At 35.5% G+C, this 52,589-nt stretch overlaps 2 protein-coding genes and 1 long non-coding RNA gene across 3 annotated transcripts; 2 read left to right on the plus strand and 1 right to left on the minus strand.

Annotated features, from left to right (window-relative positions):
* Positions 1-3,071: 3,071 nt before the first annotated feature.
* LOC113102211 (uncharacterized) lies at positions 3,072-5,608 on the minus strand. Its single transcript, XR_003290721.1, has 3 exons — positions 5,489-5,608; positions 4,044-4,141; positions 3,072-3,954 (listed from the first exon to the last, which is right to left on the minus strand). It is a non-coding gene; the product is annotated as an uncharacterized LOC113102211 (long non-coding RNA).
* A 5,167-nt stretch (positions 5,609-10,775) lies between these two features.
* Positions 10,776-14,908, plus strand: LOC113102212 (group 3 secretory phospholipase A2-like). Its single transcript, XM_026265776.1, has 7 exons — positions 10,776-11,381; positions 11,668-11,800; positions 11,927-12,061; positions 12,956-13,242; positions 13,339-13,468; positions 14,274-14,399; positions 14,569-14,908. Exons 1-7 carry the CDS (start codon positions 10,838-10,840, stop codon positions 14,777-14,779), a joined length of 1,566 nt encoding a protein of 521 aa, XP_026121561.1. The 5' UTR covers positions 10,776-10,837; the 3' UTR covers positions 14,780-14,908.
* Positions 14,909-16,606: 1,698 nt separating this feature from the next.
* LOC113102209 (tetratricopeptide repeat protein 28-like) lies at positions 16,607-27,645 on the plus strand. Its single transcript, XM_026265775.1, has 2 exons — positions 16,607-17,035; positions 27,098-27,645. The coding sequence occupies exons 1-2, from the start codon at positions 17,006-17,008 to the stop codon at positions 27,575-27,577; spliced, it is 510 nt and encodes a 169-aa protein (XP_026121560.1). The 5' UTR covers positions 16,607-17,005; the 3' UTR covers positions 27,578-27,645.
* Positions 27,646-52,589: the final 24,944 nt, after the last annotated feature.

A 52,589-nucleotide genomic window follows, 5' to 3' on the forward strand; every position in this document is an offset into this window, starting at 1 on the left:
GTGTAGTTCTGTACACTGTTCTGCATAACTGTTCAGGGATCGTGGTCCCTTTAAATGTTCGGAATGCGTGATGACGTAACACGCCGGTCAGCGCCATTGTTCGGTTATTCTGTTTTTATTTCACAACTGCGGATGATACAACCCTGATTTAGAGAATACAAATCAGGTTGGTAAGGCTCTTGAAATAATTAATGCATTTCAGAGGCTTCTGGTCTAACTTTAAATATTCCTAAATGCGAAATTCTTTGTTTATATGAGTCTCTTGAAACTTCTGTGAATAATATACCCATTAAAGATAATGTTAATATCTTGGTATTCATATCTCCAAAAAATATCTCTTAGACAAGATTAGAATTTTCTTCCTTAAATTAAAAAAGCTAAAACAATATTTAACAATTGGCTTCAAAGAGATTTATCTTTTCTTGTTTGAGTTTCGTTTAATAAAAGCTGAAGGTCTAGCTCGTTTTATATATCCATCTTTTTCATTATTTGTCCATGAAAATACCTGTAAACAGATTCATTGCTTATTATTTAAGTTTTTTTGGAAAAACAAACATCAGTATCTGAAGAAACAGGTTTTATGTGGTTTCAAATTGAATTGGGTAAAGAGTTGTGTCAATTTTCCAGAGTCTATTTGGTATTTTATCCCACACATTGGGGCGGTGTTAGGGGTGGGCTAAGGGGGCTGGAGCCCCGAATGTTTTCAGTAAAGCCCCGAATGTTTTTTATTAACACCATGCCATCAATGAGTTTCATGCCCCTATAAAGTAATTTATATTAGAATTTAAATAAATAAATAAATATCTCTCGACTCTCACGTCCACAGTGTCTGTAAATTTACCCAAGTAAGTTATGCGTTGTCATTCACACCCAACGAAAACCGCCCCGTGCTTATGACTGACATGTAAACTGGCCAACCATCGATGAGCGTCTGTACGATCCAGCCAATGAAATTAGATCTTTTTGAGGCAGGCGGTTTGTTGGCGTGTAGTATTTTACTAGATCAATTTATTTGAAAATTTAAATGTATATTTAAAAAAAAATAATCTTCTTCTTCTTCAAAAAAGGAAGTAAAACCCCCCAGCCAAAACACTTGAAAGCCAAGATACAACAGCTTCAGGTATCTGTAACTATTAATCTTAGTATTTTATTTCTTTTTCGGTTTTAAATTGTGTCTCATTTAACGTTACATTTTGAACATCTAACAGTTAACGGTTGCGCAGCACAGTCTTTAGGACACACACACACACACACTGCTCCAAACTCCCGAACTGATTCAAATGATTTGCGATCCCCAAACTGACTCAAATGATTCGCGAACCCGCTACGAACTCCCGAACTGCTTCAAATGATTCACGACCCTCAAACTGATTCAAATGATTTGCGATCCCCAAATTGACTCAAATGTACGGTGTACATTTTAGGACATCCTCAGATCTCAGTCATCAAATGAAAAGGCGTCATGCCTCAGACTAAAAGGCTTCAGTCATCGGACAAAACGGCATCGCGTCTCTGACTGAAAAGCTTCAGGTCTCAGGAAAAACGACGTCAGGTGTCAGGTCTCATACAATTAACGTTAGGCATCAGACGAAACAGACTCAGAAAAAAAGTCATCAGACGAAACGGACTCAGACAAAAAGTCATCAAACGAAAAGGACTCAGGTGGAGTATCGCGTTGCCCCGCCCCATGTGACGTCACACGCACGCCGTTCACAGGAAGTAGTAATGGTTGATTGATGGCAAAAGGAGGTAAGCAGCGTCTGATATTTTATATTTTAACAGTTTTATTCAAATGTTACACTAATTAAGTTATATAGGAAAGAGAACATGCTTTTCGAGAGTCTTGTGTGCAAGTTTAAAAAGTTAGTTAGCCATATTGCAACTAGCCAGCTTTTATTTTGGCCAAGTAGTAAAATTACCCTTACGAAAAAAACATGATTTTACTATATATAAAAAAAACCACACACACACAAAATTAAATCATGGTATCCACAGATTAACCATGGTTTTGCTACTCACCATAGTTTAACCATGGTGTTTGTGGTAAAACTGTGGGTATACAAATGGTACGTTAATCATTACACTAAAAAAACATGTTACTACACTTTTACTATAATAAAACCATGGTCACTTTACGTCTTGGTAAAGCAAATTCTTTCAAGTTATTAGATTGAAATCTTGGTCTAATTATAACATACCTGTATGAGTCTAACACCAGTTGTTGAATTAAATGATTTTGTAAATACAATGGTTCTGTCTTATAATTAAATATATATTTGTTTGTTTCAGTCAATCAAGTTATCGCTGACATTTTCTGGGTAAGCGTGGCTATGCTGAGCAGGACGATTACCTGGATTCACTACCCATTTAGATTTCCAGGCAACAAATAAGCTCCTCCATGCCAGAGAATTACTGTTCGTTCAATCAAAACCTGCATGTCATCCTGGACTGTACAGAAATCTGCTGTGAAAGCCCTACATCACTGAAACTCCACTCTGAAGTTATAAGTGCACTACCACATTCAAAGGTCTGGTTGGGGTAGCTCTGTGTGGTGCAGTGGAGATGTGGTTATGGCAGACAAGGGGTTCACTATTGAATATATGCTCTCCAGTATTGGTGCTAGACGGATCATTCCACCTTTCAAATGTGCCAAGCAGTTCAGCAAACAGGACTGTGAAAAAACACAGGACCACTGCACGCCTCAGACTTCTGGTGGAAAGAGTGATTCGAAGGGTCAAGGAAATACACATCTGGGATTCTGTTGTGCCACTCACCTTGTCAGGAAGAATTAATCAGATCTGGCATAATTGCTGTTTTATGGTTTATTATCAGGGACCAATGTTTCTTGAGCAGCGAATCTATATTATTACAATAGTAGTGTTACAGTGTTAACATTTGATAGTAGTTTTTTATTTATTACATTTTTTTACCTTTTCAGTTAGTTGCAATGCATACCTACCACCATTAAATGTGTTTTTCCTTTTTTTATTGTAATGTAAAATTGTATATTTTGTATAATGAAATTATTTAAATAAAATGTCCCTGAAAATAATTTCACAGACACAATGAAATAGTTGACAATGAAAAGTATTTTTATAATAACTCATGAAAAAAATCTTCTTTGTTATATCACACAATGTATCAAATGTAAATATACGCAAGTAGTAAAAGAATATGCATATCATATACATTACAGAAGATTTCATACAAAAAGTATTCACCTTGGTATGTACATTTATCTAATTAATAGCAAGTACAATATATTTATTGTTATAATTTGTGATGTATCTAATATGTTATCAAAGATCTACTACAAAATATGCTACATACTACTCAACTACATAAAGTATATATTTACTATGAATGTAAAAATAAATCTTAGGTTCATACTATAATATGAACAGAATCTGTCCATTCATACCACTGAAAGATACACATCCAGATAAACGTTATAACAGTACTTTCATTGATGTTATGAAGGCATCATCTCGCCAGATCATCTGTATTATGAAATCTGATTGTGTGTCAGTCACAAAGTCACACCAGTGTAGACCAGTCACTGCAGTCTGACCTTGTACCTGCCAGTAGTACTTATGGGTCTCTTTAAGTTTGGCTAGTCCTCTTTGAATTTTCATAAATGGAACCTGAGCAATGTTTTCAGCAGAGGTGCTTTTTACCTCCACTAGTCCAAACGAATGTTTCAGATGGATCATGCACTCGTCCGTCTGGCCAAATTTAAAATTACAGCCAAACTGAAAACCAAGCACAGGTAGTGGGGGGAAATTAAGATCAGGAACACCTGCAGCTATACGGGGACACTGGAATGAAAGTGGACTGCCAAGAGGTACAACTCTACTTTTGACATGCCCTCAAGTATTTGCGGCAGCAAAGGCTTGGGATTAATCTGACGTAGTTTTGCACCAGAAGCCAAGACATCAGCATCTGGAAGGGGACCTAAAGAAATGAACACAAATGATGAGTCATGAAGACATTAAGCTATAGCTGTGCGCACACACACACACACAAACAGAGTTGTGAATTACCTGTGTAAGCCTTTTAATTGGGTAGACTTGGTTCCATTCTTCCCAACTGATTCTGGTTTCAGGACACAAAGTTCACTCGCTGCCTCTGGATGAACTCCCTTAATATAAAATGAATACAGTAATAGTTAAAGATTGTTTACTGATCTTGGGTGGTTTTCATTTATTTGTTACTTAATCTGCACTCTTGTTCATTATTAGTATATGATGTTTAAATGTTTACATATACTTTCTTTGAGTTAATAGTTTTCTTACCAATGCAGAAAAAAGAAAAATACATGCCTGTGCTCTTGGATGATGCCATCTCTGTGGCTCACTTGATTTTATTCATCTTCTTAGTTGTGTTTCACTCCAAGATAAAAGCATTAGATGCTGTAAACATTTTTTTTCCATTTGTATAAGGATATTGTATAACATCAGTGAAGAAGTACATTATCGATTAAACTTAACGGTAACACTTCCTATGAAGCCCGTATTTAAAACAAATTATAAGAGAATTCTTATGGCATTATGATGAATGCATAATGTATTAGAAAAAAAACTTTGTAATATGTCATATCATCTCATGAGTAATCATAACAACAGTTTTAATGTGTTATAATGTTTACTTATTTGTGGTTATAGCATTTAAGATTATGATTTATAATACGCAATGAATATAATGCATCCACTTAACTTACAATAGAATGTTTCCCTTAGATATAATACAAGTCTCAAATCTTGGCATTGTTGTTTTGTTACTTTACTCAAAGCAGGCAAATACCACTATACATAATTACAACAATAATAATGAAAATAAAAATATTATTTTTCCTTAAACAACCAACATATCAAATATCTGATTAGATGAATGTGTAATATGGCACTTTTGATTTTAACAATATTTATTGTAATATCAATAAGATAGTAAGATACTGTATATATTTTAAATAAATAATGTCACGATATAAGACTTATAAACCATTATAAAGTTAAATAAGTATAAGTTTTATACGTATAATTGTTATAATTATTTATGAGATGAAACAACAGTTTTTCTATATTTAATGCATTGTGGTTTTATTATAGTAAAAGTGTAGTAACATTGTTTTTTTAGTGTAATGATTAACGTACCATTTGTATAACCACAGTTTTACTACAAACACCATGGTTAAACTATGGTGAGTAGCAAAACCATGGTTAATCTGTGGATACCATGATTTAACTATATCGACCATGTGTTTTATTTATTTATTTATTTATTTATTTGTGGTTTTTGATAGTAAAATCATGTTTTTTTTCGTAAGGGTAATTTTACTACTTGGCCAAAATAAAAGCTGGCTAGTTGCAATATGGCTAACTAACTTCTTAAACGTGCACACAATACTCTCGAAAAGCATGTTCTCTTCCCTATATAACTTAATTAGTGTAACATTTGAATAAAATATAAAATATCAGACGCTGCTTACCTCCTTTTGCCATCAATCAACCATTACTACTTCCTGTGAACGGCGTGCGTGTGACGTCACATGGGGCGGGGCAACGCGATTCTCCACCTGAGTCCTTTTCGTTTGATGACTTTTTGTCTGAGTCCGTTTCGTCTGATGACTTTTTTTCTGAGTCTGTTTCGTCTGATGCCTAACGTTAATTGTATGAGACCTGACACCTGACGTCGTTTTTCCTGAGACCTGAAGCTTTTCAGTCAGAGACGCGATGCCGTTTTGTCCGATGACTGAAGCCTTTTAGTCTGAGGCATGACGCCTTTTCATTTGATGACTGAGGTCTGAGGATGTCCTAAAATGTACACCGTACAAATGATTCGCGATGCCGCTCCAACTCCCAAACTGGAATCAGATGACTCATATGATTCGCGATCCCGCTACGAACTCCCGAACTGACTCAAATGATTCGCTATCCCGCTACTAACTCCCGAAATGACTCAAATGATTCGCGATCCCCAAATTTACTCAAATGATTCGCGATACCGCTACGAACTCCCGAACTGCTTCAAATGATTTTCGTTCCCCAAACTGACTCAAGTGATTCGCGATCCCGCTACGAACTCCCGAACTGACTCAAATGATTCGCTATCCCGCTACTAACTCCCGAAATGACTCAAATGATTCGCGACCCCCAAATTTACTCAAATGATTCGCGATACCGCTACGAACTCCCGAACTGATTCAAATGATTTGCGATCCCCAAATTGACTGAAATGATTCGCGATCCCGCTCCGAACTCCCGAACTGACTCAAATGATTCGCGATCCCGCTACGAACTCCCGAACCGACTCAAATGATTTGCGATCCCAATACACATGCTATAAAAGTGTGCACATCCAGAGAAATAAACAGCAGATGTTCATGTTAACAACTTTTTTAACTTGAGCAAACGCTGCTAATACATATACATTTGTTAATAAATTAAAAAAAAAAGAAAACATGAATGTTTTAATGCCACTGAATAAAAATAAACGATCCACTCGAAAGTGTCTGCTCATCATGACAGGACCTGGATCAGTGAGCTGCGTCTCTAGGGCCGATGACGTCACTTCCATGGAGGCATGTTGTACACGCCCCCGTCCATTGACTCCGCCCCCGCGTCAAAACAGTGCCACAGAAGTGACGTGCAGAAAAGTGAAGCGCAAAGGAAAAATGGTATTGCAAGCTCAAACTAGACTGACACGCAAAATAAAAGCAGCGTTGAAAATAAATCAATAGATATGACCAATGGAAAATATGTATTGCAAAATCATTGCTTTCGCGCTCTTTCATTTGTTTTGCATTTTTGTTTGCATAAAGCAAATGTATTTTCCTCAATACCTTAAATAAAATGTTTTACATTTGTTTTTATAGTTTTTGTATATTTTAAACAAGGTAAATCTTTCTGATTTATTAAAATAAAAAAGTCACATACATGGATTTTTCTGGGCTAAGCCCCAGATCTCCACTCACCCTAGAACCACCCCTGCCACACAATATCTTTAAAAAAGTGGGTGGGCTTAAGTTTTTGCTCAATTTCTCTCCTTCTAAGCTCCCTATAAAACTTTCTAAATTCCATGAACAGGCGCTGTTGGCATGGAAACTTTGCTTCATCCACAATTTTTCCCCACATAAAGTAAAGCTATGGAATAATGAAACTATTCTTGCAAAGAACAAGTCAATTTTTTTAAATAATTGGCATGAAACTGGAATTGATTATCTTTGTGATTTGTTAGATCCACAAGGGAATTTTTATTCTTATAATGATTTCATGTCTAAACATAATTTCCCTATCATTCATAAGGAATTTCTTACACTGGTAAAAGCTATACCAAATGGTCTTGTTCATCTAATGAAATGTCATTTATCATTTGAAGAGATTGTAAAGAGTGAACAGAAATTTCTGATTGAAGACAATAGTATTTACGACCCAAAATGTAGTAATAAAATTATAAGAAATGTGTTTCAGTCAAGAAAACGAATTACCCCGAGGGGGAAATTTTTTGATAGAAAATATTAATTGGAAAAAAGCATGGCTCTTGCCTTACAAATTTTGTATCCCCAACAAGGTGAAAGAACTACACTTAAGAATTTTGCATAATATATATCCCACTAATGAAATCACATCTAAATTTGGTAAATGTTCATTTGAAATGTAATTTCTGTAAAAGCAATACTGAGTCAATTGATCATCTTTTCTTTAATTGTTCCCTTGTTAAACAATTTTGGATGGAATTGTCAAAACTCCTTGTTTCAAAACTAAAATTAGATATTGATTTTGTAATGAGAGATGTAATTTGTTATTTTTCTCACTGTAAACATAAAATAGAATATATTGGAAACGTATTTATTCTATTGGCAAAATACCTTATTCATAAATGCAAGTTTGCTCTAAGAGTTCCCAAATTAAATAATTTTCTATGTGACTTCAACTACTTAATTAAGACACTGAAAATAATTAAAAACAAAAAAAGTGTAAAACTTTTGAAACTGTATGATGTTTTGTTGAGTGAAATGTAATTTGATGTAATACCCCCCCCCCTTTTTTTTCATTGTTTTCAATATTTAATATATTTACTGTCTTCCTTCTTTTTTATTGTCATCCACTGTCATTTCATTGTTGTAATTGTTCAATTTTATTTGTATTTGTTGTTTGATTGTTCATCAGCAAAAAAAAAAAAGGTTATTCTGTTTTTGCTTAAAAATACACGAGACACGCATTCGTGTGCTCAAAGTGAGAAGTTGTCCCTTGCAAATTACTGCTATTTCCACAGCATTACAATATTGCATTACTTCCTAAAAAAGTAACTAATTATGTTACGAAGTTACTTTTTATTGAAAGTAATTCATTACGTTACTTTTGCATTACTTTTTAAATCTGGGCTGGGCTTGCTTGTTTGCTTATATTATAAAAAGTTTTATATTTGTCAAAAGTAAAAGCCCTTTCACACCAAAAGCCTCAGGTTAAAAGAAATTTAAATTCACATCTACATAGAACACAGAAGACGTTCAACACTTAAGCAATAAAAAAAGAAGAAATGTTAGTTTATCTTGTGTAATTTTTGCTTATTAGTATGGTTGAACTGGATCATCAAAGGTCAGAAGCAAATTGGTTAATAAAATGTATTGAAATAAAAGCAATTAGTTCACGGTGGTGACTCTAAAGTCGTAACTGTGGTGTATTCGTTTATATCCCACATCTAGATTTCTACTTCAGGCAACTGTGTCCATGCTTCAAAAATAATATAAATTATGTTAATTACTGAGGACTATCATATTTTGTTCCCCACAGAGCTTATTTTCTGCAATAATCCAAAAGCCAATGGAAAAAAAAAATCCTATTAGAAATAACCAGTTTGTACGTCATCACTGCAGCACCATATAAGGTCATTTTTATGACAAAGTTTTCTGTAAATGGGTGGGTTTACCTGAAAGTCTATTGCACTATCAAAACATAGTTCTGTTTGTTTAAATCTCTCGGTTGGTTGATACAGCTACACTGACTCAACCCATGGGGTAATTTTGTAATTTTCTTTTCAGTTCTTGCCGCAGGCGATAATGGTGCACACATCACTTTCAATAACATAATCGTACATAACCTCACTCAACATATGCTGACTCATTTCTCATATTCAGAATCAGTCTATTTTCCTCGTGTCTTTCTTGAGGCTGTTTTGAAGGGATATTCATTAGCCTGCGTTGAAGAAAGAAAGAAAAAAAGCACATTAAAAAAATTCCAGCTAACCGAGGTTTTGAGTCTAATGGCATAATTGCAATTATTCCAAATTGAGCTAACAGTCAGTATAAATATTCCTCTGAGAGCATTCTACCTTTTAGAAAAGTAATCGGTTAAAAGCAAACGTTTTTAGCTTCTCATTTGATAGCAATCTTGTAATTTTCTTTCATTTCCTCTAGCTTGTGTTTTTCCTCATTTGACCGATGTTAGAGTTACATTTACCGGTGGAAGTACCACCAGTAAAAGTGCTGTAATGGTTAACTGATTAGGACCGCATCCAGTGGTGACAGGGCAGAAACTTTGTGCGAATCAGGCGAGGTCTGCACCAATCAGCGCAGGCGGACACGTACAACAAACTCATGTGACCTTTGCATCCTCATGTAAACACTGCAGCATTATGCAGCAATGTAAATGGGTTCAATATTAATAATTCCTAGATAGAAATAAAAATTGGTGTATAAAACTGGCCAGATGGCTGATAACTTTGTTAGGAACTGAAAAGACAATTCATGATTTAAAGTGCAATATTAATCTGAAACTCACTGACATGAGCAATTCAGATCCAAGACACACAGACTGCCTTAAGAAGGGAAACTTCTGCACTTTCTCTACTTTTATCAAAGTGGAAAATCTGATATCAAATTTTTTTTGCCTGGTAAAAAAAAAAAAAAAAAAAAAATGAATATAAATATATATATAAATATATTAATATTAATAATATTAATATATTAATAATAATATTTATATATATATATATAAATTAGGAAACAAAACAAATGTATTTTTTTTTTTTTTTTTTTTACAAATTTGTGACAGATGCAGTTTCATAAAGAGAAAGGAATTGCCCATGAGGAATATGTTTGTTATTAATATGCAATAAAAAAATCCAACTAAGTAATTATTTTAGTGACTTATTTAGGAGAAATAAGTAAATAAATTCAAAATATGATTTGTGGCTACTAATAAATATTCATGACCGGTACAATTTTAACTTATGTGCAGACATCGTGCTTAATAAATAAGCACTTGATGATTTTTTTAAACATTTTTATATATTAATGCACAAAATAAAAATGCTGACCTAACTTAACCTGAACACACAAATGTAATAGTTTTGGATCGTATGTTTCTTTCTCCTCCCACGTGGAGTTTGAATCTTTTTGTCACGTTGTAAAGAATCATTTCATCGTGAGTAATAAGATATTAAATGTTTACTGCTGAGGGCATTGTTGACACTACTAAAAGATGATAGTGATCAGCCGGAGAGATAATTATAATTATACTAATGTGAGCCCAGGAAACAGAGAGGATTTACAATCTAATTCATCATCCTTTATGTAAATGTGTGTGCAGACATCTGTGCTTTCACGTCTGTATTTACCAAAGACACACCCCCTTGTGTCATCCCACCCGTCTGTTCTGATGTGGCCACGAGCCACAATGCAAGGAAAATCCCACATACGGATCGGAGTATAAAGGAGCTGAGGCACGGAGATGAGGGATTAAAACCCAGTTATCCTTCAGCACCTCTGGCTTTTCATTCATTCATTCTAAAAAAAACACACAAAATTGCAGTACGATTATTCAACTTGCTTAAAAAAATGCAAAGCTATCACCTTTTACAGGCTGTTTTATACCTTTCAACGCTGTTTCATTCTTGTTACAGTGCTGACAATTCTGAGAAAGGCAGCACCTTCTGTATTTGGACTAGATCCACTTCAGGTGGGCAAATACAGCATGCATTTCTCAGAAGGACTCAGACGTCTCTTCTCTTGTATGACAGCATCTGGAACAAAAACAACAGCCTTTTTAGCTGCATGACAAGTGATGAGCACTCTGTGATTGACAGTTACCTGTCCAGGTGCTGGGAAGACAGCTCTTTCTCAAAGACGCTTGATGAACGCTTTGACATCAGGGAGCTGATTGATCCTCACGGTCCCTGTGAGGCTGCAGGCTTTACAGAGGAATTTACAGCATCTGTACGGAGGGCCAGAGACCTGAGGAGTGTTGGATCTGATGGATTTGAGCACCAGGACAGTGGAGAAAGCTCCAGACAGATGCTGCACCGCTCAAAGCGAGCATGGATGATTCCAGGGACTCTGTGGTGTGGCTCAGGAAATAAGGCGATGGCCTTTGGTGACCTGGGTGAGTTGGATTATATTAATCAATTTAAATATATATAAATTATTAGTGCTTTTTAATTACTTATAATTTGACATATTCTGATCTTTATTTATTAGAACTGGTCTGCGATGACATTGAAAACGGAAGCTTTTTTAACAAATAGATTTTTGGACCCAAGTGCACATTAAAATAAAATTAAATGCATGCTAAAAATGTTTAGATAAAGCACATGTAACATGTACATTGCACATGTATAATAAATTATAAAATTAAATATTTTTTTTACCTGTTTTCTTGTCTTCTGCAGGTGTCTTTGAAGATACAGATAAATGCTGCAGAGAACACGACCACTGTAAAGACACCATTGCTTCCTTTTCATACGACCATGGTGTCTTTAACACCAACATCTTCACTTTATCACACTGCGACTGTGACAACAGGTATGTGAGCATCATTCGTTCAATCGTGTTGAGTTGTGTAACATGAGACATATCCAACATAAACCAGAGAGTCTCGGGTTACTGTATCTTATGACATTGTGATCAGGTCTTGTGATATCACTTCAGGTTCCGCCGCTGTCTCCTGGGTGTTAATAATACCATGTCCAACCTCGTGGGCTACGGATACTTCAATGTGCTAAAGATGCGCTGCTTTGAGTTCTCTCAGCAGATGCAGTGTGCCAAGAGAACGTGGTGGGGCATGTATGTATCCAGTTTCATTTGACTTAGCTCCTTTTTGTTGCAAAAAAGTCTCACTTTTCAGAAAATAAAAGCAATAATAACAGTAAAACAAGACAATAAAAACTTAACCAAAAGTTTGAACTTGTGTTGGTAAGACTTTTTAATATTTTTGGAAAGAAGTCTCTTCTGCTCACCAAGGCTGCATTTATTTGATTAAAAATACAGTAAATTCAGCAATATTCTGAAATATTTTTACGATTTAAAATAAATGTTGTCTATTTGAATATATTTTAAAATGTAATTTATTTCCGTGATCAAAGCTGAATTTTCAGCATCATAACTCCAGTCTTCAGTGTCATACGATCCTTCAGAAATCATTCTAATATGCTTATTTGCTTCACAAAAACATTTATGGAAATTATCAATGATGAAAACTGTTGAGCTGCTTCATATTTTATGAAGATATTCCAGGATCTACTGATGAATAAAAGCATTTATTTCAAATAAAAATCTCTTGTAACATTAGAAATGTGTTAACTTGTATTGCATCCTTGCTGAGTAAAAGTATTCTTTAATAGAAGTAAAAAAAAAATTGAAATGATAGTGTACATAGGTGTTGCGTGCACACTTCAAATTAAAAATACAATATTTTATTTTATTTTAAATCAGCACAGGTTTCTTAAAAAAAATCTGATTTAGTGAATAATGGTAGAATTTTTAATTTAAGGATAAAATGCAAACGGTTTAAAACTTTAAATTGTCAGACATAAAACAAGCAAAAACCTTGTTGAACTTTGGAAACTGTTCTCTTTGAAAACTTGGCACTTTGGTGAGATTTGTACATACTGTAATCTCTGAGCTGCACATAATGTTGTGTACACAGTTACAGAACCTTGTTGGTTTTCTCATTGGCAGGTGTGCAATTTATGAACTTGCTCAATACGCTGTGGTGAAAGATGCAGCAAACTACACCGACACACTCCCAGACCAAGACATGGAGATGCTGGAAACCAGTTTTCACCAAGCAATCACTCTGGGACAAAACCAGGTCACCAAAAACACAGACCAATCACTAAATATACAAGATCCCAGGAGCAAGAGTTTAGAACCGAGTCCAGTTTCGACATCACCAGAACCATCTGTTACAACACCGCGGTCCTGGACAGATGCACCAAATATAACAACAGACAGACCACAAAAAGGTGAGCTAAATATTACTCCTATCAGATCTGTTGTAAATCGAGTATATTGGAAATCTATTAAGTGCTTCACTTTTTAAATGATTTTGTTTTTCATAGGCAAGTTTGAGATGTGTGAGCTTTACAGAGACCTGGATTCATGCCATCTACAGATCCCTGCTTTACAGGAGAAATTTGGTCTACGAAACCCTGGCATGAGAACCCTTTACCACTGCAACTGTACTGCCAGGTGAATGCTCACTCAATATATCCACCGAAATTCATGCCTCTACTAGGGATGCGCAAGTGAATATTACGAAAATTTGCCATCCAAGACATAGATGTGTTTGTATCTTCATTAGAACACGTTTAGAGAAATGTAGCATTGCATCAGTGTCTTAGCAATAGATGTTCTGCAGTGAATGGGTGCCGTCAGAATGAGAGTCCAAACAGCTGATAAAAACATCACAATAATCCACAAGTAATCCGTCAATTAACATTTTGTGAATACAAAAGCTGCGTGTTTGTAAGAAACAAATCCATCAAGACATTTTTTCAAACAACTTCAAACAAGTATTTTATACATCACACTGCTTTCTCCAGTAAAAAAAAACAAAACAAACAAACAAACAAAAAAAACCCTGGTAAAGAACTGTTTATGAGCAAAACCTGTCCAAACCATCTCTAAACAAATGTTTGTAGATTTTGATGTGTGCCTAAACATTAATATGTTTATTACAAACATGCAGCATTTCATTCAATAAGATGCTATTTGATGGAGTGGTGTGGATTTCTTGTGAATTATTGTGATGTTTTTATCAGCTGTTTGGACTCTCATTCTCACGGCACCCATTCACTGCAGAGGATCCACTGGTGAACAAGTGTTGTAAAGCTGCATCACTCTAAATCTGTTCTGATGAAGAAACAACATTGTGGATGGTCTGATATATATATATATATCCTTTAAGCAAGTCAAGAACATGTATGATGCAGGTTTTGAGTTAATCTGTGCATGATTTTTCTCTGCTATCTACTGATACATGCTGCTTTCTCAGGCTCGTCCGAAAGATCTTGTCCAAAGAATTGGATGAAACGGACCCTGTGCATTCACTGTTGATGGATTTCGTTTCACAATCCTGCTTCACCCTGCCACAGTCTGAAAACTGTGTCAATGGAAAAAGGTTGGTATAGACATTATCATTAAACGTAGGTTCATTCAGGTTAACTGTCCCCAAATTTGTGCTGTGAATGACAATGTATCTACTAATCAAAGAATAATGTAATACAAATAATAATTAAAAGAAAGGACAGCCAATCAAAGTGCTTCTTTGTGCTTTCTCTTTTATTTAGTTGCTCAAGTCATCCATCAGAAACACAGCTCATCCAAAACTGGAGGAAAGACATGAAAGGAGGAGGACATCTAGTGGACATCAAGCGCAAACTCAAGAGGATGAACCCCAAGCGCTCCAAGAGAAAAGACTCTCCAGTCAGACTATATAAGAAATGCATCAGGATGCACACTAAACTGCAGAAACCTAGACTTCCTAAACGGAAACAATAATAAAGCCTGTTTCAACTAACAATAATACACTTTAACTCACAACCTGCCACACATGCACACACATGGAGAACTTTGTGCTTAAATAGCTTAGCCTAATATAATAGGTCAGAGTGTTAATTAGCCTAGGCTACTTCGTTATGGGGTAATATCAGTGCTTTAAGTGAGCCGGTACGCACCAGTACTCAGTACCGCCACTTCCAAATATAGCTCTTGAGCATACCGCCACCTCTCCGTGCGCCCAGAAAGTGATGTTAGCATACCGGTAAGTTCATTTGGACATCTGTTTTAATAGAGGTTTTAATCATTTGCCTGCGCTGCCGCTTTTCAGAGCTTCTTCCAGGTTCGGAGTATGGAGCGTGAATCATTTGAATCAGTTTGGGAGTTCGAAGCGGGTTCACGAATCATTTGAATCAGTTCGTGGAATCTGAGCGGGTTCGCGAATCATTTGAGTCAGGTCGGGAGTTCGTAGCGGGTTCTCGAATCATTTGAATCAGGTCGGGAGTTCGTAGCGGGTTCTCGAATCATTTGAGTCAGTTCGGGAGTTCGTAGCGGGTTCGCGAATCATATGAGTCAATTTGGGGATCGCGAATCATTTGAGTCAGTTTGGGAGTTCGGAGCGGGATCGCGAATCATTTGAGTCAGTTTGGGGATCGCAAATCATTTGAATCAGTTCGGGAGTTCGGAGCGGCTTCGCGGATCATTTAAATCAGTTCGAGGAATCGGAGCGGGTTCGCGAATCATTTGATTCAGGTCGGGAGTTCGTAGCGGGTTCGCGAATCATTTGAGTCAGTTTGGGAGTTCAGAGCGGGATCGCGGATCATTTGAATCAATTCGAGAGTTCGGAGCGGGTTCGCGAATCATTTGAGTCAGTTTGGGGATCGCAAATCATTTGAATCAATTCAAGAGTTCGTAGCGGGTTCACGAATCATTTGAGTCAGTTCGGGAGTTATTAAAAATCATTTTGCACATTTTATTTATGTTCAGTAGTTCTTTCTAGCTCAAGCAAAACCACAAACTAATAAAAGGATTTATAATTAAGGTCGCATGTTGACTGCTGTATATAAAACCCCTTTATATAGTTGTTGTTACCTCAGGGGATGAGGGGACTCATCAAAAACAAAACAAATAAAAACAGAATATATATATATATATATTGGCTATAATAGAGTACCGCCACCTCTTTTGGGCTTTAACTAGCAGGATGCATTTGCGCATGCGCTGAAAATGTCTGGATATGTTGTTACGATATTTTTTTTTTGATCTCGCCTACCTAATATTGCACTATATCTGAATTTATGTAACAAGCGAGCGTTGTAAATGTGTGTACAATTGTAAATAACATGTAAATTAATTAATAAAGATATCTTTATATGAATCGACTTTGGTCATGTTCAAGTCCAGTATGGCCTACACTCACATTTATTTATTTATTGTTTGTTTGTAAATGGTGAATTACACGGTAATTTGATAGGCCTACATTTATATATTAATCAGTCATTAGGCTACCACCAAAATAAATCAATAAATAGTACTTTCATATTATCATCATTTTATCATGGTGGGCCTATTTTTGTAAATCATTTATATTTTACATATTTATATATTTACTGTATATATTACATATTTTAAAATATTATTATAATCATATTATTTAAAATATCGTAATTTATAACAACAGCCAATAACTATAATAGCAAACAGCAATAAGCTGCGCTGTCGCAATTTAGCTACTAAACGGACTTTTTTTTATTTTTATTTTTTTATTTTTATTTAATAAACGGACAGTCATTTAATGGTCAGTAGCCTACATGTTTACATCGTCACAGTTTAAAAACATTTGGTCACTCAATAATTTGACAGAGTAAAAGTTCAGAAAGACGCCCCAGTGACGTCACATCTAGTGATTCAGGCCGATAGTACCTAGTCACAGTATGTAACTCAACTCCGTCTGATGTCATAAAGAGTAACTGAAGCCCTGAACTACTGAAAGCATCTGAACCGCCTCTTACCGGGAGGAGAGAAGAAAAACATGGCGAACTTTCCTCTGGAATAACTGTTTTCTGAAGAACTGCTGCGCGTTTCTTTAAGTAACGTTCCCGAGCGTGAATTCATTGATGTATCAACACGTTTAGTCTGGTAACGAGGCTGTTTCTCATGCACTCGGAGCGTGTGAAGGATCATGGGAGGAGAGTTTGAAACAGTTGGATACTACTAAAGCAGGACAGGATGGAGAAACAAGGGACAAGACGCGAAAAGGTAAATAAACGCACAAATGGTGTGAAACGTGAGGCTGGATTGTGTTGTGTTACAATGTGATGTAAAACTGGATTTATTACAGCGGTGTGTTTCCATTAGAGCTGGCTTTCCTGTTTTCGTGTATAAAGCCATATACACTAAAAACTGTCAAGTTTGACATGCTTTCGGTTTGAAATTCCTTCCAGTACTCTTTTTTTAATATTTATTATTATGCAAGTTTAGATTGTTGTTGAGTAACATGTCATTGCTGCTGTTAATAGATGTACAGTGAGTTTGCATGAAATGCTTTAATGGGATAAATTACCTAGTGTATTTTTAAGTTGAATTGAACACTTTCATTATTCTGAATCATGCTAAAAAAATCACAGACAGTAAGAAATCATGACAGGCATCATGAAAATCCATAATGAGATGAATGGTGTGATATCTGTGCTGGTGACCTAGAGTTTGTAGGTTCAAGCCCTGCACAAGTTGATGTGGAAACGCTTCACGTTGGGCTACTGTACAGATACATTTTCAATGTATTAGATAAAAGTGTCAGATAAATGGCAAAAAAGTGTATAAATCTGTAAAAATAAAGCTACTTTTTGAATCCCTGACACAGGCCTTTTTGAGTCGCAGACCTGAATTTATATGAACCTATTAAAGACACATGCTAGACAAACTATTTATGTTGTTGAAATCATCTGACAGAGTTGTGCAAACAATTTCATATTGTTCAGTATTGCTGATTTATTAACTCCCAGCATGCATTGCATTGTCATAGGATTATTGATCTGCTGTTTGCTGACTTTATTTGTGCTGCTGCTAATGTTATTTTGTCTTCATTTATTATGTTTTTATTTTGACACCGTCTCCATGAAGGTTTGTGTGTGACAGTTGTGTATATTATATTGCTTAAAATGTACTTCAAAAGCAACATTGCAGACTTTTCTTTGATTATCACTAATTAATGTCTTTAGTTGCTAATTTATAGTTTACAGAATTAGTTATAAATATAGTTGCACTATCAAGAATTTATAGTCAAATTATCAAGACTTTATTGACTTTTTGCATTTAGTGGAGAAAGAAATCCAAACTTGAGAACTTGATGCATCATGTTGCCTTGTTTAAAACATATAAATATATAGCTCACAAGCTTGAGATTTTAATTTTTGTATTACAGTAATCAGAATTTTTGGGTTGAAACTTTTCTCATTTGTGAAAAATGTCAGAATGCAAAAATATGTATGCTGTTGAAAACAGGCTTAATTTTCTTTAAACAAAATATAATTCTTATCTCATTGTTTTTTTTTTTGTGTTTGTGTTAAATTTGACTCGTTCTTATCATTGTTTAGTATTATTTATATACACTTTAGTGTTTATATACTTATTTCTTTTATCCAGATGGAGGAAGTCAGATGTTGTCAGTGACACTCAGTAGGGAGTAGGATGTAGCTCACATCATGTTGTCCCCGTGGTTGTTTCCAGCAGACCATGACATGTTTTCAGACTCACAGGATGTTCATGGGTGCACCTGTGTTTTCTCTGAACCCAGACGGAGAGAATGCTGAGAAAATGTCCAACTGAATCAGTTGGGGGTGTTTCGTGGGACAGCAGACTCTTCAGTCTAGCTGGTGTTTTTGGCAGAGTAAACATATCATCTTGAATGAAATATTTACTGGCAATAGTCCCCAACCATGAACAGCAACTGTACTCAAAGATAAACTTTCCCATGCCTCCAGTCATATTTGATCAGTTGTTTTCCAGAAAAAAATTCCATGCACACATGCATCCTGATCAAAAAATATCATGCAAAGAATATGCACCAACTAGCTACTATGGTCCAGCCAAAGTAGTTTTTTTAGCTGGTTTAATGTAGATGTTACATAACCCAAATGCAATATTAAAATTGTATATCATGCAAAAATGAACAAAAATATCCTTAAAATCAAACATGGGAATGTATTCATTTCAAAACAAAGATCATATTATTTCTTTCTAATTCAAAATGTTGTGTTTAATTCAATGTGTTACTTGCCAACTCTTTGCAGTTATTTGGGAAATTTATTAGCAATTTCTGAGTCAAAATTGTTTCCATTTTTTTTTCAGTTTACAAAATGGGAAGTGTTTTGTGCCAACATACTGTAGAGCTTGATTGGACTTATACAAGTTGATTTATTAAGTTTAAAACCTTATTTATGTGCTGTTTTCATATCTATATTGTTAGTTGCAGTTTATCAGTTGCAGAATAACTTGCAAATCATGAGGTCTGGCGGGTGTCGGTTAAACAAGAAATTATTGAGAATTAAGAATATTAAGAAATATTCAATAGAATTTGAATATTAAGAAATAGTTCACCCAAGAATGAAAATTAGCTGTCCTTATCCTCAGGCCATCCAACATGTAGATGAGTTTGTTTTTTGAGAAATTTAGCATTGCATCACTTGCTCAACAATGGATGCTCTGCAGTGAATGGGTGCCGTCAGAATGAGAGTCTAAACAGCTGATAAAAAGATCACAATAATCCACCACACCACTCCAGTACATCAGTTAACATCTTGTGAAGAAAAAGGCTGTGTTTGTAAGAAACAAATTCTGACGGCACCCATTCACTGCATTCATTGCTGAGACAATGATGCAATGCTACATTCCTCCCAATCTGATGAAGAAACAAACTCATCTACATCTCGGATGGTCTGAGGGTGAGGATGTTTTCAGCAAATGTTCCTTTTGGGGTGAACTTTTACTTTTAGCTAGTTAAGCTAATTTACAAAGTGCAGCATACGCTGGTGAGCAGCTGTATTTTCTAACCAGCATCATGGGGTCGGCCTTTAGATGTTTCTGAGAATGTTTTGGGCAGAAGGCTGCAGACAGCTGTTGCACAGACAGATAGTGTAAAGTCGAGCCGACATCTCGCAAGCCCTTCTGAGCGGGCATCAGCTTCTCCATCGGCCGTCTGATGCCTGCCAGAAGAGAGGCTTGTTTTCATTTTCCCAGGAATGTGACTCAGCCTCCTGACCTGCTCGAGACCGAGGGGTGGGATCACGAACGGCCAGACAGACACGGAAGCAGTGAGACACAGGGATCAGCTTTGTTTGGAGTGTCAAACTGTTGGACTAAAAATAATGGCAGAATGCAATATATATGTTATGATATAGATATATGTATGTTGCTGAAAGCATGCTTAATTTTTTTCAAAAATGTCACTTGCATTTTTAAGCAAAATGTCATTTCATCTCTTTCACTGTTCTTAAAGTGGACATTGGAGGCCCAGTTTCCACAAGTTGGTATGATTCTTTAAGGTCTTCATGAAATGTTTGCATCATACATTAGTTAAAACTCCTCAGTGGTCGTGTAAAACAACACCCTTTTGTCAGAAACAGCTCTGTTGACAGCGACACGTTTATATTTCATTTTATTCCAGATTCTTTTCAGTTACAGAAAAACCACTTTAATCGTTTTGGTTAACTTTGACAAGCCTGGCTCTTGACAGGTTTATTGAGAGTCACTTTATTGGTTTGGAGGGTCACTGTTGTGTCTGTGTATTGTCATGACGTGTGCCGGCTCTATGCAGGTTAAAAGGTCTTGTTTGCATGCTGAGGTTAGCGTCTGGTGGTGTTAGTTTGAGTTTAAGCATTGGCTCAGTTTGAAGTTAGCGGCGATCAGAGAGGAAGAACTCAGCATGAGGGAAAAACAGCCTTTATAGATCTTTACCCAAATCAGTTTTCACCTCATGCTTGGATAATCCAGTGCTGTTACTAATAACAAACACACACCGTGCCAGTACCATTAAAGCACTGTCCTCAGTGTCCTCAGTTTATGACGTGCATAAACAGATGTCAGATTTAGTTTATTGATCATTAGAGCAGATACATCATTGTTAATGTTGCTGCCTTATCGTTCTCTTGTGCTTTAGATTATTTTAAAGAGGAGAGAGCTTTCACTTAGCATTCACATTCATATTTGCAGCAGTTGCATAGCTAGTAGGTGAAATTGATTACGTTAAGGATTTTTGTTTTAATGAAATGAATACGTATGTTCAGCAATGATTCATTAAATGTGACAACAAATACATTTATAATGTAAAAAATGTTCTTTTCAAATAAATGCTGACTTGCTGTTCATAACCAATCCGGGGGAAAAAAAGACTTTATCATGGTTTCCACAAAAAATATAAAGCTAAAACTGTTTTCATCATTGATAATAATCAGAAATGTTTCTTTAGCAGCAAATGATTTCTGAAGGAACATGTGACACTGAAGACTGGAGTAATGATGCTGAAAATACAGCTTTGAGCACAGAAATAAATTACATTTTAAAATATATTCACATAAAAAACAGTTATTTTAAATTGTACAAATATTTCACAATATTACTGTTATTATTGTAGATTTTGGATCAAATAACCGCAGCCTTGGTGAGCATGAGATGCTTCTTACAAAAGGAAAATATAAATACAATAAAAATATAAATATATAAATAAAAAAATAAAAATGTAATATAAAATTAAAAGAAACAAACAAATAAATAAATAATATTCCAAACTTTGGTTAGTCTAAATTATCTTGGAATTTATTAAATAATAACCTACTTGCTTAATTTCAGTTTCTGAACACCAATGTGTAAATTTGGGAGGTCATGTGTTTCAGTTTTTGTTTTTGTGGATCCAAATGCTCTTCTTTTAAACTTTAATTACTAAAATAAAAAGTTTTCTCATACAGGATTGAAAGTGCATTGAGTAGTGAATTATTCTAAGATCATTATTTGACAGTACTGGTTTGAGCTCAGATTTGGTGCCGTCTTGCTGTTCTCTGGCCGTGTGGACTCAATGATAATCAATCAGATTGCTAATTGAATTAGTGCGTGTCCAGAGATCATTGAGAAGCCCGTGACTACAGTCAGCGTGTGGATGAATACGACAGTTTACAGCTGTTATTTTTGGACTGTGAGATGAGGCTGGCGTTGTACATGTGCTCGTGCTGGTCTAAATTGTGAGGTCTTCTCTGTGTTGTCTCAGCTGAAGATGAAGATGACCACCGGCTCCATCTCTTCACTGACTCGACCAAATCTGTCTGTTCAGAATTAGCTCCACCAAGGCTCTCATTATCTGCCCATATAGACAGCGGCCAACATAAATACGGCTAACACTGTTATCTGTGTCTGGCCTGCAGGGTGGATGTAGATCTCGCCAGACTTTCCTGAAGCTTCAGAACAACAGGACGCGTTCAAACCACACCACAGAACTGAATGTTAAAACGAGCATTAATTGACTTCATGTTGGTGGTTGTTCTGGTGTCAGAGCAACTTTCATTGCTTTTTGGCTGAGAGTTTTAAATTGAGAGTTTGGCTCATTAATCTGTGAATGATGGGGCCATCCCATGGAGAAATGATTATTTAATTTTAATTAGATGTCCAATGTGAAGAAGACAATTGAACTATAAATACAAATGTGTGCATATGTTTTATGTGGTTGACGTTAATTAAATTATATAATGTGACTTATGTTCTGGAAAATAATAGCACTTTATGTATTTGTGTGTGTGTGTGTATGTATGTGTATATATGTGTGTGTGTATGTATGTGTATATGTGTGTGTGTATGTGTGTGTATGTATGTGTGTGTGTGTGTGTGTGTGTGTGTGTGTATATATATATATATTAGGGGTGTAACGGTTCACAAAATTCACGGTTCGGTTCGATACGATACACTGATGTCACGGTTCGGTTCGGTTCGGTTCGATACGTTTTAGATACAGCAACATGTAAAAACATCTCAACTTTTCAGAATGCCGCAAGCGCACCGCGGGTCATGTGACAAGAACCAACCAATCAGCTTCATCCTTTCCCGTAACAACGTTGAGAGCTCAGCCAAGATGAAGGAACAGCTGATCATAGTTGTATATGGATTGCAATTTTGAAATAAATTCAGTAGCAGAGCTACTGCAAGCGATTTTTAGAGCTGCAAATCCATTTATCCTTCGCTGAAATTTCCGTGTCTCATGGAGAGAGCACGTCATTGTTGCTTAGCAAAGACAGACGCCTCAGGAGAAAGACGCGCTTAGCGTTTTCCATGCGTTTTTAGGCACGATATGTGAACGGCCCCTAAGGCGCTCGCTCACCTCAGTACGCGCTGAAGGCTCGTTGCAAAATGTCTAATGCATTTAACAGACCAGAAATATAAGATCCTAAAATAACCAACAGGTCTGGTGTTTGGGTTGGATTCCCTGTAAGCTATAGTTTCTAAATGCTGCAGGGATAGTTTGCTGCGTGCATGTTTCTCCTTTTTTTCGTCTTTTCCCAGATAGTACTGACGCATATATCCCAGATATTCCCGCTGTTTTTTTTTTGTTTGTTTTTTTGTAATCCCGCTGGTGTGTCATGTTGCAGATGCGACATACCGTTGTTTTTTTATCCACCACTCTCTTGCCATCACCATTATAGCTTAAAGGGAATCCAAAGTGCACCCAAACACCAGACCTGTTGGTTATTGGAGGATCTTCTCATTTCTAGTCTGTTAAACGCATTGGCTATTTTGCAACGAGCCTTCAGCGTGTACTGAGTGAGCGAGCGCCTGCTGAGTAGCCTAACATAAACATATAAGATGGTGTTTTTTTCTTCTTCGGGAGTGTCAGGGGCGTTGCCTGTTACGTTGTTTGGGTTATTGGGCTACCTTGTTGAACGCATATCATTATATTTCTTTCTCTCTCTTTTTTTTTTTTTTTTCAAATATAATTAATTACTCCAACGAACCGTTCGGTATACATAATGCGTACCGCGTACCGAACCGAAAGCGTCGTACCGAACGGTTCAATACGAATACGCGTATCGTTACACCCCTAATATATATATATATATATATATATATATATATATATATATATATATATATATATATATATATATATATATATATACACATATATATATATATATATATATATATATATATATATATATATATATATATATATATATATATATATATATATATATATATATATATATACACATATATATACAAAAATGTTTTAAGTTGGAAATAAAACAAAGGATTATTGGAGTATGTTTTGCTGGAAAATACTATTTCAGTCGTGTTTAATTCAGTGTTACTTGCCTTTAACATTATATAGCGTTATAGACACAATGCTGGGCTGAATATTGAGTATTATATCATTATTTTCCAGTGTTTAATTAAATGTATTGCTATCTTGGATTCATTTTGGATTCACAAAGCTTGTTGCAGTGCATTCTGGGATGGAAATTGTCTGGGAAGCACAGATTACTGTTTTAGATTTTGGCTAAAAGAAGGTATTTTAGGAGGAAGTATAATGTGTTTGCCTGCTTATTACATATGCGTCTTAATGATGCCTTTGAACTCTGTCGATGTGGGCGGCTCATTAAGTCTCATGAACTTCTCTTTCTGACCCCGAGTCTCTCAGAGGAACTGAATACACTGTTTTTCGTTTCTGTTTCTCAGAGTCATTGTTGTAAATCAGTGTAAAATTCAGCTTCACTCGCTTTTCTTTGCGTTTATTTTCCATCCAGCTGATGCGCAGTATTCTTCCTGCCCATTTTTGTTTCTCTCCTTCTCTCGTTCTGTTGCTCGAGCGCTCCTGCTCTTCCTTTTGGCCTCTCTGGAAGTAATTATCCCGCTGTGCTATCCCAGAATTCCTGCAGAAGGGAAGAGGGGTGTGGCCTGTGTGTGAGATTACAGGCTGGAGTGGCTTTCTTCGCCTGCTGTTTAACTTTCTCTCTCTCCGTCTCCTCCCTGTTTTTCCCTGTCGCTCTTGGGATTTCTCCAGATGTGAAACTCTTAGGTGGCTAGTTGTAAATTTCCTGTGTTCTCTGAAGTCAGCAGGAGCCACTGGTGTGTGTCTCCCCGAGGAATCGACCCCACAGCCAAAACAATGAGCACGGCCTGATGCCGGCGCTGTGGCTTTGGAATACATGCTATTATTTTGAAAGAAATAGCTTTAGCAATTTTGACCCATTTTCCTTAGTCTTCCTCAGCTATTTTAGCGAATGTTTTGTTGTGCTCACATAACCAAATTGAAAAGAAAAGAATCTCCCCTCTTTAAAATAATCACATTTTGTTGCTTTACAGCCGGAAATAAAGACAGGCACAGATTTAGTTTTCTCAAAGTGCAACTTCAAACATAAAAGTGAAGGATCATAAAACACCATGTCAGAAAAAATAGAGTTGGAAAAAGGATCAGATGCTTGTCTCAGTATTTTGTTGAGCCACCTTTTGCTTTATTTGCATCCTTCAGTCTGTTGTGATTCGTCTCTACAAACTTATCTAGACTTTGCAATGTCCGTCTTCATTTCAGGCTGAAAAGCAACAAAAAGGGGGGTGATTCTTTTCTATACCTACTGTATATTCATACATGTGTCTTCACCATAGCAGATATAATTGCCATTCTATCATCAATTTAAATCAATATAAAATGCATAAATATATTCTGATAAAGCCAACATTGGAATCATAGCTTAATTTAAACACTGTTTTACTAGGTTTCAAAAATATGAAATGCATATCCAGATAGAGTTCTATGTTTTAATGCTTGATTTCATTTAATACATGAAAACTGGTACAGATTTACAATGCATCTCATGTGCTCTTCACATCAAATATCATGCATAAGCAATGTCTATTCATCATGTGTGCATATGCAATGGATTTAAACTACAGCATCTTGTTTACTGTACTTTTTATCAAATAAATCCAGCCTTAGTGAGCCTTAAAAAACATTAAAATCTTAACAACCTCAAAATTTGAACGCAAGTGAAGCTGGATTACATCTGCTTGAATATTTATGTACTGTATGCATCTAAAACAGTCTTAGCTCCTCTCAGGGTTTCTTTTTTATGCACATAAACATCCCAGAACAATGCATTGTGAGAAGTACTACAAATGCATTAACATTTGAATTGAAAATGGTATTATCAGGCATCCTGTCTGTTATCAGAAGCATCATATATTTATTATTTTGTCGGCTGTTTGTACAACATTTCAGTGCATTAGTGTGTGCTCTTACAGAAGTTGATTTGTATTAGTATTCTGTGACATTTAGCTTCATGGCCTGTTCTTACAGCCTTTCAGAAGAGGTGAGTTGAGGCAACGTGAGTCCGGTTCTGTTGTCTTCTCACTTACAATAATCATTCAAGATGCACCAAAAACAATTGATCACCCTTCCTCTGACGCCTAGGCTGTGCTTTTAAGACTTTATGCTAATATGCTAACTGCAAACATGTCATTATGTAATGTTTGTTAGATTCTTCAGTCATTGCTATTTATAGATAAACTGGTTTGGATGGTCAATCGGCCAGTAATTGACCATATTGAGATTATTATATATTTTCTGTTATTCTTTTATGTGCAATTTGTGTGAAATAAGTGTTTGAATCGTTTTAACAATTAGTGTGAATATTTGCCGTTATTTACATATCTGTCACATACGTAAAAAAACTACAAGTCATGACGCTTCTGTTCGAAAGATTGAGGGGCTGTACGTTTGTTTGTTATTTAAAAAAAAAGAAGAAGTATACAGTGAGAACACATACAATTCCTCAAAAGTGATGAAGACATTCATATTGATACAAAAGATTTATATTTTAAATAAATGCTATTATTTTGATATTTCTATTCATCAAAAAAAAAAAAAAAAATTACTATGTTCTCCAAGTTTTCATTTATTTGATCAAAATAAATCTAAAATAATTTAAAACAGCTGTTTTCTATTTGAATATATTTTAAATGTAATTTATTCCTGTGATGCAAAGCTGAATTTTCATTTAAGAAAACTGCACAATAAACATTTCAGATTATTATCAATGTTGAAAACAGCTGTGCTGCTTCATATTTTTGTGAAAACGGTGATGCATTTTGTTTTCCAGGATTCTTTGACGAATAGAAAGTTCAAAAGAAATATTTGTAAGATAAATATTTTGTAACATTATAAATCTTTACTGTCACTTTTGATGAATTTAATGCACCCTTTGCTGCATGAAAAGCATGTTTAATTTAGGTAATAACCTGAATCCACTAATGCGTCTCTCTGGTGTGTGTCGTCCTGTGTAGTTTGGTCTGTTTGGAGCGCGAGCGCTGGGCAGGGCTGTGCACGCCGCCACCGACGGCCCGGGCCTCAGCAAGGCCGAGTTCATGGAGAAGGTGCGGCAAAGCAACGAGGCCTGCCAGCTGGGAGACTTCCAGACGGCCGTGAAGCTTTACGGAGAAGCCCTGCGCGCCGACCCGCAGAACTGCATCCTTTACAGCAACCGCTCGGCCGCCCGCCTCAAACTGGGCCAGTACCAGACCGCCCTGGACGATGCAGTCAAAGCCCGCCTCCTTAACCCCAAGTGGCCGAAGGTGAGTGTGTGGGCGGGGCTTCGCATCTTTTATTCCTGGTTACAGGTGAAGACGTCTCTTGTTCCCTGTTCGTCGTCTTCATGTGCTCTATACAGTATTTTCCTCCGCTCAGAGAAGCAGATCATCGCTGTCTTCCGTCTGTTTTTTTGTTCTTTTAGCATTCATTGCAGGTGCAACAAGCGGAGAGCTTGAGAACTTGCCAAATTGCCTCTTTGCTTAACATTTCTGAGCTGTGATGCTAACAGACGCTCAAAGCAGAACATCACATCTGAAAAATGATGGCAGTAGTGAAGCTCATCTGCTCTTGGCATCGAGAAAAGGGCACACTGTGATAGACTTACTAACAAACAACTGTTTCACAGGCTTTTTTTGCTTTATGCTCTCTGACATTTACTAAGTATAAAACTAGATTCATTATATAGAGAGAATTTGATTAGTTGGATTCAGTTAGTTCTGACATAGTTCCCCACAAAATCTGTTTAATTGGACGATATTTGGCAATATTGAGTGGATTAAAATTGGTTGAGAACCTCGCGGATTTAGTGTCTTCCTGTGTCATTGATGTATATGCACTTAATTATTATTATTTTGCATGCATATCATGTAAAATAAGTGTTTGATACATTATAGCAGTTAATGTATGTTTTGTTTGCAGTCATTTACACTAGTATCTGCCGTTCAAAACCTTCTTTGTTTGACTGACAAAGATTGCTCTGCATCATATTTTTTAACTCCTGCAGATCACCAATGTAATGTTAGATTCTTCAGTCATTGCTAGTTATAGATAAACTGGTTTGGATGATTTATTAGCCGATATTTGGCCTAGTTTCTGCTTGTGTCAACAAATTATAAACATTTCAGTTTTTCATTTGTGTGCATGTTGTGTAAAATACGTTTTTGATTCATTTCAGCATATAGTGTATATATTGTTTGCCATCATTTACATGCTATCTGTCATTGGTCTGTAAGATGTTAATACTTTTATTCAGCAAGGATGCATTAAATTGATCAAAAATGACAGCGAGGACATTTATAATTTTGCAAAAAAACTTCTATTACAAATAAACGCTGTTCTTTTAAACTTTACATTCAAGAATCATGTTAAAAATGCATCACAGTTTCCACAAAATTATAAAGCAGCAAAACTGTTTTCAACATTAATAATAATAATACATTTTCTTTAGCAACAAATCAGCATATTAAAATGATTTCTGGTTTTCTTTCATCATTGGAATAAATAACAGTTTATCAGTGTTCTTGAGCTTGTACTGCATCTGAAATTAGTGTATTATAAGTTCCTGTGGATAAAAATATCAGCCAGCATATTTATATTATATCAATTTAGGTTCAAATCGTGTTTTTGTTCTACTTTGAACTGGGCGACCCACTCATGTGTGGGGTCTTCACAGCTCTAGTCATGTCATGTTGGCTTTAATAAGAGCTGAGAATATTAAAATGGCCTTTTTTCTCATTCATAACGCAACTCAACGCTCTGAGAGAAGAGTGTTTTGCGCAGACGTGAGTGGTACTTCGGTTTGGTCTCGCTCTGACCACACAGTCCCCTCCCCACCCGGCCCAAAACACATGTGGCAAAAACCCAAACCCAGCGAGGAACGCTAACCTCTCTATGCATTGCTGCCAATCTTCTGATTTCTGACTTTTAATTTGGTGCACGGAGCCAGAGAGGCGGGACTTTCTCGCGTGGCACAGAAACATGGGTTGCATTTTACTCAACCAAAACGTGTGACATGGTTTTCTTTGAGCAGCGGGCTTCTATGAGACACGACAGGGGAGTGTTTGAACTAACCAGCGCCACAAGTGTAGCTTTCGGGATCTAGCCGAGGACGTTTTGTGGGAACGAGTATCACAGAGGCTGTGCTTCCTGTTGGAGCAGAATAGGAGGAAGTAGTGGGTGTGGGGACGAACTGCTGTTTTGTTGTGGAAATCCTGGACGGGTTCGACAGCAAACTTGTGCTTCGAGGACAATAACTGCAATAACAGCATCATTCCACTCACTTTACAGGCCTGAAACACTGCAGCTTTGAATCGTTACACATGCACATGCAGAGCTTTTCTGCCAAAACTCCTAAAAAACAAACAAATATGAAGTTATGACTTTCTCTTTTATATTTCAGGGATTTAATGGAGTGTAAACGTTGTCTTCGATGTTCCTTCCAGAAATGTAATTGTTCAATTCAATTCAGTTCAGTTAAAATGAATTTAAAAGTAAAAAAGATTGATATTATACAATTGTTTAAATATAACAATAAAAGTAGATTTTTCAAAGCGATATTTTGCTTGCCTTAAATACTTTATAGTTTTTGAGTTTAAGTGCTCTGATTGGTTGATTGATAAGATGTTGCTAGGCAGTTGCTATTGTTTTCTGATTGGTCATATTCTGTTTTATTTTTTTATTTTTTAATACTGTATGGTATGATGGTGTAAGTTCTTCTTTCAGATTAAAAAAAAAAAAGAGCTAAGATGCATTAAATTGACAAAAAGTAACAGTTAAGACATAACGTTACAAAGGATTAATATTTCAAGTAGATACTATTTTGCACCATTCATCAAAAGATCCAGAAAAATCATGGTTTCCTTGAAATTATTAAAAAGCAGCCAAAAAGCAGTTTTCTAATTGCTTCTTGAGCAGCAAATCAGTATATTAGACTGATTTCTGAAGATCATGTGACACTGAAGACTGGAGGAATGATGCCGAAAATTCAGCTGTGCATCATAGAAATAAAATACACTTTAAAATATATTCAAGTGGAAAACAGTTCTTTTGATTCATAATAATATTTCACAATATTACTGATTTTACTGTAGTTTTTTAATAAAAAAAAATGCAGGCTTGGTGAGCAGAAGAAACTTCTTAAAAAAAAAAATCTAATCAATAATTATTTTTTTTTAAATTTGTGTATGCATTTTAATAGTCAATTTGATCACATTCCATGGAAAAAACCAAAGTCAATGATGAAACACATCACTGATAAATGGTGTAGATTGAATTATAAGCCACTGTTTAATATTGAGTGTCATTTAGTCTTGAGCTCAGATTGCACTTGATCTGATGAATGAAAATATTTTTCAATCTGGACTCGTGTTTACATCTCTGAATTTCTCTTAAATGTAAGGGAAAAGAGAATTGAATTTAGAGAGTAAAATGGTCTTTTTGTTGTCAAACTTGCTCAGTGAGTCAGTACTTCACACCTGACAGCTGGGCAAGAGCGACAGAAGGCTGAACTGGTTAAAAGTCCTTGTGTTGATTGAAAGCTGTTGATGTTTTTCCTCCTCGTCACACACTCCGACGCTTCTCAAGTCTTTATGAGAGGCCACGGCGAGTGATGAATGTGAAGAGAAGGCAAATGAACGCAGACGAGCGTCGCTTCATCAGCATTCTCCTGCGAGAGCTCGAGGACGCTGAAAGACTTGAGACATCAGTGTTTTAGCTGTGTTTATGCATGGTTTGAAGTGTTTGTGTGAGCGGAGATGCAGATTCAATATGTTTTTCACTTCAAGAGGACTTGGTGTCAGAGCTGGGCGGTATGACTAAAAAACTAAATATTTTTTTTTCAGCCTTGTGATAATGTTTGATTTTGCAGCTAAGAATAGCATTTTATTCTTGTAAATATATAAATATATATATATATACACAAAATTACAATAATATATATGTATATAATTATCTTATATTATAAATAAATTAATGAATTATTTATGCAAAAATATTGTGTGCTATATTAACCTATTATATCGATGAATGGCAACTTAGTATAGAAAGAATATATAATTTAGTACTAAATACTTAAATGTATATTTTATTTATAAATTTGTATTTTATGTCTATAAAAAAAAGTTTTTTTTGGCCTTTTTAGTCATTTTTAATATACATATTTATATATCATAATCATTCATATTTAATACAAAAAAAATATATTTTTTATAACCAAAAAAAATTGTGTGTGTGTAATTGTCATTGGACCATCCAAGTTTTTTTTTTTTTTTCATTCAATGCATACAAGGAAGGAAAATGTGCATACTATGCATCAGTATAATTGTATATAGTAATAAATAGCAGTATATTCCAGCATGTATTTCTTTCTTAAACATTTTGAAGCATGCAAATTAACAAGTGATGAAGCGAATGAATCCTTGAACTCATTCATGACTCATTCAAACAGTTTGAAAGAACTGATCAGTGCTAATTAATAAATTGGAACATAATGGCCAAATAAAGATCAGTTTGCATCTGTAACAAATGGATGCAGTGCAGTGGAGTGAAGATGCATGGAGGTGACGTGATGTGCAGGGCAGGGTCGTGGCAATGTTCCCGCTGTTTCGTCACGGCGGGGTCGCCGGCTGAGCTCAGCTTTAATTAAGACAGCTCTGAGAATGCTATTTATTTCTGTCAGCGCTGACCTCCCCTCCTCCTCTTCCCAGCCTCGCATAGATGTCCGTGTTGGCACAACAGCCGTGTTTTGGCTCTTTAGAGGGCCCATGGGAAGAAGAAAACAGTGGGATCCACTGTGCATCAAAACACGTGCGTGAACGACACTAAAACACGCTGAAAGGGTTTTTAATCTCTTTGTCATTTAGATCGAGCGTTTCGGGTTGAAAGCATTTTTCTGGACTTTTTTTTTCTCACATTCCCTGCATGTTATCCCTTTTATTACAAAAAGTCCCAGGCACGGTTTCATTCTGCGCGGTTGCCAGGCTGTGTTTTTTGAGCTTGCACACATGCAGGTACGTGAAGACCGTGGAGAGTCTCACACCTGGATGTTTCTCCGGGGGGCCACTGTGACTTCAAAGGGCCGATAATTCATGCAGATTTACCCTGTCCTTCTTTATTTCTTAAATCTGATTGCGTCCGTTCTGTTCGCAGGCCTCGCGCTGATCAAAGACACACGCCGTGGACCCCGTTGTTTAAACACAGACTGAAGGATTATGCATGAACTGCTGCATGAATGCAAATTTGAAGCATGCAATAACTAGCAATTTTCAGATCAGTGCACAGCGGAGGAATGATGCTCCTCACCTGTTTTAAAGTGCATTCTATCTATCTATCTATCTATCTATCTATCTATCTATCTATCTATCTATCTATCTATCTATCTATCTATCTATCTATCTATCTATCTATCTATCTATCTATCTATCGCTCTTTCTATCACAGTCTGTTGCTCTGTCTATTTTTCACTCTGTCACTCTATCTATCACTCTGTCACTCTATCTATCTGTCTATCTATCTGTCTGTCTGTCTGTCTATCTGTCACTCTTTCTATCACTGTGTTGCTCTATCTGTTGCTCTATCTGTCGCTCTATCTATCACTCTGTGGCTCTATCTATCTATCCATCTATCCATCTATCTATCTGTCTATCTGTCTATCTATCTCTGTCTATCTATCTGTCGCTCTTTCTTTCTATCTATCTATCTGTTGCTCTATCTGTTGCTCTATCACTCTGCCGCTCTATCTATCACTCTGTGGCTCTATCTATCACTCTGTGGCTCTATCTATCTATCTATCTATCTATCTATCTATCTATCTATCTATCTATCTATCTATCTATCTATCTATCTATCTATCTATCTGTCCGTCCGTCTGTCTGTCTGTAGCTCTATCTATCACTCTGTCGCTATCTATCTATCTATCTATCTATCTATCTATCTATCTATCTATCTATCTATCTATCTATCTATCTATCTATCTATCTATCTATCTATCTGTTGCTCTATCACTCTGTCTCTCTATCTATCACTCTGTCGCTCTATCTATCTATCTGTTGCTCTATCACTCTGTGGCTCTATCTATCACTCTGTGGCTCTATCTATCACTCTGTGGCTCTATCTATCTATCTATCTATCTATCTATCTATCTATCTATCTATCTATCTATCTATCTATCTATCTATCTATCTATCTATCTATCTATCTATCTATCTATCTATGACTAACATGCTAATGCTCAATCACTCTATCTATCATTCTGTTGTTCTGTCTCTCAATAGTTCTGTCTATCATTCTCTCTATCTTTACTGTTCTCAGTGTTCAAAAACCTTATGAATCCTGGTAAAATCCCTGTAACATGCAACTTTTTATAAATGCATGCTCGTCTACTGATTTCTGCAGCAGCGCTTCAATCAACCGTCGTTATGTCATGAAACAGGAGAACCTGTCTGGTCTTTTATACGAAGGACATTCCATTCAGATCACAGTTTTGCTGTAGACAGAGAGGACCTGTCTTGTGTTTTGAAATCTTATGCAATCTGCACTTCCCTCCTGAAAGTCTTGATTCATTGTTGTGAGTCTGGGAAGATCTTTAGACGGTCTCTTCTCCTCTCTGGATGCCAAAGAAACAGCCCCAACAGGCTCGTTTTCCCATGTTGCACTGCGGCTCGAGCTTCTCTTGACATCTCTGGCACCCTGTTCTTATAAAGCAATATTCAGACCACACCGTAATCTTCTCCTCAGGGAAGCGTGCTGAAAAGGGGCTCAGCGTTAATGACATGCAAGCATGGCATATACTGCATCAAAAACACGCAGCCTCAAATCTCCAGAGATCTAGTTATGATATACACCAGTACATTTCAATTTGGGTCAAGCTGAATAGAGAAGTGAATAGAAACTGTCTAGTTTTGACTAGTTTAACTTAGGAAAGAAATGTAGAGTTAAGCTGTTTGGTAACACTTTAACTCCATTAGTTAATGTTAGTTAACTACTTTAGTTAACATGATCTAAGCAAGAACAATCCTTCTACAGCATTTATTAATCTTAGTTACTAATGCTTTATTCAAATCAATAGTTGTGCTTGGTAACATTAGTTAATGCATTGTGAATTAGCATGAACTAACATTGAATAACTGTATTTTTATTAACTAACATTAACAAAGATTAATAAATACAGTAATACATGTATTGTTCATTTTTTGTTCATGTTAATTAATGCATTAAATAACATTAACTAATGGACCATTATTCTAAAGTGTTACCAGCTGATTTTTAAATAATAATGCACTTTTATTAGTAATAATAAAATAACCTTAATAATAATAATAATAATAATAATATATATATATATATATATATATATATATATATATATATATATATATATATATATATATATATATATATATATACAGCCCTAGAAACAAGCAGACGAGCCTCTAATATTGCATTTTATAAAATAATAATAATAAAAAAATATTTAAATAAATTTAAATAAAAATAATAAAGATTAGCTATATTAATAAACATGTATTGCTACCACTTCTACTACTAGTAAAAATGTTGAAACACAATTATATCATTATTATTATTATAATATTTCAGTGCAAAATAAATATATAAAAAATATAATAATAATTTAACAGTACAGCTGTAAAAGTTTTAATTTGAATATTTATTATTATTATTGTAGTCATATAATCAAGATTTCTCAAAAACAAAAAAGATTTGTATGGCCATATTGTGTAGCTCTACAAACAAGCAGAAAACCTGGAATATTGCATTTTAAATCTCAATGGCAATGTTTATCATAAAAATCCCAATTCGAAAAAAATGCACTTGAAATCGTGCATCCTTATGGTTAACCACTTGATATTTAACATCTAAATAACTCTTATTGCACTAAACTATCAGTTGAGGCCAGCGGATTAGGCATAATGACAGGAAGTTTATCGTTTTGTTGAAGGCAGCGGTGACGCTTTAAAGAGAATGCATTTAAAGACAAAAAGACAAATAGGTTTCGAGTGACTGTCGGCATGCTTAAAGCGTTTCCATGACATTCTTAAAGAGAAAGCATCACCGTTAAAATATTTAAGCAAATCAAATAAAAATCTGCTAATCTAGACGGGCAGCATCCTGACCCTTCTGTATTATTGAATCACCCCTCCCTTAATGAAGCTGTTTTGAACTACACATTGTTTTCCTATTTCACGGTCATCAGGAACAGTCCCTTACAATATCAATTCAAGCCCTGTAAATATCATCATAAGCTTTGGATTCCTGTTGTGCTCTGCATTTAATTTTGCTCCCTTTACGCCCATTGCGTTTCTCTTTTTCAATTTACATATTCACAAACAGGCCCCGAAGTGCTTCGCTGGATGAATAAACTAAAACAGTTGGGTCTGTTGTGTGGCATGGCTTCGTATCGACTCCACACAGCTATGTTTGTGCGAGTTCTCGGGACCCTTTCATGTTAATGGGGCCCTCGAGGCTGAAAGTGTCCTAGACGGCACTGCTTTGCAGGCTTTGTGTCCTCTCGTTCAGTTTAACATGCATTGCCACATGGGAGAAGCCGAACCCTGGCAGTGCTGGCTCTTGACATCATGGATGAATAAGAGAGGAATTACTCCGTCTTTGAGATGAAGCCAAGTATTCAGAAGGTGTTTCATTGTTTTTAGAAGGATGTGAATGCGTCTGCTTTGCTCGTGAATGAATGCAACCATCGGCTAGCTGTATCATGTACAGAATGCATTCGTGCCGCTTTGACGGCTGTGTCTTGTTACGTGTATTATTAATGGGTAATCTGAGATTGTACCGAGATGTTCGTACTCTGTTCTCAAAGTGTTGACAGTTTTAAGATTCAAGCTAGTTTTCTACAAGTTTGATTCTTCCAAAACTTGTGAAAATGTTTTGTTTCTGCACTCAGCAGTTGCACTGTCTTAATCTTTTTGTAGACTTTATTTTTTTATCTATCTTTAAAATGTTTAATTTTATTTGTAAATGTTTTTCTGGTTTTTTTTGTTCATTTTATAATTTTATTTTATAATTTTATTTATTTTTTATTATTACTTTAACAAAAAAATCCCTCTCTCTCCATATAAATTTTAGGCCTTTCAGTGTTTTGTATAAATTTCTCTGCTGTTTTTTTTTCTTGTTTGTATTTTTAATAACTAAAATGATCTCTGTTTTATACCAGGGTTATCATCGTAAACTTAAATATTACAAACTTTTTGTCAGTTGAAATAAAACTGAAATTAAAGTTAAAAAATATTATTACTTAATTTAGTAGTTTTTTTTTTTTTTGAAGCACTAAAATTTATAGCTGGAAAAAAGTTAATGTACAAAGTAACACTGAGCTTCAACTGAACTTATAATAAAAAATAAACCTAAATATTAATTACAAAAAAAATCTAAATGACCAATTTCACTAAAATGAAAAATTAAACTATAATGTTAAAGGTTAATTCGAAATATTAATAAAAATTGAATTGTATATAAATAATACTAAAATAAAAATCTATCTATACACTTAAAATCATTTCCAATTTATTTCTTAGACATATGACTGTGATATTCTCACACACACACACACACACACACACACACACACACTCTCGAAAAGACCTGCACTTCCCAAAGTGAACACCGGGGGGAAGCATGGATGCATCCTTGAGCACAACACACTGTTCTTATTACAGCCGAGACTACAAAACAGTTAGATGAGACTACAGTCGGCAACAGTGATGTTATCATGCCTCGGTCCTCAAGCCCCACCCATATCCACACGGTTTTTACACCATAACTTTCCACAAACGGGTTACATGCATGTTATATAGGACCTATAAAGTCAATGCAATAACTCCCTGTATGGTAAACATAATTAGCTAGTCTTTATCGTTCAGCCCACACTCAACCACTAATAAATTTTACTGACATTGTGAAAGTGAAACATTAAACCGTTGGCTAATTAAAAACATAGAGTTGCGCCGCCCCGCTCCAGTGATTTGACTGTAATCTCTGTGTTTTGAAATATTCTGCTCAGCTGCCCTGAAATAGTCAAGGACTTTCAATTATCAAAGAAACACGGAGTTCAAAGTTCTCTGCTCAAGCCGGATTCAGGATTGTCTCGTTACCGTGTAGCATCGTTAAACAGATCTGAGACGGAGGAAAACAGATCTTAGAGCAGGTCACGTGCAGATGAGGGCCGAGCACCGGACACGTCACATGACCGCTTGTCTCACGACTTTCTCCAAATCAGGTGGACATCTCCTCCTGAGCCTTTAAAAGATCCTGCTGCTTTAAAAACATTCACACACAGACACACACACACACACACACACACACACACACACACACACACACACACACACACACACGCACACACACACATTTAAATATGATATCAGGGTCTTATAAGTAATTAAACTCAACATTTTAAGTTACTGTAGGGTTGAATTTTAAATAAAAAAATTTATAATAAATTTGTCTGAAAATGTAAATATTTCAAACAAAACATGTTTCATTGTTATTTTATTATTTTTATATTTTCGTACAGTATTAAATTATAAGTTTAATTTGTATTACTATAAGTATGAGACTAAGTTAATATAGGGGTTAATTTTAAATTAAATTATTCAGAAATACGTCAGCTATTTCTTATTTTTTCATTTCTATACTCAAAATAATTTATTTTGACATGAATTATTGATTAATTTATTTCAGTTAGTTAATTAACTAAATAACTGATAATCAAGTCATACTTTTCCCCCTGTATCCTCAATATAATTTTTTATGCTTTCAAATCCAGGATATGACATCATTTTGGAGGGAAAACAGCAGTAAAAATATGAGTATTTGATGAATTTTGTGATTTCTTGTCAATAGTCAAGTTATAATTACTGCATTTTTAGTGTCTTAGTAACTCAGGGCAGATTTCTGAAGGCTGTTTTGTAGAAATCCTTTCTTACATTACAACACAAGCACATAAAACCTTCTTGCATTTCAGAAGGTAGAGCATAACAGGAACGACCCAGTGCGAAATCTCTGCAAATTCACCGTTGAAGCGAATAATTCCACAATCCCGTCTGTCTCTCAAGGGCTTTACTGTGGCCTGCTTTTAGCAGGGAATGGAGCTGGTGTAAATAGTGTGTAATATTAAAGGTCACAACTTGGTTCTGAAAGAAGTGCATATGACTCTTAATGCATTATTCCACTGGGATCGGGCCACTGATCCATTTGTCGAGTTTAAATGAGGAAGTGACAATGTGGACCCAAATTTAAATAAGTTTCGGCTCATTTCGTGAAACATATGCTCTCCCTTGAGCTGCTTTTAGCAGATTGTCAATGAAAAGCAGTTTAGAGACTGTAGAGCTGTGAGTGAACATCAGTGTTTACTCCGAGATTTTTTGCAGCTGATTTACACATACTGAGTGAGTCATTCAAATGATTTATGTATGTATAAATATGTACATGTATTAAAAAATATTTATATTTGTTTTTATTATACATACATCTCATTCAGTGTCCATCACTTTAACAAAATTTGTAAACCTTGATTAATTAACAACACAAAATAATTAGTTATTTTTATTATTATTATTATTTAATAAGACATGAATATAATTGTATGTAATTTATTAATTAATATACTTGTTTAACCTGTTAACTGTCGCTCACATTTTTGAACATAGACTTGAAAGTGTATATGATCCAAACCTACATTTTTATAATTCATGACTGAAAACATTTTGTAACATGATTTTGATGCACCATTTTCATGGTAATGCAATGTTTGATTTTAAAATGGGTTTCAAAGCATGAATTTTGAGATTTTAAGTTTTCAAGTGATATATCATTTCTGATGATTTGTAAAGTGTGATCGAGAAAAAGGCAACAAAGAAGACTTTTTTTTTTTTTTTTTTGACAAACTTACGATGTAGGTTTTTGAGGTACACTCTTGCCATAAATTACTCTTTTACTTTTCCTACATCATTTTAGCAAAAGATTGGTAAAATATCTATTTGGGAGTCTAAGACCTTTCCAACGATATATAGTTTGTCATGATTAAATTAGGATTTAATTGTAATATAGCGAAGTAAACATAGGCGTCCCGTATACAGGACGGGTGACAGTTAACAGGATAAATTAATTTTAAATTAAATAAAAATGTAATTAAATAAATAGCAGTATAAAGTTGTTTTATAAATTAAATAAATACATAAATCAACAACAATTATTATTCGCTGTGTTTCAGAAGCACTTGAGAACCTTCTTTAACACACTGAGACGTTTTGGACAAAGGACTAAACGATCCAATCTATCTCTGCGTCAGACGGACGTTTATCTTTCTCCTAAATGGTCGCTATCAATCTGGTCCTTTTTAGTTTGACGTGGTGATGCTGTTACACTGCAGCTCGTCTCCTATTGGGTGAGGGATCAATATGCAAATGAGGTTTTGACAGACAAGGGCAGTGGATATCAGGGATGCTTTTAGGCAGATGGACAAACATGTCTGTCTCTGGAGTGAGTGTGATGTTGGGAACAAGGTCACAGCTGGATCTTATCTGAACACTATGTGATCAAATTAAGCAGCTTGTAAGTATTTGGGTTAAAATCAACATATTAACTGATCATCAAAATGTAGTAACTTTCTCCACGTTTGAAAATCATATATGTGACTAAATGTATTAACCAATAATAGCACAGGTAACCTGTTTCCATCCAATCAAATCTAAATAATAAATCAAGTTTCAACATTGCGTTTAACTATATTGCTAGGTTTCTTTCAGAAATGATTAACATTGTTGAAGTTAAATGTATTTAATGCAATTTTATTTTAATGCTGTCTTATATATGACAAATCACATTAACCATAATATCACAGCTTAACAGTTTCCATCCAATCAAATCTAAATAATAAATCAAGTCCCAGCTTTACGTTTAACTCGATTTCTACGTTTTGTTCAGGAATAAATCACTTTTATTATGAATCTTGTTTTTAAATCCACAAACGTTTATGCAAAGACACAAATGTAGACGTGAATGCTTTCCAGTGCAATGCAAGCGCACATAACCATGCATTACATACTAAGCATGCATTTCTTCCATTAAAATATCTTGCAAACCTTTTGGGAAACATTATCTATTTGGTGGCGCTGCTTTAAGTGTATTCTTATGCATTACTTTGCTCATATTTGTCCGTTTTCAGCTTTGCCCTGCTTTGTAAAATTCTAATGGCGTCTCTCGCTCACTAGTAGTGCAGAAGAGACATACATAAAGACATTTACCTACTCGGGCATGGAGTAGAGTAACAAGTTTAGAGAAAGGGCACATCAGCATATGGGAGCGTGCTTTGCCCCCCGCTGTAATTGGTTGCGGTCTGGCTGCTAGACGAGCAGCTGTAATTGGTTTAAATACGAGAGAGGTGTGTTAACAGCCGAAATGGTGACTAGGGGTGTGTGAAGATGGAAGACGACGCTTCTGGAGCATGCATGTGTGTGTGTGTGTGTGTGTGTGTGTGTGTGTGGGTGCAGGGCAGATGCTTACACTACACTCGCCGACATCTGCTCCAGCCTCTCGAGGCAGACAACTCGCTGTATCAGCGATCTCTCACACACTACCTCTCACCCACATGCAAAGACCAAAGCTGCATCAATAAATGATGCATTTGTAGGTCACATTTTGTTAATGTAGGACCTTTGATAATATTTAAATGATATGCTAATAAAGTTTGAAGGATGCTCTGGAGATACGGCATCATGCGGCATGCCTGCCAACTGTTCATGGCAGCATATTACAAAATCTGACAGAACTCCACAAGCTCTAATCTGATTCTAATCTGATCTAGTGAGATTGCACAGGTTTTTATTGGTTTGCTGAAACAAAATCATGTTTGCAAATATATAATGAGCACTTTCTAGAAGAATTGGGGCCTGTCCCAATACCCACACATGGTGAACATAAAGTGATGCACATTTTGTTGGTACAGAGCAGAGGTGAGTATTATGCATGTTTTTTTAAAACATTTTCAATTAATTAGAAGCACCACAATTGTGCACGTATAGCTCTGTAAATACATTTTTACAGCAAGTGTGTCCAATCAGGTATTTAAAGTGCGAAGACCATGTCTGTGTATTGGGACAAGCCAAAATTTAAAGACAGCATTGCTTTGCATAAACTGTAATGATTCAGATGTATAATAGTTCAGATTCTCTTGTGTCTGAGGTGTGTGTGTGTGTGTGTGTTAAAACATACTCCAGCTGTATTCATGGCTGCTTCATATGGTTTGAGCACTTTGAAGCTGCTAGTTTGGCCTTGCATGTGGGTAAGACTCATGAAATAAACCCAGTAAACTTCTCTCTCCGCTGCTCCCAAACACACACACACAGCTCTGGGCTCGGCTTCCCACCCGGGGAACTGTCTCCTTCATATTGGCCTGAAAGCCTGCTCTCTCTTCTGCTTTGTTCCTCCGTTGAGTCTAATGTCTGTTGACAGACCCTGAATGACAAAAGCGTGCTGGGAAAAAACTTGGATCTGTTTGTAGAAATCCCTGCCGCACGTGTCGGGAATGGCCCTCGGTGTACCTGCGGGTTAACTTGAACCGTGCAGGACCGGCGAGCTCTCATGTGAGGTTCTGAGATCAAAAGAGCCGATGCTGTGAATCGGGAGAGCGGACGCCTCTCTGAACTCCCCCTGAAGCTCTCCGTCGGCTCCCAGAGGAGAACGTTGATGCTTGGAGGTTCGCTCTTTCACAGCTTGGAAAGTTAGAGTCCTTGTTTAAATTTGCATTCTTATTAGATGCTTCTCATAAAGTCAGTTTAAAAGGATAATGATATCATTGATGACATAGGAAGAGTATAAAGAGATCAAATCAATGTGGCATGATGGCAGCTCAGATCATTCGAGTATTTGATAAGAAGTGTCCGAATTCATGTTGAGGTCTGATCGACAGTTTAGACATAATTGAGACTTAATCTAAAACTCTAAAACTCTCAAATCTGTGGATATGATTTGTCGGATCATTTGTTCTTGGAAAAATTCATTGAGAAATGTTAAAGTTCAAATCGAAATATCTGAATTTGGATTGCAGATTTTGGTATCTTCTTGTCAAATCTGAGCACAGCTTGAGACGTCATTGAGATCACATATGAAGCTATATAAAATGAAAGTAGATAACTCGTATCACTTGAGTTCGATGAGAAATGTTTGAGTTCATATTGAGATCTTGTAACACATCTTGGCAAATTTGAGCACAGCTTGAGACATTGGGATCTCATCTTAAACTATAAAAATGCAAAGCTATAAAATGTGGATGACTCCAATATTGTGAACTTGGGAGAATTAATTAAGAAATGTTTAAGTTCATATCGAAATTTTGGCAGATTTTGGTATCTTGTCAAATGAGAGCACAGCTTGAGACATGGAGAACTCATCTGAAAAAATAAAATAAAATAATAATAATTAAAGCTATTAAATTAATTTGGATCTTGAATATTTGGATGAGAAATATGAGTTTAAATATTTAGATCTCTGACTTTTGATTGCAGTCCTTTGTTTTTTGGCAAATTTGAGCACAGTTTGAGATGTTACTGAGGTCTCATCTGAAACTATAAAGATGTTATGAGAGTGGATAACAGCCAGGTTTATCTGATCTTGGGAGAATTTGATGAGGAACGTTTGAGATCTGACTATACTTTGTTATCTTGACGAATATGAGCACAGTTTTAGAGATTTTTTCTTCAGTAAGTCTTTATGTAATCTCATATCTCTCTTGGAGAAACATCAGTATTCAGTATTTAAGACATCCTATTTGTGCTTTATGATCTTTAGCATATTGAGCATCTATTTAAACTGCATTTTCATATTAAATATAGCACAAAAATGTATACATGTTGATGGTTTTTAACATTTTTCTTTGTGATTTCTATCTTGTACTGTACCTTGAAGTCTCTGTGATCTTCTGGTCTCGGTTCCCTCGAACATTGTCAGTCTAAACACTTACTAAAGCAATAACATTACAGGATGAGTCTCAGACTGAAATATGAGCAGTAGTAACAGCGATGCGTCCCAAGCAAGCACCATTAATTATCGTAATAGTAATAACAAAAACATCAGTTCTGCCCCGTGTTCCTCTGACATCATATCCCTGCTCTTCACCGATGCCTCGTTTTATTTTCCCTCGCGCCGCTGCCAGGGAGACTATTAAAACACGGTCCGGTCTGCTTCTCTGCCCTCTCATCTCACAGGCCGCCGAGGTATATAAACGCTGGAAGGAAAAATCCAGAAGGAGAAACGTCTGGAACCACTAATAACGGGGTCCACGCTGCAGTTTCCAGGGGAGGGTTGAACTTAATGAACAATCAAATAAAGGAGTTGAAATTACAGACCTGTGGAGGGAAGGAGTCTGAAGTTGCCCTTGGTTCTGTGAGAGGAGAGAGGGGCCTTACGAAGGGACGACGCGTGCATTTAGTGTAACAGGTTATTATATTCCATAGGGACCATATTTCTCGTCTCTTTCCAGGAGCCATCGATTGCACACGGGCAAATGAGGGGGTTTCTATTCCTTTAAGTAAAACGCTTAATTGATTGATTAATTAATGTGGAGTTCTGCCTCAGTTAATCTGCCTGTTTGACGAGGCGACTCAATAATTGATTGAATTGAATTTTCAGCTTCATACGCCATCATTAGTTAATGCACTTATTAATTCGTTTTCATAGGATATCCCGGATTAATTGTGATTGCATAGTAAACGAAGCATGTTCGATGCCAATCATTACGGATATAAAAGTTTTATGTGCCCGAACATTGTTGTCACCTGGAGTAAAGCCATCTGAGAGCCGTATTTAGCAGTTATGTAGTATTTTAGTCCAATTCTTATATTAGTCTAGTGTTTTTTAATGGCCATTCTTTTGTAGATGACTTGTGTAGTAACTGGCTGACTGCTGTACTGGCGTGGTACACATTTTCGTTCATTAAGACAAACTTTTGGGTGCTGAATGCTAAATATAGGTGTATTTCCAGTGCTGTGAATAAAGTTAGTGCACCCCATGCAAGGTTTTTATTTTTTAACCATATTAGGGTATAAATATATATACATGGGAATGCAGCAGGGGTCTAGAATATAAAACAAAACAAAAAGCAATATTACACAGTTAAAATAAGTGTTGCATAGCCAATTATAAGAAGTTGTCTTTTGATTCTTCACAGAAGCCAACTGCGTTAAGATGTTTAAGTTATGTAAAATACTGAAATTACATTTTTTGTATTTTTTGATAACATTATATCACCTTCGTCTATGTGTATTGTTGACAAATGAGTGGTCTTTAGAAGTTTCAGAGAAACTGTGCCACCAACATCATTTAATAAAAACAATTTCTGATTTGAGGTTCAAAAAATGTAGATTTTTCAAGTGGGAGTGAAGTTGTACAGTTGTACATCACGTGACAAACACATCAGCATTCATTGTTGGTTGAGTTGCTCATCTCAGCTCAAAACAGAGTCAGTTTGACATAATTGAATGGTAGACTTTCATTATTCGACATTCATACCAACATTATATCATCTTCATTATCAATCTTCTACAAATTAAGTTCCAGGATTGACATGGCCACCAAAAAAAACCCCAAACCTTTGGACAGCACTGTAAATATAGTCAGCCAGAATATTAATGTCCCCTTTTTTGGGTGGTTTATATATAGCTGGTGTTTTGTGTAGTTTATTACTGCGTTTCTGCAATTCTAGGTGGTTACCTACCTCTATTTTCCTCAGTTTTATGGTGAAAATGACTCAAGCCTCCCTTCAGCAAGACACAGGATTTGAGGAATACTTTATCTCTGAAGAGCAAATTCTGAATATTATTTACAGCCCATTGTTAGCTAGTAGTATTGATTTAGCAGATGTTTTAATCTAGTGAGGATATGCAGTAAATATCACACATTATGTTACATTCGCTCTCAGCTTCTGATTTATATTCATGGGTTTCCCATGCGTCCATGTAACATTTGAGTGTTTGACAGCCTGTCTGCCAGTGGATCTTGCTAGTTTTCAAACCGTTGACCTCCTGACCTTTGACCTTTGTCCTTCCTTGAGTGTGAAAGCCAGAGTCACTTCCGCCCATCTCCGTTCCCTTTATCTCTTCATCGTGTTGTATTTTCTTGCTTTTCCCTGCAGGATATCCTTCTTTTCCTTTCGTCTGCTGGCTGATGACATTCACAGGAGTCTTAAGGCACTCTTTTTCAGACGCCTCCGTGTCATTTCTGTGCCATCAGCCTCATTTAATGCAATTGTTTTCCGATTTGAAGTTCAGGAAAACACACAGACGACAAACGCATCAACATTCGCTGTAGTTTAGTCACTGGTCTCAGCTCAAAACAGTGTCACGTTGATGAAAAGATGCTTTCTGTCCAGCGTTCGACCTGGTCTTCATGAAATTAGTTTGTGCTGTTCTCACAGCTTTATTGTTTCTCAAGTGTTTTCAATCGCTTGGTCTTTAATAACACGATCAGTGCAGACGCTGCCTTTCCATTCAGCTCTAAAATATGTTCTTCTTTGAAATTGTTGTTCAATACGAGTAAGTGGTGTTATTTTGTGGCGTATTCTCTGAGCGTCCCGTGTCTCTCCTGCTGATCGCACATTTGAACGTCTTTAACAAAAAGAATTGAGCTGCCCTTCATTACAGCCATTTGAACAGTGTGTGATCATTACATCATGCTGTGTATTTCACAAACACATATCAATGCCATGTTTCACCCTAAAATCAATAGAATGAAAATATGAAACTGAAATGATAAATTATTTATAATTCACTAGGTGGTTACCTATTGCTTTTTTTTCACCTCTTTTAAGGTGAAAATGATTCATTTGACCAATTTAGGTTTAACTTTTTTTATTTATTTTTTATTATCATTCTTTTTTCACTTATTAACATATTTTACCCCAACATTCTCATTACTGTAATGCATCCAAATTTTACATGTAAATTGTAGTTATTAAATTTTCAGTTATTTTCATTATTTTCTATTACAATAAAATGTAATTTAAATGCAATGTTTAAATAAATTACAGTTCATTTAGATTAATTAGATTTATTACATTACCTTACATTATTTATTATTATTTATTACATTACCTTACATTACATTACATAATTTAATGCATTACAAATAAATACTAGTTAATTAAAGCTAAAACCATTTAAAAAAGTTAACGAAAAAATACAAAAAATAATTTAATTTAATTTGGTTTAATTTTATATAATAAAATAACTACAACTAGAACTGAAATATTTTTTATAGACATTGAAAAAAATAATGATTATAAAATAGTAAAAGTGAAAATCGAAAAAACAAATACTAAACAAAATTACTAAAACTTTAACCAAAATTTAATTGGAAACAGAAAATACAAAAATAAAACAGTTTAAAATGAATATATATATATGTATATGTATGTGTGTGTGTGTGTGCGTATATATATATATATATATATATACATAATAATAAATAACAAATAAATAATAATAATAAATTGATAGTACTTTTGTATTTTTCTAGTATATGAAATGGAAAATACTTGTCTTGAACAGGTTTGTTGAGATTCACCCGTGTGTGTGTTTGTGTCAGTTATGAAGCACATCGAGCTTTCAGATGCAATATAAACTCAATATGATTTATCATTCTCCACTCCTGGATCATTCAGCAACAATCGATCAAAATCCTGTTTAACTAGCAGGTGATTTTCTCTAGCTTTGAGAAGAAACACAAGCCAAAGTTCCCATATCTCACCGTTTGACGTGCCCTGCTCCAAAGTGACAAATATGGCCGGCAAGAAACCTGTCAGGAACTTATTTAATAAGACTCTCACTGATGCTTGATTAATCTTCATGAAATTGATCGCGCTGTCAGAACCTGCGCTCAGAAATGGTGGCGTCCGAACAAAAGGGCTTCAATATACACTCTTAGAAGAAAAGGTTCTATATAGAACCTTAAAAGGTTCCATCAGGCACTACGTATTTGGAACCCCTAAAAGGTTCTATATAGAACCCTTTTTAAGGGTTCAATCAAAAGAATCCTTTAGGGATTCATTCATGATTATTAATTATTTCATATAATTTACAAACATCAAGATCCTAAAATGTAAAAATGTAATTCACATAAAAAAGTCACCCATAAATACTGAAAAAAGCACAGCCAAAGTGCATAGAACTAGTCATTTATTTATATTAAAAAAAATAATTACTATTACTGAAAGAATGCTACTGTAATTTCAAATATTCAAGGCTTTAAATGCACAAATCAACATTAAAACACCAACCATTTAAAAAATCTCATAAATAATGAAAATAGAGTTTCACCTACATCTACATATTACAAAATGAGTCCATTATAAAATTACATTAATCTATCACTAATAAATCATGCAAATATACAGATCCATCTAAATTCCCATCAGGGTTAGTACAACATCAAGTACCTCAAAACTACAAATTTATATTAATATAATTCACAATGGAAATATAGGCTACAGATATAGAAGTACTTCAAATCAAACTACAAATTTACATTAATATCACTCATAAAGAATTGTAATTACAGATTCAAATTCAGATCAGCATTTCAGAATAACATCAAACGCCTCATATTTACAAATTTACATGAGCACATTCACGAAATATCAAAGTATTATGATAATTGGTTATACATTTTGAGTACTGGGACAGACAGTTTTATTAATTTTTTGGCTTCTGGAGAGTTTAAACAGGTATTGCTCAACAAAATTCATCATGTTAGTGATGTGCTTGGGGTATTCTACACTGAATATGAAATAAGTAGCAAAGAGGGTTTGAGTCAGTTCGGGAGTTCGGAGCGGGTTCGCGAATCATTTGAGTCAGTTTGGGGTTCGCGAATCATTTGACTCAGTTCGGGAGTTCATAGGGGGTTCGCGAATCATTTGAGTCGGTTTGGGAGTTCGAAGCGAGATCGCGAATCATTTGAATCAGTTCGGGAGTTCGGAGCGGGTTCGCGAATCATTTGAGTAATTTTGGGGATCGCAAATCGTTTGAGTCTGTTCGGGAGTTCGTAGCATGTTCGCGAATCATTTGAGTCAGTTTGGGAGTTCGAAGCGGGTTCGCGAATCATTTGAGTCAGTTTGGGGATCGCGATTCGTTTGAGTCAGTTTGGGAGTTCGGATCGCGAATCATTTGAATCAGTTCGGGAGTTCGTAGCGGGTACGCGAATCATTTGAGTCAGTTTGGGAGTTCGAAGCGGGTTCGCGAATCATTTGAGTCAGTTTAGGGATCACGAATCATTTGAATCAGTTCGGGAGTTCGTAGCGGGTTCGCGAATCATTTGAGTCAGTTCGGGAGTTCATAGGGGGTTCGCGAATCATTTGACTCAGTTCGGGAGTTCATAGGGGGTTCGCGAATCATTTGAGTCGGTTTGGGAGTTCGAAGCGAGATCGCGAATCATTTGAATCAGTTCGGGAGTTCGGAGCGGGTTCGCGAATCATTTGAGTCATTTTGGGGATCGCAAATCGTTTGAGTCTGTTCGGGAGTTCGTAGCATGTTCGCGAATCATTTGAGTCAGTTTGGGAGTTCGAAGCGGGTTCGCGAATCATTTGAGTCAGTTTGGGGATCGCGATTCGGTTGAGTCAGTTTGGGAGTTCGGATCGCGAATCATTTGAATCAGTTCGGGAGTTCGTAGCGGGTACGCGAATCATTTGAGTCAGTTTGGGAGTTCGAAGCGGGTTCGCGAATCATTTGAGTCAGTTTAGGGATCACGAATCATTTGAATCAGTTCGGGAGTTCGTAGCGGGTTCGCGAATCATTTGAGTCAGTTCGAGAGTTCGGAGCGTGAATCACTTGAGTCAGTTTGGGAGTTCGCGAATCATTTGAGTCTGTTCGGGAATTAAAAAGGGTTCTTTCTTGTATAATGTACCTTTTTAGCATAAAAGTTCTTTGGAGTTGAGAAAATAACCCTATGGTTCTAGAACCCCAATGAACCCTGTTTTCTAAGAGTGTAGAGTGTGAGCATGTGGATGTGTGTTTTATTCTACAGCTGGTTCCTCAGCAGGCCGGCGCTCTTATTGGAGTTGTATTGATTCAGGATTCATTAGAGGCGCAGACTAATTTTGTGCTGAGAAGTGGAGCTCTCACACTTTGAATATGCATTCATCTGCTCTCTGAAGCTGTGCGTGCCAGACCCGTTAACGACAGATGGCGAGGATGCCGTTCGACTCGAGTTCCCCGAGGAAAAGTGTCCAGCAGGTTTCTAGCGTATTGTGTGTCTTAGTCATAAAGCTGGTCAGTGTTTAATAAAGCAATAAGCCGCTAGAAGCTCTGTGCTGAATCGACCTTTTCCCAAGATATTGCATTCATATTTTGCTTCTGATCATTGTATCTGTATTTTTTCTGTTATTCCTGTGTGCATTCATAGGATTTTCAGCAGATGCAAATAGGCTAGTTCTTAAAATAGCATCGATGGGTGAATATGAAATGTTAGGATTAATGAGACTTTCTCTTGCTTTTCAGGATGCCATTTTTGATATAACAAAGTCAGATTTTAGATGTGGAACTATTTGTTTTATTATTAAGAGTGACCTGTGGTTTATAAATATTGATATTTATTATTACAGTAGATCATGTTGATTGGTAAAAACTGTTAAAAAGTGTGTACTTTGAATCCAATGTAAGTAACTTTGGATAAAAATGTCTGGCAATTTCATAAATATAAATGTATTATATTTATATTTGTGTATGTATGTAAATTATTTGTATTATTTAAATATATATATATATATATATATATATATATATATATATATATATATATATATATATATATATATATATATATGATAAAGCATAAATAAAGATAAGATTACGAAAAGAATAGAATATACATAATTATAATGTATTTATATAAAATGTTGACATAATTATAATATTAATTATAATATTAATATTTTATACAATTAATATTTCATTTAAATCTAATTTAAAATAAAATTATATATAAATCTATTTTATAAATTATTATATTTATATTTATAATAATTTATTTTAAGTGTATCATTTAAAATGATTTTTCTTTACATTGAAATATAATTTTTTTTTAGATATAATTTAGAAAAAAAAAAAAAAAAAAAAAAAAAAAAAAAAAAAATATATATATATATATATATATATATATATATATATATATATATATATATATATATATATATATATATATATATAGTTAAGTTTCTATAGAACTGAACTGACACTAATAAGTCCCTTGGTTGTGGGCTGATGCTGAAAACCTCGAAAAAGCATTCAGCTTCCTGATATCTTCCTGCTCTCAGTTCTCTGAATCGGTTTGGGTTTGAGTTTGGAAGACCTAAAAAGAAACGCTGACGTTGTTCCTCTGGGGTCAGAGCTCTGCGCTGATCTCTCGCATCTCAGCCAGTGAATTACAGCAGCTTTTTTATTCCTTCCTTGAAGATTTCAATCAATTTTCATCCTCTCATCAGTTCCCACAATGGCTTCTGGGAGAGCAGTATGGGGATCAATGCACAGGCCTCTTGTCCGGTGGCAGTCAATAGATGTGGACGGACCGTCCAGCCCTATTTTCTAGAAAAACTCATCAATGTGGGGGTCAGCGGGGTCACAGGGACCACCTGGTAAATGGGTCATCCCAAGAATAATCAAAAGAGAGCACTTTAAACATTGTTTTGTGTTATCATCCGTCCATGAATGTGCGTCTTCAAATAACAGATAGCGCTTGACATTGACTGCTGTACTTTATAGTGGTCCTCTACTACAGGATCGATACGGGGAGCACGATCAGCACTTCAAACCAGCTGAAAGCAGTGCGGGGAAGTCAAAAGCCAGTGGCCTCGTTAACCACATCTAAGCAGGGTTTGGATTAGCATGTTGAGTTTAACCAGCGTCTCTGCTCGGTACACAGGCTTCGGTCCAAATAATTACTTAACCTACTTTCAGATATTAGTGTGCTTGAAAATGTGCCTGGGTTACCTTGAAGAAAGTCACCGGAGAGGAGACGTGCTGTTCTTCTACTGGCTCAGTTACAGTTAAAAGAGCATTCAGACGCGGTTTCAACCTGATTTCTATGTGAGGGATGCATAAAATAGAAAAAAAAAAAAAAACTTGGATATTTAGACTTTTTTTAAAATTTTTTATACTGTGCTACAAAGTACAGGAATTTTAACCACATTACATAATCATTCATTCTAGATTTGAGTGATTTTGTAATTTTTCTATGCTGATTTTGCATGAAAAAAAAAAAAAAAAAAAAAAAAAAAAAAAATATATATAATATATATATATATATATATATAATTATATATATATATATAATATATATAATTCAAAATTCATATTTTTATATTTTACCTGTAAAATTACAATACTAATATTTACATCATAATTTATCGACTATGATAATATTAAACAATGCAAATAGACTAAATTAACTTAAATTATGAAACATTTAAAGACCCATTAAGTAATAAATTAAATAATAACTATGAGATGTTAATAATTAATATTGTTGTGATTTAATGTTTTTGTGACTTTTGCTGTGATTTTTATTAGTGATATAATGAAAACAATTTAAAAATAATGTAATGATGAACTTACACTCTAAAATAAAAAGTTGAGTATTCAATGAAACTAATTAAAACATTTGTCAAAAACAAAAATGTCAATACTTATATTTACATCTTAATGCATTGTGGTCAACCTCAATGAATACTGACCTTATTTGCTTTCTTAATACATGTTCTTGCCTGATTGTGAGCAAATGTTCTGTCATAGAATACTTATAATGTTCAACTCCTCCGAGTGTTTGCAGAAGTCCCGTGCAAGATCATTCTCTAAATTCACTCCGAAATGCATCACATGTTATAAGCATTTCATATTAATGTTAAGCTCAAATAACAACCGAAACGGGAGCTGAAGCTGCGTTTGTGCTGTGACTTTATCTTCTCGTTTCATAAAGCCATGCTTTGAATTTGTTACCTATGACTACATTCATTTTCATAAATGCATTTTCGAATCCACACAATATCTAGTGTTTTGTTTTTCATAAGTGTGTATTGAGCGGTAAACAGGTTATGCAGTAAAATATGCACATACTAGAGTCGCAGGCTGAAATGAAAGCGTCCGGCTCTAAATGTAAATCTGATTTAATCCATATCCTCTAATGAAAACAGTAATATCCAGTGCGAGCGGCTTCAGGTTAGTCAGGTGTTTCTCACACACACACACACACACAGAGAGAATGGAAATGTTCTCTTCGCTTCTCCTCACATTTCAGTCCTGTCACCAGTAGGACGTCAGGTACAAATGTGATTACTAGTTAGTCAGCGTGTGTAATTTCACCAGGCATTAATTAGACGCCGTTAATGAGATGGTAGAGTTAGAAGTAGTTTAAGACATAAGATTGCAGATAAGATCACCTGTAGAAATATTTAACGTT

This window comes from Carassius auratus, unplaced genomic scaffold (genome assembly GCF_003368295.1).
Source record: "Carassius auratus strain Wakin unplaced genomic scaffold, ASM336829v1 scaf_tig00217697, whole genome shotgun sequence".
NCBI lineage: Eukaryota > Metazoa > Chordata > Actinopteri > Cypriniformes > Cyprinidae > Carassius > Carassius auratus.

Bases quoted from the DNA above. Each gene is read 5' to 3' on its own strand.
- LOC113102212 (XM_026265776.1), top strand. From the start codon at position 10,838: ATGCAAAGCTATCACCTTTTACAGGCTGTTTTATACCTTTCAACGCTG. The intron at 11,382-11,667 runs GTGAGTTGGATT...TGTCTTCTGCAG, and splicing joins GATGGCCTTTGGTGACCTGG to GTGTCTTTGAAGATACAGAT. The intron at 13,243-13,338 runs GTGAGCTAAATA...TGTTTTTCATAG, and splicing joins AACAGACAGACCACAAAAAG to GCAAGTTTGAGATGTGTGAG.
- LOC113102209 (XM_026265775.1), top strand. From the start codon at position 17,006: ATGGAGAAACAAGGGACAAGACGCGAAAAG. The intron at 17,036-27,097 runs GTAAATAAACGC...CGTCCTGTGTAG, and splicing joins AAGGGACAAGACGCGAAAAG to TTTGGTCTGTTTGGAGCGCG.